This window comes from Photinus pyralis, unplaced genomic scaffold, assembly GCF_008802855.1.
Source record: "Photinus pyralis isolate 1611_PpyrPB1 unplaced genomic scaffold, Ppyr1.3 Ppyr1.4_LG1, whole genome shotgun sequence".
In the NCBI taxonomy this organism is placed as follows: Eukaryota; Metazoa; Arthropoda; class Insecta; order Coleoptera; family Lampyridae; genus Photinus; species Photinus pyralis.
In genome coordinates, this window is record NW_022170249.1 from 69,932,649 (window position 1) to 70,003,909 (window position 71,261).

Consider the following 71,261-nt stretch of genomic DNA (forward strand, 5'->3'; position numbering starts at 1 on the left):
CCGAGAGTTATTCCTATACCTAAAATTGGCGGCTTTCTTCCTTTCCTTATACCGTTATTTGCGGGCCTTTCGGCTGCCGGTGCACTAGCCGGTGGAGCAAGTGGGATAGCTAAAGCGGTTAACGAAGCATCTGCAGCTAAGAAGCAATTGGAAGAGAGTCAACGTCATAATGCCACAATGGAGGCTGTAGCGTTGGGCAATAAAAGCGGTGGAGCACTCTACCTTAAGCCATATAAGAAGGGTTACGCCTTATATTTGAAACCTTTTCCAAAAAACGACTAAACTTGCCGCGGAAAGCATTAACCAATTTCGATCTGCATAAATACGCTAAAAATGTACCGTTCTTTAGAGGAGTATTCATGCGCAACACATTACCTCAAAAGCCCCATTTTAACGAATGCGCTATTGTGAACCTGGATGATAGCCAGGGAAGAGGTACTCATTGGGTTGCTTACAAGAAACGCGGCAGGAAAGCGGTTTACTATGATAGTTTTGGAGACTTAGGCCCTCCAAATGAAATAGTTAAATACTTAAAAGGTTGTAAGATTGTTTATAATTATGATAGAGAGCAAAACTATAACACGTTTATATGTGGACACTTGTGTTTAAACTTTCTGTATAATAAATAATTTACATCTAAAACGCTAGTTTTCATTTCTACCTATCAATCATGTCTCGAACGTTCACGCTAACGGGTGTAGGAAACGTGCTCAGTACTACGTATTTCCCACCAATAGAGCTTGACTCGAGTTTCCAATATGGCTTGGGATTGGTGGGATTTTACGGATGCAATTCTATACGAAATATATTCGAAGGTAATAATAAATTTTATTATACATCGAACGATGCAAAGGAACAAGAGATTACAATTCCAAGTGGAGCATATGAAATTGAAGAGATCAATAGGTATTTGCAGAAATATATTAACCAACCAAACGACTCGATGGATTTTATCTTAAGACCCAACAATAATACCTTAAAGTGCGAAATGGAAACCAAACACAATGTTGATTTTACCAAGACGGGTTCTATTGGGCGCATGCTCGGATTCTCGCCATCTATTTACAAAGGAGGTATGGTTCACGAGTCCGACTTGGATGTGCAAATAGTCAACGCCACAAATATACATGTTGAGTGCAATTTAACCGGAGGAGCGTATCGGAATAGTGAAAAATCTCACACCATTTTTGAATTCGACGTGCACGTTGAACCAGGCTATCGTATGGTCAAGGAACCCACCAGCATTATATATTTACCCGTACTTACCCATCAAATTGATAACATTACCTTGCGATTGCTTGACCAAGAAGGTAAACTAGTGGACTTTGGTGAAGAAAAAGTGACTATTAGATTGGAATTGAAAAAATATGGGCCTTAAAATCTTTTACAAGAGCGGATCTTCACTCAGTCAGGCTTCGCGTACAGACGAGCAAACATCGTCGGGTGCATTAACTGAAAACGACGTAAAGTTTCTGGAATATCTTGGTTACAAAGTACTCCGAAAATATGGAAGAAGCGCTGAAAAATCTCTTCAGTAGCGTAAAGTATGAGGATATGATTGTGGAATGCGATCGGCGAACCTACCATCCTTACTCGACGAATGCTTATGGTAACTCGGACGAAATCAATCTTGTAATTCAAAAGGAGGATCTTATCACGGCCACCTACGATAGCGTGATCTACTTGGAGGGAACGCTTACTTCATCGGAAGCGAAGCAGTTCGAGTTGACCAACAATGCTCCACTATTTCTCTTCGATGAAATTAGATTTACGCTGGGAGATCAAGTGATAGAAATCGTGAGATTACCCGGAATAAACAGCGCAATCAAGGGATTTTGTTCCTATACAACGGACCAAAGTAATTGTTTATCACAAGCAGGATGGAGTCCCCGCAATAAACCTCTGCAACTCCTAAACGCCAACAAGACAGCCTTCTGTGCATCTATACCGCTAAAACATGTGCTAGGATTCGCGGAAGGGTATAAAAAACCATTAGTCAACATACGACAAGAACTAACATTAATTCGCTCAAAAACCGATGAAGACTGTTATAAAAGCGAAGCGGAGGTGAAAATTAGCCTTAGTAAAGTAACCTGGAAGGTTCCATACGTAATTCCTAACGATTCCATGAAGCTGTCTATATACAGTAGAATTGATAAAAATGTTCCGATCCAAGTAGCATTTCACGCTAGAGATTTATATGCGTATCCAGCATTGCCATCAACCCGCTCTTTGGTATGGCCGGTAAAAAGTAGCACCGGTTTTCAACGACCTCAATGGCTTCTGGTGGCCTTTCAGACTAAGAAACGAAACCAAAAAGGAGAGAATGCATCGCAGTTCGATCATTTAGGCGTCGAAAATATAAAAGCGAACATCAACAACAGAAGATACCCGTATGAGCAGCAGAATCTCTCCTTCGCGGACAACAAGTATATAGATGCCTACGAAGAATATCTAAACTTTCGGACGCAATACTACGATTCTGAAAGTAGTTCTCTTCTCAGTTACGAGGAGTTTAAGAAACAACCAATATTCGTAATCAACTGTACTCGTCACAATGAAAGTATTCATAATGTGGTTATCGACTTGAAACTGGAAGTTGAAACATCTGAAGCATTTGCAGCCGACACCTCCGCTTACTGTATAATTTTGCATGATGTTTTAATTGAATACGAGCCATTTACTAATATAGTACGTAAAATTTAATTTGCATTATGCGATTTTAATGTACCTATTGCGAAAATATATAATACATTTTGAAAATGGTGCTTTTCTTTTCCCTATGTATATATAAACAACAAACTTATCACCAAACTATTTTATTGTTTCTCCTTCAGCATTTTCTCGGTTACATCTTTTACAAATCTTTGAGGGTGAATATTTACAATTTCTGCTAAAAATGAAAAAATCTCTTAAACATGAGTGTTCTGCTAAAAATGAAAAATCTCTTAAACATGAGTGTGCAACCAACTTTTTTAGTAACTTAAGATTTTGGCAGAAAAATTTTCCTCTTGACAAAATGTTTTGTTCATCGAACAGACCGTCCTTGCAAAGATCATCCGCTACTTCATCCGCAAAGTCCTGATAGTACCAGTACGTCGAATAATCGCTTAGAAAATCCAATTTTTGATGTACAAAATGTACAGCGGAGAGGAAACGATTTACGGCTTCTTCGGTTAGCACTATGGAATTGAATCCTTGACTTATTCTTATACCCCTACTACCATTTTCACAGTCAGCCAACGTAATTTTTATACCGTACCCTACGAACACTTCATGTTCCAACTGGTCGGTACTTTTAAGCATGAGTCGAATGTTGTGCTCGGTTTTAATAGCGGAAATATCGCTCCATTCGGAAATATTAAAATGCAAACAACTTTCTCGGAGTGGAGGGCAAAATATCTGCACCACTGGCTCGAAACTATTCCTCAATGAATTTCCCACTTCTAGCAAAGTTGAGCAATCGAGAAACATGGACCATGTTGATATTAAATCTTCTGCTCCTACAAGAAACAACGGGCTTAATTAGTAGGGTCATAATTATTTTCACCATGATCATATTACCTGTATGTGCCTCGACTATCTTCGGGGAGGGATTATCGACCCAAGTAAGGTTAATATTTGGATCATCATTCCATAAATCATCCATAATGTCTGCTATTCTCGTAACTAATGAATTTTAATGTAAATGTTGTTTGCTTTTATACGCTAATTTGTAGGTATACCGCTTTAGCACTAAATTCGTAATACGCGGTTCGGGGGCTCATCATACTTAGGGGTCGTTCCCTTATTTCAAGGACATTGACCGAAGCATAAATACAAAGAATGTAATATTAGAATAATGCGTCTAAAAATAAAAATAAAGCATAAAGAAGATAAGATTTTTCGCACACGATTTAAGCGTCTTATCATAGCTGCTATAAATAAACACTATTGCGAGATTGCAGCTTCCCATCCTAATTATAATAACAAACAACTAAATTTCGCGCGCTGTTACTAAAGAAAATATGGATCAAGATCCCCAACGTATTGCAAAGAGACTGTGAATTACGTAATCGAATACGATGTAAGAAACATTGGAACCAGCCGTGGCAGCGTGACAACCAATGTCATATTAGAATGTAATATTAGAATAATGCGTCTAAAAATAAAAATAAAGCATAAAGAAGATAAGCTCATTTCCTTTCTAGTTAGCAATATGAATAATTATTTTTCGCACACGAGCGTCGTACGTATTATTTTATCATTTTAACGCGCTTCCCCGCCAAATAGCCCCTAGCCCCTAGCCCCTCGGCGACACACCCCCGCGTTATACCCTTCTACAACTCGCAAACATCTCAACGCTCTCCGTAGCGTTGTGTGGCTTGTGAGCTTATACGGCCTACTAGGGGCATCTACCGCTCCTACTGCTACCCCATACGATTTACCCTCTACGTCCCTGCAATCGCGCTCCCCCCACATTCTAACAATACTTGAACTGCTAAACGTTCATATCTCAAAGCCTCGCTTAGCTCAGATGGTTAAGGCGGCAGATTCGTAATTCACGTATCGTGGGTTCGATTCCCAACGCAGATTGAAAAAAAAAATTTTTGTCTATAGCAATCACGTGACCGATGAGGCGGGTCCAAAATAACATCCAAGATGCATAGGGGGGCGTGCTCGTCTCTGATTGGCTGTGACGTCACGAGCTCGTCTCTGATTGGTGTGACGTCACTTCCTGCGCCAGAACATACATAGGTATTGGTGTGACGTCACTTCCTGCGCCAGAACATACATTGGTCATCTACTTTTTATCGAAGGCAATATCCTTCATATCGCTTCTTGGTTACCGATGAAGTTGCTTTGGTATTAGTTAAAGATATTGTAGCTGTTCTTCCTGCTCCTTTGATAGATAAACGCCCGAGATTTTTAAATATGGTATACTTCAATGTAGATTTGCAGGAGTACAGCTTATTGTAACTGTCTGCTTAGTTTATATTTTGATAAATATAGGTTTATTTCACATTTTTTGTTCAGTTTTGCTATTAAAAATATACTGTCCAATGTATCCCACTGTGAGGGGTAAGATTGGACACATGCAGACATGCACGTTTGATTTTTTTTAAAAAAGCAACAAAAAGAATTTTGGTTTTGTATATGATCCAAAACATAGCTTAATAATGTACCAATCACCAGCCTGCCTTAGAACAGAAATTTTACCCCTACAAAAAATTAAAAAAATTAAATACGAAAAAGTGTCCAGACTATCCCCGCTCTCCCTATACAATCAAGTACATTTGAAGAAACTTGAATATTTATAGGTTAAGTTTACGCGCCAAAATCAAGGTTATATTTATAAAATTATGACAGTAAAGAAGGAGGTTGGGCATCAAAAACCAAAAGCGCATGCCTTAAAAATTATTTCTCATAAATTATATCTTTTGCATAAACCGTTGTCTTGTGTTAATTTAATTTAATTTTTAAATTAGTTTTAAATTAATTCTTAAATTTTTTGCATAAACCCACCTTTAGTCTTGTACGTTCAGTCTCTAAATTTATTTGAGAAATTTCGCTAATTTTTGACAACAGCAGTTGCTCCGGTCACGATATTTGACATGGAATTTAACGCTACATTCAATTTATTAGCAACATTCTCGGTTCGTCTAATCAATTCTAATTGAGACAGTGTCTCATTTGCAGGGATACGGACATCCTCTAAGACATTTATGCGATTCATATTGTTGTTTTCCATTCCATGCGATCTCTCTTCAGGGTGTAGATCGTCCACTCCTCTCATAAAGTTATCGTATTCTTCTTCACTCTCACTCTCGTAATCAACAAGTTTTGTGCCTGATGATTTTAAACCAAAGTAATCGGTGCAATCAGCTTCAGACATCGAGTCTTGGTCACTCATCTATTTCGGGATTTTGAAACAAAAAAAATTGCATTAAATTTCTTAAGAACTCTTAAAATCTTAATACCAGACAATTAATAAAAAAATATTAAGTTTCGTGCTCCTGAATTATTCCAAACGCACAGCAATTCAGATTAATCCGAAACAGGAAATCGCACAGGATATCAGTACCACTCGTAATATGCACACCGACTTTTGGCATATGGCCTCACGCACTGCTATAAGACCGCTCTCAGTCAGCTGATCAAGCACATAATACGGGATACGGTCAACCCGAGTGAAATCCCTAGTCAAAAGTGCCTGATTTCACTTGAACGTCAAGTTACTATCATGCAAATTACCCCGAAAATAGAAATATTTCGAGAAAAATCTAAATGTAATCTACGCAATCTAAGCGTCTCTTAAGTTAACAATGTTAAAATTAATTTAACCTCTAAATTGGCAGCTCCCAAAACGATTTTGGGAAATCGCTTTTTGCGAGCGCCTAACCTTGAACTGAATGACCTCAACATCTGATTTAAGGCATTGTTCTAATTTATTCGCATTTACTCTAAACCTCGCTTATTAGGCGAATTCTTATACGATCTATGTAAATAAATATGGAAGTACTTAGTTACACTGCTAAAAAATTTCTTCACGCCAACACAAGCACAAAAAACACGCGGCTAATTTATGCAGCGCAGATGAAGCGTGCCCTGGGCCAATAACCTTTCGTTAAAAACACGTGAAAAATGCAGCACAAGTAAGCGTTTATTTTAATCTATTGTATCGCTACAAGAAAGGAACGGTCGGAAAACTCTATTCTCTAAGCCTGCGGCGTGCTCATGGCGTACATCTACAGAAAATTCCCCTCTGTTGGTGTCCCTGGCTAAGTTGGTTCCAACATCGCTCACCGCAGAGTTCAATTTAGCGCCTTAAATTTAAACTTAGCGAAGTATTCTTCACAGTTTTCTTAAGAATACTCTTGTTTTATACGGTCTAGGACAACTGGCCGCCGCCAACTGGCCACCGCCAACTGGCCGCCGCCAACTGGTCGCCGGGACAACTGGCCGCCGGGACAACTGGCCGCCGGGACAATTAGACTCGATACCTTGCCAATAGCCATATGATCAGCGTTGCCGCCTTTTCCTGATTGTAGTACATATATATATAAAATAGGTATTAATAGTTGTATAAATAGATGTTTCAGAACTCTTTTAGCACACATTCAATCAATTAGTCTAATATCAATCAACTCAAAATGTACATTGAAAGAGTTTTTTTTTATTTTTTCACATATTGACAATAAGAACGTATTTACAAAGTGGATATAATTATTGCGTATTTTACAATGTTTGTCACACAAGTATGTACATATATTACAACTAAATACAATTACTATTAATTAATTTGATAATTATGAGCAATGCCTCGTAAGTACTCAATTACATCTCGATTTTCGTAATCTCTAACGATTCTTAAAATACGTTCGTCGGCAGCTATGTATCTCCGATGTTTTTGGGGTGGAGCATGCCCAGCAACAAGCTGTTCGTAATAAATATCCCGATTAGCTTGAACTTTCCGTAACCCATCAATCAGTCTCCATATTGTAGGATGATCTATACCTAGCTCGATTTGTAAACGCCGATGGGCTGCTTCGGCATGATTGTTGGTACGATCTTGCAAGTTCAGCACTCTCGCATACATATTCCACATTTCATGTGGAAACATGGGTTCACGCCGTCCGTTTCCTCTGCGGTTCAAACGACCAACGTAGAAGTCCTCGAACCAATCCAATACAGGTATCAATTCCTCAGGTAAGATATCAGACAACTGATTTAATGCGTTTTCCATATCTTGCATTGGTACAAATGCTAAACCAACGATCATTTTTGCATGTAATGCGAACTCTGCGTCGTTGTTATAACGAGCAATCAAATGTGCTTCGTTCAAATGCTTTTTCATGTTTTTCGCTAGGTGGAAAAAACATCCTCGAATTTCAGTTTGCGGGAAGTTATTTTTCAGGCTTTTGAAAGCAGCTAGTTCAAAATCAGATGTAACTGATCTTGGATGTAATGCGGGTGCTAGCGTTTTTATTGTTTCGAATAAACAATCATAAGTTGCTCTTGATTTATTTGGCAACAGAGCAAAAAAAACAGGATGCACACCTCCATACCTCTTTGCTAGTATAACGTATACTTGGTGAAATAAATTCGGTGCAATTTTAAAAGTCCCGTCTACAAAATAGTCGTCACAATTTTCTAGAATTTGTAAATTTCTCTCTCTGCCAAAAATTAATATTCTCTGAGGTCCAGGGCCACTGTCGGAAAGTAAGAAATTCTCTATGTTGCCCGGTGTAGATTCGTAGATTCTATAACGTTCCGGAATTTGCAGATCTTCAAGAGTTGCTGGAGTTGCTGGTGCTTGGTTTATTTCATTTCGTTTTCTTCGCACCAGTTTTTTTAAAGCTCCTTGAGATGGAAGCGCTCCTTGGCAAGCCAAGCTGAGGTTTTGTGAGCATTCGCTGATTACCCAGCATTCACAGTGCCCTTTGCGCATCTCGACCATTTACAGACCGAATTGCAAACTTTCTTATTTATGAAGGTATATTATGTCGGTTCTTGTGTGTCTACAGCGCGTTTTTTAATTTTAGTAATTACTCGATCAGCCTCTGCTTTGGCTGCTGATGAATCATGTGTATGCACATTCAAAGTTTTTATAACAGCGCCGTTTCGAACATGAACTCGCGCTTTACACTGTCGTCTTCGGTCACATCGCCAAAACTCCGTTTCACCATCCGCTGATAATTTATCAAAAACGTAAATATACCCGTCACTATAAAACTTATCACGATTACGTTGAGATTGAATAGTCTCCATTTTCATACGAATACCTTAAATAGCCGTAGATGAACTGATTTGAAAATACTTTCGACATGATTTTATATTGCAAAGTAACTAATCATAAATATCTCATTAATTGACATTTCTATTGTAATTTACCTATTAATATGTATAGTCCAATTAGTGGAAATTTAACAAACAAGTAAATCTGCTTGCTTTTATATTAAAATCATCTAGTAATCAGAATGTAATTAGTGGAAATTAGCAAATAAATGCATTTCAATGACTTATATTGGAAATTACTTAGCATAAATGTCTCATTTGCGAGACTTTCTAAAATTAGTGGAAATGTAAGAAATAAATCTGCTTGCTTCTATATTGGAAATTCTAACTGCGTTTTGATTTTTGAGTTGACTAATATTTGACTAGTTGATTTATCAAGCGTTTATCCCTGCATTTAGGCAAAAGGTAGGTGGTGCGGGCGGTGGCCAGTTGTCCCGGCGGCCAGTTATCCCGGCGGCCAGTTATCCCGGCGGCCAGTTGTCCCGGCGGCCAGTTGTCCCGGCGGCCAGTTGGCGGCGGCTAGTTGGCCGCGGCCAGTTGGCGGCGGCCAGTTGGGTCATCCCGTGTTTTATATTTTACATGAAATAAAGTACTTGATATTAATTTCAGTATTCAATACTACTACAATTTTTACAGAAATTAAAGGGGCAATGTGTACATAATGTTGAGTCTTTTCTGAATAGCATTATTTTCAATATTAATATCTGCAATATTTACAGCATTGTTCTCCCTTTCACCTTCCAATTCTTCTTGAATATTTACGTACTCATTTGGCAAATCGTTGTTCATAATGCATGCATTATGTAGTATAGCAGCAGTAACCACAAATAATGAAATTAGGTCTAATCTTACTGTTTCTACAAACTTTAATCTATACGAAACCTGCCTTTTAAATAAGCGAACGCATTTTCAATCTCAACTCGATTAGCACTTAATTTCTTATTAAAATTTATTTTCGCCGGTGTCAAATTACCAAAATTTTTAAACCCAAACTATAAGATTAGTTGATAATTTATATGCAACCCAGCTAACACATTGACGTTGACATTGGGTCATCTTTATGCTGAGTACGTCAGTATGCCCAATAGATGCCGTCATGCCGTCGATGGTTAAAAAAACTTTTAAGAGGTTCTAGATTACCGCTTCAACAGGTAGCTAGGCGAATAATAGAAGGAACCCGTAATGTATCATTAACGTTTAAATCACGTGAAAACCTACTTTCACTACAGCACTGTTTAGGTCCATTGGTAGATCTGGTTGAATGTGAGCAATTTAAAAAATTTTATTGGGCAGAAAAAGATTGTATTTTTACCAGTCATCTGCATTCTGTTAAAGATTCGTACTGCATGTCCTATGATAAAGTAGTGATTCAAATTCACAATGTTATTAAAATCGATAACGAAATATTTTTAATAGGAAAACACTTTTGCTCATATAGTTCTTTTTATACTTATCCAGTAAAATCATCTAACTTTGGAATATACCTTATTGATAATTTATCTGTTGAGTTAAGTAAGTGGCCTTTAAGATTAATTAGAATCAAATGTTTAGTTTTACCTTTACCGGAAAAGTATGTATCATTTCCTATGTCACATACAAATTTGTAATGTTTGTTTTTTTTTTTTGTAAAAATACCGACCTTATTTGCAAAATAAATGAATTGAGTTTTCATTGGAGTATTTTTTACCCTATAAGTAACGTAAATAAGACGCCTTTAAAAAACGTCAAAAATACGTCTAGGATATTTACAATGTGACGTGAAAAGTACGCGTGTGTATAAACGTCGAATAGACGTTATTTATGATACGTCATTGACACCTGTCACATTTCCGTTATTTTGACGTGATTGTTGACATCAACAATGCCGTAATAATGACGATAATTGTGGCGTGTTTTTGACGTTATTATGACGGCATGCTGTTAGCTGGGATCACCAACAAGATGAGAATTCTCATAAAACTGAACAGTAGTACCATCCTGAATACGTTCATACAAATCTGATTTAGTGAATAGATTAGAATCGTGTAGCGACCCAGGTTCTCCTGCATAAACATCAATAAATAATCGTTTGTGATTGCAAATGCCTTGCAATAAAATCGAATGGAACTTTTTTCTATTTACATAAGAATTAGAATGCTGTTTCGGTGCTAGAATTTTGATGTGACTCCCATCAATACACCCTACGATACCTAAAATTTAATTATCACCTTAAATCCAACACATATTTTATTAAGCAAATTACCAGGGAAATGGTTTCGTCTTTCAAAGAATTGCATTGTTGCTGTTGCTAAAGATTGACTCGCATAAGACGATTTGCTGTTCTACACAATACTTCCCAACAGGTTGACTTGCTTATATTAAATCGACACGCTACTGATCTAAATATCATGTACTGACGATGGGGCGTCAGTGAATGACGTGATTGGGCCGTTAATTACTAATGTAATTTGATGTGAGGTATAGTTAAACGAATGTGTAACCATCTTCTATTTATTCGTTGCTTGCAAACAATGCTTTAAAAAAAGGTGTTATGCTATAAAAATACAAATACAAGAGCTACACTACTAAATAATAAAGAATAATTAAGCGTCAACTTCTTCATAACTATGAATAATGGGAAATGATACTTTAACTCCTTGTCTGTAGCATTTGAAATGCTCTTCTTAACAGCATCTAAATCATCGATAAATTAGTGTTAAATCCTACCTTTACATGAAGATCTTACCAACGATTAAGCTCTTCACCAATAATGTGGAGAACGCTTGTTTTGTGGACCGCTGACCGTAAAAATTAAATTGTGACGCAACCGAATCAGATATCAGATTTTTTAATATTCTGTTAGTTTTAGATGTGATAGTATCACCACCGAGAGTAGTCAAATACGAACCCTAAAATCCTAATCATAAAAACTGAACTATTTCAACTGACAACTTACCAAAGCAGTATACTTTTCTCCATTATTAATTAAATAAGAATTAAACTCATGTAATTCCTGTCGAGTTTGAAGTGGTAGGGAGAATGGAATCTCTGGCATACCAAACGATGAAATGTTATTGGTATTTTTATTGTCTTGTTTTGCGATCCAAGACAAAATTTCGTCGTTTTGCTCTTTAACACGAGCCACTAAGGCAATAAGTTTATCTACAACTAAAACGTCCATTAGGAAAATAAATTTTGCAAATTCCACATTCAAACCTGTAACGGTTAATTGCTCCCGAGACTGCTCCGCTGCATTTCGATGATGTAAAGTGCTTTTTGACGTTTGAGGACTTTGGAAATTGTCGGTTTGATTAGTTGGTCGTTGCACCAATCTTGTCGATACCAAGTGTGAATGCCTTGGCGATTTCAATACGGCAGCTTCTATGATATCAAGATTAAATTACAGAAATGTATTAAAAAACGATACCTTTCCGAGATGTGACAGTAGGTCGCTTAATTGGTGGTGGTCTAGGTAAAGACTCTTCTTCCTCCTCGCAGTCTTCTTCTGAAGAACCAAACAACTTTCGGCTAGCTTTCTTACGCTTTTGACGACCAGTGTTTGCTGCCTCATCACACTCACTCTCTAAACTAGAAGTAAATTCCGCTTCCTTTAATGTTTGTCTTGCTTTTAAAATGTGATCTAAAATATCAAAGTTAATGCATGAAAAGCAGAAAACCAAGTTGATCACCAACCTGTCTGGTAAAATATTCTATCTACACTCCACAATGTCCATGAGCTTTCGACGTTTTCGCCGCAACGTAGAGCTTTATCGAATTTCTCCTGCTCTTGGAGGCCAATAAGCTTGTTTCTTTAGTGGCGTCAACCAAGATTTATGGACGGCGCCAATTCGCCCATTTTCGTCTCCAAATTCAACTATAACGTACGCCATAACTTACAATTAAAACCAAAACCTTGAACGGGTACAAAACTAAATATTGTATATAATAGAATAAAAATGACCGTACCTTTTTATTTATTACGAACACAACAAACAAACTCGAACACAACTCCGATCACGATGTGAAAGCCACAACACGGTGAAGGCTAAAAAACACCGCAACGCGCAGCCGCACGGCGTTCTAAGCATTGTTGTCTTACAAATATACAGCGTTGCCAGTAGAGTAATTTTGGCTTAAGTTTTAAGGATATTTACATCCGTACAAAATGATCTAATAATTCGCAGGGATATTTAGTAATTTAAACTCGTACTTTCAATGCCATAATTGCGCACGTGCCAGTCAAATATCTGAAGCAAAATAGGTTATAGGTGACTTTTAAATGACATCATCTGTACGTCATTTTATCACGTCATATATGCGTCAACATATTGTCGTCAATTTAACGTTCTGATTACGGCATGTGACGTCTTCGAAAAAAAAGGACGAAAAAATGTCGTCATATTGACGCCGTGCTCTACCTGGGTATACTTACCTAGTTTCACTGTAATGATTAAATATACAATGAAAGAAGGTATCGGTCAATTATTGAAGCACTTACCAGTCAAAGAGTAGAACGTAGTAAGATTGTGCCAGGTCAATTATTGGTGCCACAGCAATTTTTTGATAAAAAGTACTGAAACAACTTTTTGTTATGTCAATTTAAGGAAAAGTAATATTTTTTTAAAGCATGAATCTCTAAGCTTTCACTTGCCGTGCAGTGTGACCTCCCACTCCATATTCTCACTTTGCAATAATCTGAAGAAGGTACAACTTGGGCTTAAGGAGTCAATGACTGGTGCAACCACCTTAACTTTAGGTACGACACTACCTTTGTCTTTTGTCATCTTCAAAATCAAAAATTTCATTCGCAAAACTAAAACCAAATAATTAATAGCAACCTACTTTACCTAAAAACAATCTTACTATAAAATTTGAAATATCAATTCCTCCATAATATTACCAAAATATTGATAAGAAATTCGAGGTTATAAAACGCTGTCAAACGTCTGTCAAATAGAAAATCTTGGATATCCCTCCAAAAACTTCGATCAAGCAGGGTGCAATCGTTTTGCTCTTTTTAGACGTAACCGAACGCATTCGAAGCGAATAGTTTTTTTAGATGCGTCGTTTCCGAACGCGTTGGAGCAAAAAAATTAAAAAGGTAACCAAACCGAACGCACCTTTGGTATCGCAAAAGAAGTGCTTGTATTCGAGAAGGGAAGTGATAACAAATGGCGCTACCACAAAACAAAATGGGCGGTGTAAACGGGGTTAAATTGTGTTTTGTATGTATCGTGCATACGTTTTACCATTGAGTATTACTTTGTTTTGCCGTGTTTTAATTGCAGTGATTACTTTGGCGGATCTATTAGTGTATTTAGACGGGGCACAAAGACCACTAATTGAAGGCGAGTGCCTTGTTAAAGCAGGGCATATTATTTTATGTGGCACTACCAGCGAAAACGAAAGTGAGGTTATTGCACTGTGTTTACAAACGTCGAATTTAACAGGTGTCCCTCACTCTGTACGTATTGTTTTAAATCCAAGTAAGTATTTAATTGTGATTCACTTTTCATAATATACCTATATAACATACAGGTGGACCTAAAGATTGGCAGTGTAGCTGTTCTTGTAAAGCGGGGGCAGGTGGCAAGTGTAAACATATTACAGGAGTGTTAATATATGTTAACCGGTAAGAATCAATATAATTCTGTAAATTTTTAGAGGGCACAAAATTCTTCTTCAATTTTCGTTTCTGGGTTTGATAACCTATAAATTTGTTTAAGATGTGAACATGATGATTTACAGTTTACTTACCATGTAAAAAGTAATCACTTGAATCAAAATGCTTACTACAAACTTGCATGGTAGATGTAACTGGTTTTCCTATTTTTAATTTTACCGTCCACTCTTCACTTAATGTTTTGTTTTTAATAGGAAAACGATGCATTGATATACCCCTTTCATATCCAGTGAAACACTGAGGCACACAACAATAATTCTTGCTCTTATTTTTTTTTAAAGAGGACGAATTTAACGTACATTCAGCCATAATGCCCGTTTAGGTTAGTTACATATTTCTCCGCCACGTGTCGCGTCGATCTCTCCCCTTCTCGAATCGAACCGAAAGTAGCTAACGAATCGTGTACCTACGGGCTACGCGCCACCGCCGGCTACGCGATGTTAAATTTTTATTCTAAAAGCAAAATCTAAATTCTAAACAGAAACCAGCACCAGGATTCTAATTTCTCGACACGAATTGAGGACGCCATTTTTCGAAATTTCCTAATTCTATTTGTACACTCGAAGTCAGCTGATGTCGTATACAATCCGAAAAGCGCCTCGAATCAGACGGGTAGTAAGTAGGTACCGAGTGTTGAAAACGAAATATGTATCTTTGTCTACTTTATGACCGTGAATATATGTCTTTCTTTCTCAGATTTAAGATCGTTTTTGCGGTATTTGTCGGACGTCCGTAATTCATAACCTAACAAAACATTTTTTGGTAAACGTAATGTAAGTATAAATATTTAATTGTTGCTAATCCTGTGCATGCTCATTATTTTAATTTTAAATAATTAATTATTTGCTTTCGTCTGTAAGGTCATTCAAAGTAAAAGAAGCACATTGGAAGGTGTTCGGGGAATTTTTTAAAGCCCACCCCGATTTAATTATGTTAAATGGGTGTAGGCTTACAAACGCTTGATAACCACGAATTTGCTTTAAAACATATAATGAAGAGTCAAAACTTACCCTGGATGGCCATCCTCTATACAAACAATACGCATTTAAATAAAAAACAAACGACAAACTAATTAATCTTAACGTCCTTAAAAAATATAGTTCCTTGCACAAGCTAAAACGCACGTCAACCACCGGCACGCGTCGACCCCACTCGTTTACTTCCGTCCTCTTTCGAGAAAACCGCGCGCACTTTGATTTAAGTTAGTTTAGATTATTAACAAATTACAGGGCATCCGCGAGAGAGGAACAAAAAATTATGGTCGGAATTGGCGTGCCAGTTAAATGCCATAGGGCATGGTGAAAAATCTATAGAAAAATGGCAAAAGGTAAATGAAACAAGCTCTCAAACAACATAAAGTACTTCTTTGGTGTTTTAGACATGGAGTGATTACAAATGTGCCTTAAAAAAGAAAGCTGCACTAATAAACAATGCACGTCTACAAACTGGTGGTGGACCAGAATTAGAGGAGAAACTGACTGAGCTCGAGTTGTTTTTATTATCGCTGTTAGGGAAAACTTTTTATGAAGGTGTTGGTGTTAGTGAAAGAGGTGTAAGTATATTTATAAGGTATTTAAATTGTTGCTTGCTAATCATTAAGCATGAATTCGTACAACAAATAGCATTTTCATTTATAGGGGAAGGTGTTCCACAATGAGACATGTTCCACAGTGAGACAAACAGTTTTTTTTTCAAATTTACCGCCATATCAGATTTATGTTTAGCGCGCTTAAATAACACCGCCTGCGCGGGATTCTCAGATATTAAGGCAACAGGTATCGCCATTCCCTACCAGTAACTGGTGGGCCTGTGTTATGAAAGGTATGTAATTTTTTTTATTCCTCTGTTTAAAATTGCACAGAAAAATAAACCGATAGATTTATGGGCTTTTCATAAGTAGCTATGTTTAGTTCATCCAAAGGTGAGGTTATGTTGCTTTATTCAAGGGCGTAGCATGCATAGTTTATTGTGGGTGAATTTTTGAAGTAGATGCGGAATATTTCTACAATGAGACACTTTTTTTGTTCCACAATATTGTGGAACATTATAAACCATCTATTGTTTTACCTTAAAAATTGGAATGTAACTGTTTTATAATGAAATGGACTGTATTCCAAAAATTTTGCACTTACCCTTTAGATGTAACTTGATTAGATATCGCACAAGGGATAAGGACAAGTGACAAGATTACGGAATGGAAAGGGTAAATGCAAGGATGAATTTTCACGAAACTATTAGTTCATTGATCGGCCTTTATTTATTTCACAGAGCGAATTTTAATTGCTTTTAGTAATTGTATCTTTTAGTAATTGTATCAACTAACTCTCGCGACGGACTTAATGCGAGTGTCCAGTTGAGTTATCTACTCAACCCTGGCAGATTAGAATTGTATGGGAAACTCCGGAAAATAAATTGAATTATGCTTTTAAAACCAAACATTTCCCACCACCCTGAAGAATACTTCAGAATCTACAGTAAACACAACGTCAGTAAAATTCTATATAATGAACTAATTATGTAATTACTATGAAATTTAATAGAGTAATATAAAGAAAGGAGAGAAAAAAAAAAAAAAAACTTCCATCAAATAATATTAAGAACAAAAAAAAATTCTAAATAACAAAACTATTGGATTATTGAGTCGGCAAAGGGCATACCTTTGTGACAGGGCGTCTATAAGTTCCATTCTTTGTTTTCACCCCAATTACTCGCACAATTCCATAATTGCCTGGAAAGACTTCCATGATACGACCTAAAGGCCATTGTAAGGGTGGAAGATTGGGTTGCTGAAGGAGAACAATTGTACCAATTTTGATCGGGTTATTCAATGTATTCCACTTTTCACGTGTTTGCATGGTATGTAAGTACTCAATGCGCCAGCGTTGCCAAAAGTGTTGCACCATTGATCAATTAGTTGATACCTACTTAATCTACTAAGGTTAACATCCATTACATTAATTGCTGGCAATCTGTCTAAAGGAGTAAGAGTCAGAAAATGAGCCGGTGTGAGTGCAATGGGCTCAGCTGGATCTGAAGAGAGAACGCACAATGGTCGGGAGTTAAGGAGACATTCAATTTGAATTAAGAGAGTGTTCAATTCTTCGTACGTCAATAATTGATCACCAACAATTTTAAGTAAATGCGACTTGACGCTTTTTATATTCGACTCCCATAATCCACCCATATGTGGAGCTCCAGGAGCTATAAAATTCCACTGTATCCCCTTTATAGTAAGCTCGGCTTCAATTTGAGTTTTAAAGTTTTCTGACCTAATTAATTCAAATAAATCTTTTAATTGAGATTTAGCGCCCACAAAATTACTTCCTCTATCTGAGTATAACATGGTACATAACCCGCGTCGAGCTAAAAATCTTTTAAATGCTTGAATGAAATTAGATGTCGAAAGATCGGAGACCAATTCTATGTGAATCGCTTTCACTGCAAGGCATACAAATAAACAGATATATGCCTTTTGACTACGAACACCTCTGTGCCGATTTAAAACAATACGAAATGGTCCAGCGTAATCTATACCTGTTTTCAAAAAAGGTTTGGCTTCTTGTACACGACAAGAAGGCAGATTCCCCATTAAAGGATATTCTGGTTTTGGTCTAAACTTGAAACACACATTACATTTATTAATAATGTTACGAACCACGCCACGAGCTGCTAAAATCCAGTAATGTTGGCGTAGTAAGGACAGCAATAAGTTAGGTCCCGTATGAAAATGCTTACGATGATAATATTCAATTAACAAATTCACCAAATGGTCTCGTTTGGGAAGCAGAATGGGATGTTGACTGTCAAAACTTAATTGTGAATTTTCCAATCGCCCGCCAACTCTCAGTAAGCCATCTCTTAGGAACGGTCTATATTTAACAAGTGCTGCTGAACAAGTGCCTGTATTTTCTAGTAAACGAATGTCGTTTATAAAATGTCTCTTTTGGACTATTTGTAATAAAACATTTTCTGCGGTTTCCAAGTCTACAGCGGTTAGTTGACCTCTGCCCGGCAAGCGTTTTAAGAAGCGTAGAACAATAGCAGTGGTACGTAACAATTTAGTCCACGAAGAGAATCGCTTGATTAAGAGATACAATGGATTTTCGTCTATGGGAGCGACAATCGTGGAAAAATTTTGGGTTTCTAGAGAATTTGTAACCAAAGAAGGGGTTGTAATTGGCCATTGCTCTGGATTCAATTTTAACCAATTGGGTCCCGTTCTCCATATATTATGTTCTATAAACTGCGGCGGGGTCATGCCCCTAGACAATCCATCGCTAATATTTTCTTTTCCACTGACATGAAACCAGCAAGTTGAACCGACTAATGCTTGAATCTGCGTCACGCGGTTACTAACGAAGGTCTTTAATTTGGAAGGATGCGTGTTAATCCAACTAAGAGTTACAGTTGAGTCCGAAAGAGCATATAAGTGAGTTATTTTCAAACGAGATTGATAGCAATTACGAACGTAACTAAAGAGTTTTGCTAAAAGATGCGCAGCGCAAAGTTCTAAGCGGGGAATCGATACAAATTTGAGGGGTGAAACTTTACTCTTGGCGCATAGAAGATTAACTTGTACAACTCCATCGGAATTTACGATGCGTATATAAATAACCGCTCCAAAAGAAGTTTCACATGCGTCTGAAAATCCAATTAATCCAACACTATCATTCAACTTTGTGCCGATGTGACGAGGAATGCTAAACTGGGATAAACATGGTAACGTATTTTTAAATAGTATCCAACGATTTACAATTGTAGGTGGAGGCGTCTCATCCCAATCTAATTGAAGAATCCACAGCTCCTTGATAAGTAATTTTGCAAAAAGGGTCACTGGGGCGAGAAAACCTATTGGGTCGTAACAACGAGCAACCATTGATAAAATATTTCTCTTTGTGCATTTAGAATTTATTAACTGAAATGAAAAACAAAACGTATCTGTAATAGGTTGCCATTGCAGTCCTAAAACTTTTAAAAATTCTGTATCGAAATCGACTGTTTGCGTTGAGCAATGTTCTGTTGGAATTTCAGATAATAAGTCACGGGAATTGGTGGCCCACTTCGTTAACTGGAAACCACCTCTACGAAAAAACTCTACTAATTGGTGATAAACGGGTATAGCTAATTCAGCGGAATCAATATTGGATACCAAGTCATCCACGTACATGTCTCGCTGGACAATCTCCGCAGCGATAGGCAGCGATTCCTTTTCATCATGAATTAGTTGTCGAATACATCTAAGAGCTAAAAATGGGGAAGATTTAATTCCAAAAGTAACCGTGTTTAGTTGGTAAACGTCTATGGGTGAATTTGGGGAAAATCGCCATAATATTTTTTGAAAATTTCTATCAGATTCTTGTACCATAATTTGCCTATACATCTGTTTCAAATCTGCTGTAAAAGCTACATGAAATAAACGAAAATTTAAAAGGGTTGTCAGTATATCCGATTGTAATTTTTCTCCAGTATATAACAAATCATTAAGAGAATAATTGCTTTCTGTTTTACAACTAGCATCGAATACTATCCTAATGGGTGTACTAGTAGAGCAAGATTTCAGTACTGCGTGATGAGGAATAAAGTAGTTACTATCGCCATTGCTATGAGAAACTTTTGACATGTGGCCTTGCGCTATATAGTCTCGTATAATGTCCGAATATTTATTTCTAAACTCTTCATTCCTTATCATTTTATTTTCTAATGTGAGGAATCTGCGAAGCGCAGTTGCACGTGACTCGCCCAAATTACTACTGTTATATTTAAAAGGTAATGCCACTGTGAATCGACCATTACTATCACGGCTATAAGTAGATTGATAAATATTTTCGCAAGCTAAATCATCGGGTTTAGCCACCGATATCGTTGGAATATCTTCAAATTCCCAAAACCGTTCAACTAAATTATCAAGGGAATGTTCAACTACAGCACAAAAATTAGACGGCGATAATGCTGGGGCGGTGACTGGGGCAGTGCCCATCACAACAAATCCAAGAGTGGTTCCGACGGCAATGGGTAAATTAGGTGGACCTATAATTCGGGTGTCTGTCAACAAATAAGGAAATAGTCCTGCTCCAATTATTCCGTCAACTTTGGCGGGTATGTGAAGCTTATCGTCCGCTAATGGTAATGACTTTAAATATCCTAAACAATCAATATTAATCTCCGAATTTGGCAACGTGTTAGCAATATTATCTACAATGAATACCTCCAATGAATAACGTTTTGTTGCATCAAACCTAGATCCAATTACCACTTGTGCTAAACCAATGATGTTGCTATTTACAGATCCTATGCCACGTACTAATCCAATATATTTAGACATTTTTAATTTTAGTTTGCGACACATTTCTAAGGTCAAAAAATTCCCTTGGCTGCAACTATCTATAAGAACACGTACCTCCCTATAAGCATCGTCTCCGTTAAAAACGTAAACCTTTGCGGTGGCTAACACAATGGCTTGTGGAAGAGGCCTATTGTCTGCAATACAATAATTTAAAGTGGTACTAATACTAGTGTTCGCTTCGGCAGGATTATGATTCTCGACGGGTTTGCCTGCCGTTTTTTCCAGTACAGAATCGGATACATTCTTACCAGGAGACCTAAAATGCAGCAAAGTATGGTGTCGTGATCTGCACACTTTACAAGATTGCGTACTTTTACAATTTGCGATCTTATGAAATGCCAAACAATTCAGGCACAAGTTGTTAGTTTTGGTTAATTGATAACGCTCTTGCGGACTAACTTCTAAAAAGGTGGGACACATGCAAGCTACATGTGCAGCAGATTTACAAATTCCACATTTTACAGTGGTGTTGTCTTGAACTACGAACGAATGAGGCGCTTTTGCTTTATTGATACTACTACAATCTCGACTAGAAGCATGTTTAAAACTAGCAGCCATGGAAGGTATTTTTGAAGGAGCATTAGTACGGGCGCATATCTTTGCTTGTTCTTTAACGAATGTTACAATATCGTCATACGACGGAATTTCAGATTTTCGGCGAGTATTTTCAAATAACCTTTGCGTGTCTGGATTTAATTTTGAAAAGGCGAGATAAGACAAAAGGTAATCAGCCAAGTCCTCAATTTCTAATTTGCGCAATGCCGTTACTGCTGAATGAAAAGTTTCTATAAACAAGTTCAGCGACGCGAAAGTTTCTCCTTGAGCCTGTTTAAAATTAAGTAACTGCTCTATGTATGAATTTGCGATTAAACGTTTATCATCAAACTTATCGACCAATGCCTTAAGAATAATTCGATAGTTATCGCCAATAGGGGGAATACCTGAACACACTGACAGCGCACTGCCGCTCAAGCACCCAACCAAATAATTGACACGATCGACATCGTTTAAATCTCTATTGTTATGAATCATATTGTTGTAAATTTCTATGAACAAAGGCCAATCTTTAATATTACCATTAAATTTCGGCAGAGGCAACTCTGGTAACTTCCGAATTGTTTTTGCTGTGACTAGATCACGTTGTGGTTCTGATCCTGTAGCGTAAGGCGATGCAGTAGCAGGGGGAATTGCACGTTTCGCGACCGATTCTATGTGACAAATTAATTGGTCAAATGTTTCTAATACTTGGTAATTAGGGACGTGATCTTCGCTAATTTGATATTCAAGTTTATTGATTTCATCTAAGGTGTCTAAAAATTTTGTTTTTGTATCTGCCAAGGTTTCGTATCTAACCCGAAAATTATTCAATTTTTCTGAAGAAGATATATCGCGACTATTCTCATACAATCTCTGCAACCTTTGAAAATATTGCTCCTTTTTTGCAACTAAAATTCTAAGTTGTTGCGCTTTCGATGCCATTGAAACTATTGAAATACTACTATACAAATGAAAACCAAAACCAAAGGAAAGGCAACAAATGTGCTCTGTGTAATATCTATTTCGCGATAAACGAATCTGCGCTCGATAGGACCAACAAATGTTTTATAATGAAATGGACTGTATTCCAAAAATTTTGCACTTACCCTTTAGATTTAAATTCTCCGCACAAGGGATAAGGACAAGTGACAAGGTTACGGCTTGGAAAGGGTAAATGCAAGGATGAATTTTTCACAAAACTATTAGTTCGTTGATCGTCCTTTATTTATTGCACAGAGCGAATTTTAATTGCTTTTAGTAATTGTATCAGTAACCGAAATCAACTAACTCTCGCGACGGACTTAATGCGAATGTCCAGTTGAGTTATCTACTCGACCCTGGCAGATTAGAATGGTATGGGAAAATCCGGAAAATAAATGCCGTTATTGAATTATGCTTTTAAAACCAAACAGTAACGATTTTTAGGGCTCCAAAATGGCCAGAGGTAGACAGCGAAAGACAACAAAAGGTGATTTCACTAAAGAACAGATGGGGGCCGCGGTTCGATTGGTGATTGAGGAAAAAATAAGCCTGAGGAAAGCTGTCGAAAGGACTGGGATAAAGTTTCAAACTCTACAACGATACGTGAAAAAACAAAATACTGCTGGTGAGGGTTCAAATATCCGGCTTACACCCAATTATGCCTGCCGTCAAATTTTCACTCCGGAGCAAGAGGACACCTTAGAAGAATATGTTGTTATTTGCGCCAAGATGTGCTATGGCAAATCGAGGAAGGACTTGCGTTCTTTAGCCTACGAAGTGGCAATAATTGCGAACCAAATCAATATTCCTGAGAATTGGCGTATCAAAAAAAAAGCTGGTTTGGAATGGCTGCATTGTTTTATGGCGCGTCACCCAAATTTATCTGTAAGGCAACCGGAAGGATGCAGTCTTTCACGAGCAACTTCTTTCAACCAACATAACGTGAATCAATTTTTCAACAACTTGGAGGAGATTTTTAGTCGTACACCTGAATTTGCAGATGGTACACGTATTTACAACCTAGACGAGACTGCAACAACTACAGTTCAAAAACCAAAAAAAATTGTTGCCAAAAAGGGAATAAAACAAGTTAGCTCTGCTACTAGTGGCGAACGGGGAATTTTAGTTACTACGTGCTGTGTAGTAAGTGCATCTGGCAACTTCACCCCACCTGCGATGGTGTTCCCCAGGAAAAATTTTAAAGAGCACATGTTACATGGAGCACCTTCTGGAACATTGGGTCTTGCTCACTCTACGGGTTGGATGACTACAGAATTATTTGTCAAAGTTATGAAACATGTTATCCGCCATACGTCTACCAGCTTGGAAAACCCTTCCCTGCTAATTATGGACAGCCACGAAACTCATTTATCAGCAGAAGTTATAATGCTGGTAAAGAAACATGGGGTAACTGTATTGACTCTTCCACCTCATTGCTCCAACAAACTACAGCCGCTAGATTTGTCAGTGTTTTTTCCGTTTAAATCGCACTACAATGCAGCAATAGAGTCATGGTTACTCAGAAATCCTGGACGCCCAATAACAATTTATGACATTGCTTCGTGCGTTGGGGTAGCCTTTGAAAAGTCAATGACACCTGGAAACATAACATCAGGCTTCAAAAAGGCGGGAATTTATCCGTTTGATAAGCATGTCTTTACAGATGACGATTTTCTTGTCAGTAGCGTAACCGACAGAGTTTTTCCCGAAGAACCAATAGATTCATATGAGGTCAATGATGTTGAAATGGAAACACAGAATCTGCCAAGTACATCAACCGACAAGGATTAATCAAACATTGCTGAAGATCGGCTTGAAACAGATCACGAAGGTCACACCAACGAGACTGATGATGAAGAACACACCGATACGTCTGACGATAAAAATGACAATAAACCTGAAAAGATGTTTATCTCCCCTAAAATTTTACTAGGCTATCCCAAAGCAGAATATTTGAAGCAAAAAGGCAGGCGTAGAAAGAAAAAGAGTATTATTGCTATCGACACCCCTGAAATCATCTTGCTAAAAGAAAAAGCTATAGAAAAATGAGGAAGAAGGAAGCGCAGGATTCTAGGAAACGCGAAAAGATAATGAAGTCAAAACCAGACTTTTTGAATCATCGAAGGACGAGAATGAGGATTCGAGAAAGCGCAAGAATATAATGAAAGTTAAAACTAGACGTTCTGAATCATCGAGTGATGAGAATGAGGATGATTTTTATGAAGATGACGGTAAGACGTCCGACGAACTGAGCGAAGAAGAACTCACTGAAAACCTTTTTAAGTTCACCGAATTAGAAGCGAGAGCCTAATATTAACGATTTTGTCTTGGTTCAATTTACCGAATCGTTGAAAACAACTATATACTACATCGGAAAAATTTTGCGGGAGGAGGATAATGAGTTTGTGATTCGTTTCTTACGGAAAAGTTTGAATGCATTTACGTTTCCGGTGGAAGAAGGCATAAGCTTGACACCCAAAAAGGACGTAAAATTAATTCTTTCGAACTATTTAGTGGTCGGTAAAACTAAAAGGGAACAAAACATTATTCGGTTCGAAATCAACCTTAGTTCTTTAAACATTCGGTAGTTTTTTTTACCTAAATGTCTATTTTTGTATTTACTATGCGACGAACTTCCCCCTTGGCCTTAGCTCGTGCACGAACGGTATTCTAAATAATGAAAGTACAATTAATTCAAGTTGATTTAATTGTCGAACAATAATATAATTGTACAATTCAATTTTTCACACCGTAGACGGTCGGCCGGTCACTCGGGCGCCACCAAGACTTAAACTGCACCCCTAAGTCTTGGGAAAGGGGCGGTCTTGTCGGACGGGGTGGAAAGCCTCCGGGTATCCTCTAGTGGAGAACGGAATCTACCAGGGATCGGTAAGAGTTCACCACAAAATGGCGGCGGTCACTTTCGGATTATCTAAAACAACATATGGCCGACGGCCCGGACGGTAAATTTCCTAAAGGGAATAAAGCAATAAAGCACAAATCAATTAGCGGTGTCTAGGGGAAAAAAAGCGGAAAAGCAAGGAGAACAGAATATAATGAAGTTTAGCGGAACGGTGGCAAAAGGTTACGGTTGTGCAAAAAAGGGAAACTCAAAACGGTAGTGAAAAGGAAAGGACAACGGCTTGACTTAGGAGACCGGGGTTGGTTGTGACAGGGGCTGGTTGTGACAGACGTTTTTACAAATAAATTATAGATGGCAGGAGTGCCACAGGTATCTTAAAGTCACTAGATATAGAAAGTACCGCAATCATCCGCCATTTTTGGGCAAATTTGCTGCCAACTTAAAAAAATTGACAAATAAAATCTGAATAGCTGTAATTTTTATAACCTAACTTCATAGTACTGTCATGTTTTATAAAAATATATACAGATATCTCTAAACAGGTGGAACAATCCCTAACATTAAAGTTACTAGAATCTGGTAACTTCCGCCATTTTTGGGCAAAAATCATGCGTTCTCTCTCTAACACACAAGCCCAATGGATTGCGGTACTTTCTATATTTAGTGACTTTAAGGTATCTCATCGAATCGGGCGTGTCATGCTCGCCAACTAGTGCGAGTTTGGTTTTAATCGTGATACTACTGTATTTTATGTGACAGTTTTTTTCTTTTTTGTGGTCTAAAGTAAATATTTTGATGACATTTAATCGTTTTATTACGTGCATTGGACAGGTGTTGGGCTAAGTGTTGAATTGCAGTTTTACGAAATAAGGTATGCTGTTAAATATTTTTAGGCGTCCATGCAAATATTTGTTATACTTTAGCTAATTTAATAACAAATATTTCAAGATGTCTTCCGGGGTTGGTTGTGACATCCACACTGGGGCAGGTTGTGACTGTCACAACTTACCCCATTTTGGGAACAGTCATTTTTATCATTGGTAGTACAAAGGTGTATAATTATTTTAGATATTGAAAATGCGAACTTATAAACGAAAAACTAATCGAGGACAAACTCCCATTGATGTTTTTGAAAGGGCAGCACATGTCACTTAGAACTGTCGCTGCGGATTTCGATATAAATTATCAGACTTTACAAAGGTTTTGTAAGAAGAAACGCGTGCAAAACAATGAAGGTTAGTATTTGTATACCTATAATTTCTTATTATGCAACAAAATTTGCAAAATAAAAAATATTTTAGGAATGGAGCAAGCTATAACTGTAGGATACAAACGAAATCGTCAGGTTTTGCCAGACGAAATGGAAATAGAATTGGCAGGCTATCTAATTGAACAGTCAAAACTATATTTCGGGTTATCGACTAAAGAAGTTCGTAGATTAGCCTACGAATTTGCAGTGAAAAATAATGTACCCGTCCGTCCAAACTGGGTTGAAAATGAAATGGCATCTGCGGACTGGCTTACAGGTTTTCTTAAACGTCATCAAACCTTGTCGCTCAGGACTCCGGAAGCGACAAGCCTTAGTCGATCTACTAGTTTTAACAAGAAAAATGTGGATACCTTTTTCTCACTTCTACAAGATGTATTAGATCGTTACAGATTCGAAGCACAGGATATCTACAATGTTGATGATATGGGAATAACGACTGTTCAAAAACCAGACAGGGTGATTGCTAGAAAGGGGATAAAACAAATTGGTTTTGTTACATCTGCCGAAAGGGGCGCCTTAGTCACATTTTGTTTAGCCGTTAGCGCCAGTGGCAACTCTATTCCACCAATGTTCTTGTTCCCCAGAAAAAATTATAGGGATTATTTTGTAGGCAACGGACCACAAGGTTGTATTGGAGCTGCAAATCCATCAGGCTGGATGACCGAAAACGAATTTTATGTGTTTTTACAGCACTTTGCAAAACATAGCAGAGCGTCTAAGGAGAAACCGGTATTATTATTATTAGATAATCACGAATCACACCTTTCATTAAAAGGGATTACTTTTTGCAAAGATAATGGAGTTATAGTAATGTCACTACCACCTCATTGCTCCCACAAACTTCAACCCTTAGATAGATCAGTATATGGTCCCCTTAAAAAATACATAAATACAGCTTGCGACTCATGGATGCGCAATAACCCGGGAAAGACAATAGGGGTATTCACGACCAATTTTTGAGGTTTTGCGTAACTTCGTATTTATAGTTACAAAGATACGAAATCGTCCACTCGTGAACGCCACGTTATAAAGCAGTTATGTGATTTGTGTATTTTAGAAACATAACCTCATATTTTTAAATCTGGTACCTAACCTTAATTTGACTGGATATCTCAGATGGAAACATGAAAAACACAAAAGAGGAGATTAAAAATGTATTAATCGACAATGCTGTGCAGGATATTGAAAGAATAAGAGTTAAAAGTATGTCAATTGGATATTTCATTTGTCGATTTTTTTTAATACCTACTTTTATTGCAGAAAATGAATCGGAATATGATAAAATATTAGACACTTTGATAGAAGACTTAATGATAATTGAAACATATAGGTATACTATTCGATTAACTATACCGAAATCTAGGGAATGGTGTTCTGATATTTTGCCACATTTAGATGAAAATCGGTTCATTCAAATGATACGAGTAAATCTTGGTGTATTTAATTTTATTCTTTCGAAAATACAGAACGATCCAGTATTTCATGGTTGCAATTCCTGTCATCAATTTCCTATACAAGTTCAATTAGCTGTAGTTCTGTTTCGGTTAGGTTCGAGTGGCGAATCAGCATCTATTCGTAAAATAGCAGCTATATTTGGAATTGGAGATGGAGGAACCATAGAGAAAATTACGTCTCGAGTATTTAAAGTATACCTAGGTTTCTAGTTAGCTTTAGAAATAGGTTAATTCATTTATTCTTCAAGGCTATACAAAGGTTGAGGTCGCAGTACATTTATTGGCCAAATGGTGAAGAAAGGAAAATGATAGTTGCATCCACTTATAATGAGCTTCCGTATTGTATTGGATATATGGATGGAACGGAAATTAAATTGTCTGAAGCTCCCGTTGTAGACAAAGAATCTTATTTTTCAAGGAAAAAAATATATAGTATTAAAGCTCAGGTAGCATGATTGAGAATTAGTATTATAGTAATAATATATGATTTATGTAGGTTATATGTGACGCTAAATTAATTATTCGTCAAGTTACTGTGGGCCATCCAGGGAGTGTGCATGATGCAAGAATATTTACTGCATGTAATTTATCAAATGATCCCTTGCGATACCTTTCACCTCCAGAATGGATTGCAGCTGATAGTGCATATAAATTAACAGAAAATGTTATTACTCCTTACAAGAAGAATTCTAGACAGGTTTCTGCAAATGTTCAAAAAACTTTCAATTATACATTCAGCAAGTACAGAGTTAGAGTGGAACATTGTATAGGACTACTTAAGGAACGCTTTTCAAGTTTAAAAGAATTAAGATTAAGAATTCATACAAAAGAAAGCAATAAATTGGCATGTGATTGGTTTATTGTGTGCTGTATAATACATAATCTAGTAATAACTGAAAAAGAGGATTGTTACATGGATATTGCAGATTATGTAATGGAAAATTATGAAGTTTGTGAACTAGAAGGTCGTGAAAATCATGAATGTGCGTTTCAACTTAATGAAAATGTTAGGGCAGAGATGAAACGAAAAGCGATTTCTACATTGATGCTTGCTCAATAGCCATAGTTTACTAACAAGTTTGATACATGTATAAGTACCTACATTTTTAAATAAAAATAAACAAGTATTCTACTAAACAAAAAAAAAACCTTACTGATGTAATACAATCCTAGGACTGAAATGTATTCTGTGCAGATATTGCAGCAATTTTTGCTTGGAACTGATAACGCATTTCGATTTCATATCGAGCTATTCGTTCTTCTTTTTCTAAATTTAATTTCTGCAGCCTTTCTTCAGATACTAGTTTCTCTTTTTCTAATTGTAGACGTTCCTTCTGTAGATTAATTTCTTGTAACTTCACAGTTTGCTCAAATTTAAAACGTTTTTCTTCCACTTCCATTTGTAACTTCGTTGCTTCATTACGAGAGTTCTGTAAATCATTTAAAGAATCAAGTGCATTTTTGGCATATTTTCTTTTGGGACGTTTTGCCAATTGCTTTTTAAATGTGTCAATTACTTCTAACTCATTATCTTTATTTACTTCATATGTGACCGTTTCGTCCTCTGGCAATGCTTCCTGAGTTTCTTGATGAATATATTCACTCTCATGCAATTGATCTGTTTGGTTGTCGTCTACGATGTTATCTTCTGAAGAAACTTCCTCCGTCAAGGTTTCTTCAGTATGAGGTATGTGAATGCTACTTTTTGTTGCAAAAATTTCATCCAACAAGTCAAAATAAGGACAAATTCTGATTACGTAATCTGAAAAACATTTTTAGTAAATTGCTTTCTAGCATAAATAGATTCTAGCGAAATACCTCTCACAGTTTTCCCGTCATTATCATCTAATAAGCCTTGGCCTGTTCCATTCAACCATTCCACTGCCTTGCAATAGGTGGTCGTAAGTTTCTCACTTTATTTTTAATTATGTCAGGTGTAACATTTAATATTTTTGTTTCCTGCAGCAATTTTGTGTAGTAAGCCTGTGCTGTCGGTTTCTCTATCACTGCATTATTTTGAATCGTTTGTAATAGAAAAGCCAGGACACTACTCACATCGTCGTCAGTCCATTTCTTACTGGGGCCCTTTCTGATTCGGCCTCGTTTGATAAGTTCTTGGGTTTGGGAGCAGCTCTAATGGACACTTGTAATTACTTTAAATCAAAAGTAAATAGGCTACTTACACTTTCGTTTTCCATGGTAGATACGGCAAATCAAATAAATTTTGGTTACACTGTAAACAAACACATAACCTCTAAAGTTACGATGACTACACAAATGTAACTTTACGCTCCACAAAAGGGCGCGTAAATGTACATAACCTTCGTATTGTGGTTAGCCAATGAAAATTCAGGATATTTTGTATGGTTACAAAATTTCGTAAAATAATACGACTTTGTATTTTTACGCGCGTATATTTGACCCTCGTGAATACCCTTAATGACTATATATGACATACCCAAAGTCACAAAAGAAGCGCTACCCTTGGCAATAACCCCAAAAAATATTCAGGCTGGGTTTCAAGTTAGTGGAATTTATCCTTTTAACAGGAACATTTTCTCTGACGACGAGTTTCTATCATCAGTTGTTACAGACCGTCCAGTTCCAGAGAACTATGGGACTGTGGAAGAAGATACACCTATAAACCAGAAGCAAAGTGATTTAATCGTTATAAACATCAGTGACGGAGCACAATCGAGGCCCCCTCAAATAGAAAAGAACAATAAAAACGAACAAGAGGTACCAGCTACTTCTAGCTGTTCCCATACTTCAATTGCGTTACCTTCCACACCGCACTTTGGGGATAAAGTTATGTTAAATGTTGAAGTGAATCCTGGGCCTTCTGGTGAGACTTTGATTTTTCTCCAGAAGACATTAGACCAACGCCGAAAGCCGGAAAACGCGTAACTACACGAAAAGGTCGAAAACGTGGGCGAGCAGCAGTTTGGACGGACACACCAAACAAGCAGGAACTTGAGAATGAATATAAGAAAAAAGAAGAAAAAAGCAAAAGAAGCAGGAACCATGAGAAATATTTTAACGGTTAAATCAAAAAATATAGTTCCTAGCAGTTCTGAAGAGGAAGAAGAAACTTTTTGTTTATATTGCGGGGAACCGTTCTCAAATTCCCGCTCAAAAGAGAAATGGGTACAATGCACTCGTTGTTCAAATTGGGCTCACTTGGAATGTACTGATAAGGATCCGTTTTTTGTTTGCCTGAACTGTAATTCTGACGATGACATGTAAAAAACAGCTCGTCACAACCAACCCCACTATTGTCACAAGCAACCCCAAGGCGGGGAAAGTTGTGACATTTTGCGTTACCAGATTATTATTATAATATCTTTGTTTGTATAGCATTAATAGAGTTGGTTGATATATCTTTAAATAATGCACACAATAGGAAATATATTTTTGTTTGAGTCGATGTTGTACTATCATTACCAACAATTAAAAAAAAAAATAAGTGAAAAACGTCACAACCAACCCCGGTCTCCCCTACGGTCGCTAAAGAGGGAAAACGGTAAAACAAAAGGGTTTCGGTGGATTCGGAATGATACGGTTTCGCAAATTAAAGAAATCAAAAGACGTACTTACAACTCGAAAGTATGAAGCAGAAAAGATACTCCCCAAATTGATCGTTTTCCTTTTAAAGGAACCCATTTTGGTAGAAGTGGAACAGGGAATTTCCAAAACCGTGCGGTGCTCGTACCGAGCGCGGTAGAAAATAATTCGGTTTTTAATTAATTCCGGCTTCTGTGATTATCTTAAAAATCTGGGACAACTTGCAAACAAACAGAAAAATCACAGCGCCTCTGTGGACACCTCTCTCGACGGTTTCTTACAAGGTTTACTACTGCCCATTAACATGGCATTAATTAACAGCGCTTACCTAATTAAGTGTATTCAAACCTAAGTACTCATCAATCCAATCTGCAACTAGCTCCTTTGGACTTTTTGTTCTCAAACGGCGCTATCGCTTTAACACTCTTATCGCAAGATGCAGGCATACGGACGGGACTGCAAAACCTGTAAACAACTCAATCTGAACTCGTTCTATCCTTGATTTTACTTATTATGGGAATCTAAAACATCTTATAAATAATTAACGGCGCTGAAATCAAAGAATATTAATTGCCCCTCATCTTCGCCAGGACAACATCCTTCGGTGGTTACAAAAATATCGCGGTCTTCTTGCGTAACGAAGCCCAAACCAATCGTTACATACAGGGTGGTCTTTGTAAACGGCACTCCAAATGGAGAAATTCCGGGTGCTTCGTTACAACTATTATGTGGGTAGGATTATTATTCACTGTAAATTGATTTTTTACTCATTATTCCAACAAAATTGTTCCACAATGAGACAAATGTAGGGTTTCTTTAAAAAAATCATACTATATTGGTCATCATTTCGCCAAGTACCAGGAATCAACTCCCCGTCATCGTTAGTTGTATCTATAGAACCGGGTGGAGAATAAAATGCATTTGAATGGCTGCGTCTCAAAATAGTATATTAAGATACAAGTGTATAATCAAGTCTTTAAAGCACGCGCAACGAGTTTAAGGGCACGACGCAAAGCGGAGTGCCTTTAACGTTGCAAGTGCTTTAAAGACCAATTATACCCGTGTATCTTATAGTATTTTTTATTATACCTGCAGTATAATTTAAAAATAGGAAATTCAATGAAATCATATTGACGTTATACTCAAATACATGTCTAATTAAGTAGGCTGGGTGTTCGTAATTTCACAATTGCCATGGAAATGTCACTTGACGTTTGCTTATAACAATCGTCGTCTTTGTGAATAAAACAATTTCCGTTGAAAAAGATAATACACCGTCCATTAAATCGCTTGTTGTAAAATCTAAACAAACGTTGGTAGGTGTAAAATCTCAATCCAGTTAAAGCCTATTATAAAGAATATGAAAAGTTGTTTCCGTGGATGAATGATAGGAAGTTACTTACGAATAAAGTCTTAAATGCATCGATAATGCTGGCATATATGAAGGAAATGTCAAAGGTATTTAAATCTTCTATCTTTTGGCGCATTCATTCAAAACTTCACTTATTACTGGACGTCCGTGAAGTTGGCACCGCCCATTGTTCATATTAATATTATTTGTATGCACATCGTTTGTTTATCGTTTGTTTACGTTTGTTTAACTATTTTCATCGTTTGTTTACATTTCCGTATGTCGTTTTTTCAAAATGGGCGAGCTAACTTCACGGTGGCTCGCCCAAAATCATAATTTTGTTTGTTTATCGATGCAGGTCGTTTGTTTAACTATTTTCATCGTTTGTTTACGTTTCCGCATGTCTTTTTTAAAAACTCAAAATGGGCGAGCTAACTTCACGGTGGCTCGCCCAAAATCATATTTTTGCTTGTTTATCGATGCAGGTCGTTTGTTTATCGTTTGTTTACGTTTGTTTAACTATTTTCATCGTTTGTTTACATTTCCGTATGTCTATTTTAAAAATTCCAAATGGGCGAACTAACTTCACGGTGGCTGGCCCAAAATCATAATGTTGCTAAGTTTGCAAGTCGTTTATTTATCGTCTGTGGGCGTGTAAATTTTATTGTCATAATATTATTTTTCATCGCGATATGCATCTTTTTAAAAAATGTTAAATGAACAATTAACTTTACGGTGGTGCGGTTAAAATTCGCTTATGAACCACTCTACAATAATTGCAGCAGTAACATTCATGCAGTGATTAGGTAAACGTAAAAGGCTCTAATAAATTAGTCACTGTTCTTCAAACAATTCTCTAATTTTCATATTAAAATGTACGATGGTACTTAGGAACTGCTTACCGTTTTAATATTAGTTGAGACAGAGCTGGATCGAGTGTTCTAAAAAACCGCTCGAGCGACGAGTGTTCTAATCTCGGTTCTAATTGTCTCAAAAATGCATGCAAGCATCGAGCTGTTTTGCAAACCGAAACCGCTTGCGAGTTCGGAGCACTGCTAAAAGTGCTCGAGTGGTTTATCGCGAGCGCTTGGGAAAAGTGCTTGTGAGCGGAAAAAAACGCTCAAGAGTGGAAAAAGTGCTCGGAAACGGAAAAAACGCTCGCGAGCGGCGCTTAATCCTTCAGAGCTTGAGGGCGGTTAAAAGCGCTCAAGAGCGAAGGAAAATGCTCATGAGCACGAGCACCGAGCACTTTAAGTAAACGCTCGAGTATCGAGCACCAAGCGGCCGCTCCAAAAAGTGCTCGAGGGCGTTTCATTCGTACCAAAAGTGAACTATATTGTAAGTCGGAAGATAAGTCCAGAAACAGGCCATTTTATAACGTATACTGCGTACTGAAACAAGTACCCAGCATGTTTATCGAGAGTACTGCAGACTATTTCCGAGGGCAACTCCAAAGAATTATAGTAAATATTGAAAAACGCATTAAATTAGATGTAACAATGTGGTACAATATTGACAATAGTAGCATTTCCATTGTAGATAACTTCAAACACTGCCCACAATTATGTCAATCTGAACACGTACAACTGGCTTATAGTGTTTCATAGATGACTCGATCTATTCTAAAAATACCATAACCCCTCCGGCAAATATGTCAAGATATATCTCTGTCTCAACTAATATTAAAACGGTAGGCAGTTTAAGTACCATCGTACATTTTAATATGAAAATTAGAGAATTGTTTGAAGAACAGTGACTAATTTATTAGGACCTTTTTCGATTACCTAATCACTGCATGTATGTTACTGCTACAATTATTGTAGAGTGGTTCATAAGCGAATTTTAACCCCACCACTGTTAAGTTAATTGTTCATTTAACATTTTTTAAAAAGATGCATATTGCGATGAAAAATAATATAATGACAGTAAAGTTTACGCGCCCATAGACGAAATGACCTGCAACATATGATTTTGGGTCAGACGCACCGTGAAGTCAGTTCGCCCATTTGGAATTTTTAAAAAAGACATATACGGAAATGCAAACAAACGATGAAAATTGTTAAACAAACGTAAACAAACGATAAACAAACGACCTGCATTGATAAACAAACAAATTATGATTTTGGGCGAGCCACCGTGAAGTTAGCTCGCCCATTTTGAATTTTTAAAAAAGACATACGGAAATGTAAACAAACGATGAAAATAGTTAAACAAACGTAAACAAACGATAAACAAACGATGTGCATATAAATAATATTAATATGAACAATGGGCGGTGCCAACTTCACGGACGTGGGACTAAAAAGTGGAACAGATTTGGAAGCATACCCTACATTACGCGCGTTTGTAAAAGCTTCAACCAAAGGATAGGTATAAGCCAAAGAAATGTTCTGCATTTACAGAAAGCGACTTAGGAAGATTTTTTATTTCACCCAGATGACAGTTTCAAAAGTCATACTTGAAGTATCGTTACTTAGCAACTTTCAAGCACGTGTGTTTTAAAGGCCTTTTTTCGCACGCATTTGAGTGTTTAAAACGGAGATTGTGATTCAGGTATAATAAAAAATTATGTAAACAGATTACCGCCATAACAACCACTTCGGTCGTTTCTGGTTGTAAAAGCATAGGCTTTCGAAGTACTCTAACCACAGAAGCCAGAATCACGAAAGCATTCTCCACTACCCTACGTGCTCTTGATTGCCGGTAATTAAAGACACGTTCTTTGCTTCCCTTGGGATGAATTGTTAACTTGTAAACGAGTCACCCGTTGCCATGTACCTTAAGGTCAGTGCTAGTCTATCTTGGACTGACACTGCTTCTCTGAATCTAGTGTTCCTTCGATGTATTTTGGGTCCCAATAAATTTATTAAAAATTCAAAGTCGGTTGGACTTAGACGGGTAAAATTTTTGTAGTGACCACTGACCGTTTGAAACTTTAAATCCAATAGAAGAGCAGATCTATTCCTTTCTTTATACATTTGATGCTGCCAAAACCTTCGCGAACGTTTACTGGTTTCTTCCATAAGGTAATCAATTAATATATACGCTGCACTTGCAATTAATTGTGGTGATTGTGTCATAATTCAAAATGTTTGTGGTTATGCACGGAATGCTGGCCTCCGTTCACCGCGAACTCATTAAATAAGGTGACCAGACGTACTCTTTTTAAGAGTAATGTTCTCTTTTCTGACTTGTTCGGTGTACTCTTACTTTTTAATTAAATCATTGAATAATAATTCAGATTTATTATTCAATGATTAAATGGAAAAAATGTTCTCTATTTCGCAAAAGGGAAACAACAACCAACGCTTTGGTTCGCCTTTACTAAAATTAAATTAAATAAAAAATAACACAGTCATTTGCCTCGTAAGAGTCGTAACTCGTCCTTGCGCACCGAATGCACCTGAAACGTGAATTTTCATATTGCAACTGCACTTGCTTCTGGTAATTTTTGTTGGTAACAAACTTCGCTGTCCTTAACTTAAAAAAAGTAAATTTCTTTGTGTTTAATGCCTTGCGATTATGGCGTACGTGGTATATGCAGGTTTTCAGTTTGTTGTGTGTCACCCTGATAATATAATCATAAAATGTAAGTAAAATATTAAACCCCATAATAGGCCAATAGCTAACTACTTTGGCATTTTTTAAATTTTCGTTTAGTTGATCTCGTTCCTTGGCGCAAGTTCCTGCATTATTTACACATTAATAACATTCCCTTATGGCGCGAAGAAAATGTAAATCCCCAACGAAACCTTTGAAAGACACATATCCTTGTATTAAAAAATCTCGAGATAACGACGCTTACAAAGCATTTTTGCAAGCATTTGCCGGAGAAGATTTTTCAATTTTTTCATAACAAAAGGCAAATTTGATGTACACAAACATGTTTTAACAAAACGCATGCCGACTATTTGCTTCAGCAAGGACTAGTCAAAATCTTCACACTTTCTTTTCCCCAAAAAACTCTACGGAGGAGTTAAATACAATACGACAAGAATTAGAATGGACGTACCATAATGTAAATCACAATCAATCTTTTAGGAATATGAAATGTACAAGCAATTTGATAAAAAATTCCTTTAATAAAAAATTTTCCTGTGGTCGAACCAAATCTGAAGCACTGTTAACAAACGTTATCGGCGACTGGTGTGAAACTCATCTCAAAACAAGTTTGGAGAAAGCACAGTTTGTTGTGATATCATGTGATGCATCGAATAGAAAATCGACCAAACTTTTGCCCGTTTTAGTCCGTTATTGCGAAATAGCAACTGATATTCGAATAAAGACAAGTGTCTTAAAAATTCATAGCATTACAGATGAGACCTCGGACACCGTTTCAAATATATTGATGGATACTATACATTATTACAAACTTGAAAATAAAGTAGTTGGTTTCCTGGCAGATAACGCACCTCTAAATTTCGGGAGCATAAAGTCAAAGAAAAATACAACTGGAAATGTGCATGGCAAATTACAAGCTAGATTAGATAAGGGTATTTTACCTATAGGATGTGGTGCTCATATTCTTCACAATGCTGTGTCAGTGGCCACGTCCAAAATAATTCCAATAGATATTGAAAATTTAGTCTTCAAAATTTATAACCACTTCAGCATTTTTACAGTCAGAACCGAAACGTTAAAATCTTTTTGTGAATTCATAGGTTGTCACTTTGAGGGACTTTTGTATCATTCGAAAACACGATTTTTGTCTCTTTTGCCTTGCGTAGAAAAAATTCCAAGATTGTATGAACCGCTTAAATCATTCTTTTTGAGTGAAGAACAATCGCCTGCTGTTCTAGTCAACTTCTTCAAAGACGAAAGTAGTGAACTGTGGCTGTATTTCCTACAAGCCCAGCTACAGCAGTTGAAGTGTCATCGCAATATTTCATACTCATGCAGAAGTATGAAGACAGGTTTGAGCAAAATTTTTTCCCTTTTACTGCAAAAAATATTCTCAAGAAATTAATTGACGACGGTTCAATTGAGGAGAAATATGCATATTCAGTTTCCAAACGATTTTATGCTGAAATTACTGCATACTTGAAGACGTGGGAAAGCGTTTTTTTGCAGATGCCAATAAAATGAAGCATTTTCTTCTTAAAAGTAACATAACGTACGAAGAATTTTATGAGTCGTTTTCTTATTTTCACGAAGAGTCAAAAAATTCTGGTATCTTGGTAAATATAAATGATAATGAAATCTTCGATACTTACTGCGCCATTTCAAGATGTGTCGTGCAACATATTGACGAATGGGAAGAAAAGAAAGAAAATATGAAAGGAAGATGGGCAGCTGTTTACAGTGACATGTTAAAAAGTGAATGTGACTTGGGAATTATTACACCATTAATTAGTTTCCTGTTTACTTTACCAGGCTCTAATGCCCCATGTGAGAGAGTTTTTAGTATTATAAAAGATTATTTGAGTGTTGAAAAAAGTAGGTTAAGTGTTGGTACATTAAATCAGGTGATGAAGGTAAAATGTAATTTAAACATGACTTGTGAGGAATTTCACCATAAGATTAAGGATGATGTGCATTTGTTAAATAAGGCTAAGTCTTCAGAAAAATATAACTAATCATTTTTTTATTTTTAGTAATTTTGAAGGTGTATTTTCAGTAGCGGTGAGTGTAATTACTCTTCTATCACCCATTTGAAGAGCCTGAGAACTAACCCTACGTCACACCCGAGCGATTATTGCACACCTGTTCGTTGTACTCTTTTAATATCTAATATTTCTGGTCACCCTACATTAAAACACTGCGGATCATGCTTGTGATTTGGTTACAAGACGACAATGTGGACACAACGTCCACATTAACACGAAGTTACTGTAACAGTTACGATACATGCAACAGTTCGCTAATGAGTACCCGGCTTAACGTAACGGGAATGTTCATCTCATCTCATTGTATTGTATACAATAGACGATAGAAGAGTATTTTTTCTGTTATTCTCAAATATTCTCTATTCTGAATTTGTGCTTATAACGTAATTAGATCGTGATTCGTGTGCGCGTCTTCCGTCAATATTGCTTCATTAGATTGGTGATTTGTTGTTTTTGTAGTGCTTAGTTTTTGTTATAGTTTTCCTTGTTATTATGGCACCCCCAAAATCTAAAGTATGGGCATATTACACAAAAGTGAATGAAACTATGGCAAAGTGTAAGCAATGTTTTAAAACTGTAAAGTTCTGTGGAAACACATCGAATTTGTTTAAACACACAAGCACTCATGGAACTATTATAGAAAAAAAAACACAGAGTACTCCTGGTCCTAATAAAAGGTATGTAATAATAATTAATAATTTATTTTTACGTAACGTAATGAGTACTGACTACTGAAAAGGTACTTTTCAGTTAAAAAGTTTTTCAGAAATTACTTTCACTTTCATTATATCCAGCTTCTGAATTTCGATATTACAGTAATATGTACACGTACACCTCTCGTACAGTCGTACTGTACTGGATAGTTTATTATTGTTATTTATTTTTCAGTTCAAAAAATCCAACAGGAGCGCCTAGAAGAAAACCTGTAGATGAGACCGAACCTGAACTATCACAGCCACAGCCATCAACGTCGAAACAGGCACAACAATTTGATGCTGATTCTGATCGGGTGCATGGACGTCGACAAAAGTTATACCATTCCTACTGCGCACCAGACTTTACAAGAAGCGTTTTCGCGGATTTCCTCTAGTAAATAAATTATTTTAGCATCCTTATTAATACTTATATTTGTTTGAGTTTCTATAAGTTGACGTTTTGTTTCAGAGGGAGGTCCAAAATACAACAAAATCGTTCAAGCATTAATCTTTTTCATCGTCAAGGATATGCGACCTTTCAATATAGTTGAAAGAGAAGGGTTTTTGGCACTTATGAAAGAGTTGCAACCTAATTTTAAAGTTCCTGGGGCAAAATAATTAACAAAGAAGCTTCAAGAAAAATATGAACCTTGTGTGGCTACAGCGAAGTCTAGATTGTCTAAAGTAGACCACATATGTCTTACATTAGATATTTGGACGGAAACCATGAATGAAAGAGGATTTCTAGGTGTGACAGTTCATTTCCAACAAAATGGGGAAATGTGTATGTTGTATCTAGCCACTCGTGCACTAAATGAACGACATACTGCTGAGTATATTTCCGAAACACTTATGAAGATCCTAGGTGATTGGGATATACCATCAAACAAAATTCAAGCAGTGGTGACTGATAATGCCAGTTCCATGATTGCAGCCATAAGAACATCCATCGGCGAAAAGAAACATCTCCCTTGTTTTGCCCATACTTTGAACCTCGTAGTTGAAGAAGCTTTGAAGTTACCCAGTGTCGAGTTCATAAGAATAAGAATGCATGAATGATTGAATTTGAAAAGAAAAGAGGTGGCTGTTAGTAGTATGAAGTGGGATGAGGACATTTCGCCCCCCACAACTCGCCCCCGGACATTTCGCCCCCGGACTTTTTGCCCCTTGTGACACTTCGCCCCCGGACATTTCGCCCCCGGACTTTTCGCTCCTCTGCGACATTTCGCACCTAAAAGTTGATTTAAATTTTGACATATTTGTTTAGATTTCTAGATTAATTTCGATATTGACATTGACCAAAGTAATTAAGCTTAGCGAATTAAATAATAGATTACCTACATAATGCCAATTGCAAAGTAAATTTTATGTGCAATTATGATAATAGCATCTTAATCAACTGACGGTGCTTAAGACCCCATTAATTTCCAATATCATTGGGAATTTATAGGTACACAAGCTGAAGAATGGCATAGGTTTAATGGGTTGATAATGACATCGTAATGATCAGGGCGCGAAATGATTCAGGCATTAACTATAAGATACTCCACCAGGGCCAATTTATCGGTTAGTTTAACACTTGAATCGTTTGAAGTTACACCGATCATGTCGTTTGTTACATCAAGTAGAGATGGTAGGAAATTTATTGATGACAATAATTTTGTGTATGTGTTTTCGAAGAAAAGTGCAAATAAAGAAAACTCTATATGGGTTTGTGAAAAAAGAGGTCTATGTAAAGGTCGCATCTGGACAATAGGTAAGTTCTATGTTTATCCTTAATATACATATTCTCATAAGTAATACATTTTAGCTAACAGAGTAGAAGTTGTCCGTATAGTAACACCTCACAACCATGCTGCAGAAGCAACAAGGGGTCCAGTGTTAAATATTCTGAGTCGTGTGAAAGAGCGAGCGCGTGATACAGAAGAAACTCCTCAGCAAATATTGGCAACGAATCTGCAGAATGTGCATAGGAATATTATGGCGAAATTGCCGAGACAGGACGCCATCAAACGTACAATTCGCCGACAACGCAATCAGCAAGGTCTCCCGGAGTTACCAACAGATCTGGAACACTTGAATATTCCCCTACAATATCGTGTAATTGAAGTAGATGGCTTGGAGCAACAGTTCCTAAAGTACGATTCCCAAGACACTCTGCTACCTGATAGGATATTAATTTTTGCCACAGATGATAATTTAAATATGCTAAACAGAAGTGATAGCTGGTATGGAGATGGAACATTTTCTGTAGCTCCAAATTTATTTTTTCAATTATATACTATCCATGTTGAGCAATATGGAACCGTGACACCTGCCATTTACGCCCTGCTACCAAACAAAACCAAGGAAACTTATCAGAAGTTACTCCAACAATTAAAAAATTTGATACCTGGGCTGTTGCCAACTAGGGTACTGCTTGACTTTGAAGCAGCGGCAATGGGAGCATTTTCCGAAGAATTTGAAGGCATTGCGGTATCCGGGTGTTTTTTCCATTTATGCCAAAATGTATGGCGAAGAGTACAGTCGGAGGGATTACAGGTAATTTACTAATTTTCTTTCTATATTTTTCTTACTTATTTTTCTCTTTTCGCAGATTTTATACCAAGGAAATCATGATTTTGCTCAATGGGTGCGGATGATCCCAGCCATTGCTTTTGTGCCTCCACATCGAGTTTTGGAGGCATTTGATGAGTTAGTGGAGTATGAAAATTTTCCACCAGAGGCCCAACCGATTGTGGATTATTTTGAGGATATCTACATCGGCCGCCGTGCTCGCAGACAGAGACGTCCACCCATTTTTTCTATTGAGATGTGGAACATGTACCAACGTACTTTGGATGGCCGCCATCGAACCAATAACAACATTGAAGGTTGGCATCGAGGTTTCCAAAGTGTGTGTGTGATACTTCACCAGATGTTTTTAAGTTCATTGAATCTCTGAAAAAGCAGCAAACAATTCATGCTTACCAAATTAATCAATTTATAACTGGAGCACCACCACCGCGACCAAATAAACGCTACGCTACTATTTCGGCTCGTATCCATGTAATAGTTAATGACTACGATAATAGAAACATTATAGATTATTTAAGAGGAATTTCCAATAATTTTGCATTTTAGTTTGTAACTTTTTTTAAATTTTCGTGTTAGCTGGTAACTGTTTGAAATAAATCTTTTATAAAGTAATGATCACGTGTGTTTATTATTCGATAAGCTAATATCATAATTCATCATACCTATAGAATACCGTAAGTAAAATATAATATACTAATAGAGACTACAAATATGCCAAACATTAACCATTGGGGGGCGAAGTGTCCCAGGGGGCGAACTGTCTCAGGGGGCGAACTGTCCGGCGGCTAATTGCGGGGGGCGAACTGTCCGGGGGCGAGTTGTGGGGGGCGAAATGTCCTAAAACCGTATGAAGTGAATGTAATTTTTGAAGGATAATAAAAGTCATATTTAGAAAAGTAAAATCTGTTCTAAACGCAACATTATTGTCGATGAGAATAGCTTAACTAATAGAATTCGTTATGTAAATGAAGTACGTACCCATCTAAAGGAAAGGTTTAGGAAAGAATATTTGTGTAATTTATTATTAAGCATTAATTGTAAATAAGTTAGGCTTAGAAGAATCCAACTTAAGTATAATGTCAATTTAACAATAATAGCGTAATGTTTACAACTCGGCCATTTTGTATATCAGCCGTGCCAACTTAAGAACAAGTAAACTTAGGTGTAACACATAAGTAGTAGAAGATATATTACATCCCTCACCTCATAGAAAGCAAAAAAAAACTAAGGAGAGTAGCGAATAACTGGACGGCGGATGCGCTTCTCACGAGCCGACTGAGGCGGAGTAGACTGAGCTGCGAAGCGTGGAGGCGGTCGATCTGACACAGGAGCCCGCGGAGTTTCAGCAATACCCGTCCGCACTGGAGTTGACTGCTCAGGCTGGTCCGGCGGAGATTGAGCAGGACCGGATGCTGCAGGCGTCGCAACAGGAACCGAAATCGCAGGAGTAATAGACGGCGTTACTGCTAGAGTCATTGGCACATCTTGTCCCACCTTCTTGAGTTGGTCCACATGTTTGCGATTTAGTTCGCCATCCACCATCACTGTATAGGAGAGTTCCCCATCTCTTGATATCACGTATCCCAACTTCCATTTACGTAAGGGTTCATCCTTGACTGCGACTTTAGATCCCTCAGGAAGACTGGGTCATGGTATTCGTACGACAATTGAGCGCGTTTCTCAATTGTAGGGGATACACTGGGATTTGTCAGTAAACTTAGCGGCGTATTCACTTCGCGTTTAAGGAACGCCATTGCTGGACTTACGCCCGTAGTAGGATGTGGGCCACGCCGGTATGCTGCTAGGAATGTACGTAATTTCTCTGCAGCATTACCCTCATTGAGGTTGAGCGTACGCAGGCACAGTTTCATTGCTGATACCATCCGCTCTGCAAGTCCATTGGTGGCGCAATGGTAAAGTGCGATAGTCCTATGCTTAATGCCACGTTTCTGTAGAAATTCTGGTATCACGGCACTCACAAATGTAGATTGATTGTCCGTAACTAGGTACGAGGGTAGTCCTATGACGCGAACAAATCGTCCAATACATTTATCACTGTAGACGCAAGCATGTTTGGTACAGTTTTTATCTCAGGCCATTTTGAATGGGCATCAACAATTATGAGATAAGTGTTCTTACCATAAAACGCAAAATCGGCATGTATGCGTTTCCAATGAAGGTGAGCGGCCCTTATGCAGGCTGCATGCGTGACAATTTCGGCACAAATGTTCAATGTCTGCATCCATTTTAGGCCAAAATACATACCCTAGCGCCAACGCCTTCATTTTCGAAATTCCTAGATGTCCCGTATGAAGTTCTTCAAGCACAGCAGGGCGACAGGCACTAGGTATGTAGGTACGCAAGCCCCTCATGACGCAACCCGACTGCAATGAGTAGAGTCCATCTTCATTTTCACCAAGTGTCTCGCCCGAGCGGAGTTTCTGTAGCCACTCACGCCCTTGAATGTCTCGCTGAGTATGCTGCGCAATGGATTGGTGAGTCAGCGGCAGTAGTGAGATGTGGTGAAGCTGTACTAGATCAACTGGATCATCTGAGGTAGGAGCCTGACGTAAATCTGACGAGTGTTGTGGTAAACGACTCAGGAAATCAGCGTTGCCGTGCTCTTCAGATTTGCGATATTTGATGGTGAATGAAAAATCTTGTAGAAAGATTGCGTAGTGTAACAATCTAGTAGCACACAAAGTTGGTAATTTCTTTCTGCGTATGCCGAATATGTGAACAAGTGGGGCATGGTTAGTTATGAGAGTGAATTGCCTGCCCACAAGATAGATATTCAGCTTTTCAACGGCCCATTTGATGGCCAATGATTCCTTATCAATTTGTGAGTATTTCACTTGACAATTGTCCAACTTTCTGTGGATGTATAAAATTAGACGATCGGAACCATCTGGATACTGGTGAGCGAGAACAGCTTCTAAGCCTTCAGGACTGGCATCGCAGCTAAGCACAATCGGAAGCTGTGGGTTGTATGACACTAACACATGGTCCGAAGTTAACTGCTGCTTCAACGTTTGAAATGCTGTAGCACATTCACGTGTCCATTTCCAAGGAACTGCTTGCTTCGTTGCATTGTATAATGGAGCGACTAATGGAGCGACTGTAGAGGCCATACCAGGAACGAATTTTGAATAGAACGACACCATTCCCAGGAACTTCTTCAATTCACTCTCATTTGCAGGTGGTGGCAGCTCTTGAATGGCCTGTAATCCATCTTTAGCAGGACGGATGCCAGCTGCTGATATTTCATGTCCCAGGTATGTGACAGAGTCCACGAAGAAAGAACACTTCTGCAAGTTCAGGCGTAGACCGTTGGCTTGCAAGCGTCGTAAAACTTCTGATAGGCGTGATTTCAGAGTAATGACGTCATTAGCAGACACCACTAAGTCATCGAAATAACCTCCGAGACCCTCTATTCCAGAGATCACTTCTTCAATGAATTTGGTCCATATGACCGGGGCTGAAGCACATCCAAACATCAAGCGTGTGGGACGAAACAAACCTTTATGAGTGTTGATGGTCAGCGCAGCTGCCGACGCTTCATCTACTGGAAGACACCAATATGCCTTTGTAATATCGAGTTTGCAAAATAATCGACCATTAGAGATTTTAGCCAATTGTTCCTCGATTTTCGGCAATGGGTATGACGAAACTTCCAACTGTGGGTTCACTGTACACGAGTAGTCGGCGGTAATTCGCACCGAGTCTTTCTTCACGACAGGTACAATTGGTGTAGCCCACTGACTGTGTTCAACTGGCATTAGAATTCCATCTTTCACCATTCTGTCCAATTCAGTTTCGATCTTGTCCTTTAACGCATATGGCACTGATCGATGTTTCATGAACACTGGTTTAGCATTATCTTTGAATTTGATTGACACTGACTTATGTGCACAACCAATCCCTTCTGCAAAAACATCTTGAAATTCACTTTCTAAGTCTTTCATATACTGTTGACCAGCTTTGACTTGATAAACGTGATTCACAGGGATGTAGATGCCCAACTTGTGCAACCATTCTCCACCCAGAATTGACACTGCTGGATCTTGAACAACGTAGATGTCCAAATGTAACTTTTTATGCTTGTAGCGCACTTTCACGGTCGACATGCCCAACGCTGGTATCATAGCAGAGGTACCGTACGGTTGGAACAGCTTGTCACTTTTTTTGAGATCAGCACGTAAGGTCTGGAACAGACTGACAGGAACAATAGAGTACTCGCACCCTGTATCGAGCTCGAACTCAAGCGGCTTGCCTTGCACGTCAATTGTAGCAGTCCAAGGTGCACCTTCTCCATCAATGTGGTGAATTTCCTCCTTCTTCTGTCTGCATACAGTTGCTACATGACCACAGCTTGTACATTTCAGTTTGGACTTGTCCATTCTGCATTCTGGACTTTTGTGACCCATTTTTCCGCACTGGAAACACGTTGGTTTATCAGATTCAGTCGTCGTAGGTTGCTTGGATTCTTGTGGCTGCTGAGTTTTCACTTTAGTAACTTTATTGACTGTAGATGTCATTTTACTATCAGCTAGCATTTGCATTGAACTTGCTTCTGCTCTCTCTATTGCCACAGCTTTTGCATAAAGCTCTTCTAGTGTAGAGGTGTCAGGCATTGTAAATACCTGATCGAGTATCGATTTCGCACGGATTCCAGCAACGAAAATGTCTTTAAGGACTTCTGCTAGTGTATTAGCATCATATCCGCATGGAATCGCTAACGCTCGTAACGACGTTAAGTAGGTATTCAGGAATGCTTTCTCCTTCCCTTTGTCGACGTGAGCACAGAGCGTGTCTTGAAGGAATGCGCAACGGCGGCGGGCGCATGTGCCCAATGAATGTAGTCTTAATCTGCGCATATGACCGCGTAGCTACTGTCTCCGGAAAGATCAAGTTTTTGAGTAGTTGATACGTTGTAGTGGGTAGTAGAGCCAGAAATGAGGCCTTTTGTCGGGCTTCATTGTAATCGTGTATTGAAGCGAGTCCTTCAAATTGGCTGCAAAAATCTTCAATATTTTCGCCCTCTGTATATCGGGGAAAATTTGGAATACCTTGAGGTCGCTGTAGGGGCTCCTCAGGTTGCAGATTCTGGTTAGGCTGATGTTGATTCTGAGCTAGTGCCGCAATGGCTTCGGCCATGCGAGTCATCGCGAGCTGCATAGCTTCCATTCCTTCCATGGTAACACGGATGCTCGAATGAACACACGAATATACCCATCAACTTCACCGATCGACTGCGCCAGTTGTTGTAAATAAGTTAAGTTTAGATAAAAAATCCAACTTGAGTTTTAATGTCCATATTAACAATAATAGCGTAATGTTTACAACTCGGCCATTTTTGTATATCCCCCGTGCCAACTTAAGAACAAGTAAACTTAGGTATAACACATATATACAGGGTAAGTAGTAGAAGATATATTACATCAGTTATCGCAAAGAAACCATTTTTAAAGAGGTGGGGTTGCGTTGGTCCACAGATCTCATTTTTAACTGATTTGAACCATTCGATCACAACTATAATCCAATGGAGGCAGTTTATTTTGTTTTATTATATTGTTTGGCCGGCAAAAATTAAAAAGTGAAACATTTTTTCCGGGAATCTTTCATTCTCTTATTATTTGTACAATAAATACTATAAAACGTCTATTTGCCTATTTTTTTTTTCAAAAAATTTTCGTTTATTTCCTCGCAAGTCGGAAGTAAATATCGTTCGTTAGACTACTTCCTCTAACTAAACGATCTAGTTCGCTCGACTTTTCCACACGTCCGTCGACGGTAGGACGACGGACAGTGTGTACAAAGGGGCAGGGGCAGAGACGTAATCAACGCGAGCTTATTACTCGCGCTTACTGGGAATACACAGTAAAAAATCTATTATTTACCGCTCAAAAAACGGCTTATTGTTACACGAAGAACATATCTTCGCACCTATGAATCAAACCATCAAGCGTTCGGACCTTAATAAATTGTGCCATAACCGTAGAATGGAATTACATACCTTTAAACATCATACATTTCAAGGAATAATAGATACCTAAATAAGTGCAAGCAAACACTAAAAATTTGGCAACGCTGGGATTTCTGCAATGATATTTATAAACTTCTAAACAAGTAGTTGCCTTGAAATAGCCCCTTAGGCGTAGCGTACGCCAATAAAATTGAGAAAAAGCACTAAAATTTGTTAGGCAACACACAATACATATGCAACACTATTCTCTATACCGTTGGATCTCTTATTATAGTTACTCTTTGCTTTAAGTATATCATGAAGAAGTTTCCAAAGAAATTAAAGGGGCTAAATTTGGTTCCGTCACTCTAGATGAAACTACCAAGGTGTCTCACCAACTCCAGCTTCCAGCCAGTAGACAGATTTTGGAATGTTGTAGATAAATATTAGAAAAGGATCTAGGTAGAGAGGCAATACTTATGTTAAAAGCATAGTGAACGTGGGGTTTGAGATATAGGCGGCCAAGAGTGATCTCAGATCCCGACGGCAACAACCAAGTCGGCGATCCAGATCCGGATTGCATTATTTTATTTTCATATTTTCGCTACCACAATATTAACCTTACAATTACATTATCGCTTTATTCAATTTGCGCACAGCAGCGTTGAGCAAAGCGAGGGCAACAGGCGAAATATACGGTTACGGTAGGTCCGTATCAGAGGCTGCATGTGGCCCTTGTAAAATTAATTTGTGATCAATGATCGAAACAGTATGTTTACGGTGACCGAAACATATTATTTAAAAGTATTATAATGCACATTTTATATCTAGGTATATTCTATATAAAACAAGCGGCCGCATCAAAAGCAAGCCTTTAATCATGATAGCAGAATAGCTAGATAAAGTTACCAGCAGATTCGCCAATTAAACAAGTTGTCTTTGTAGGTACCGTCTTTTTTTCAAATTGCGAGAGAGTACCTATACCTAGCGTTATCGGTTTAAAATAAGTCGGTAGCGTGCTAAAATTGTAGGATGAGTGTTGCAAATCATATTTGCGTTTATGCAAATTGCTACATCAGCAATAAACATAGTGATGGGATAAGTTTCTTTAAATTTCCCATAACAGACTAAACTAGGACCAAGGTGTGGCAACGTAACTGCGGGAACATTAAGATTTTTGAAATGGACATCCAAGGGTTGAAACATAAATTAATAACACTTTCTAACAGAACATATGTACAAAAGTGGACGACGTAAGTTGCTGAGGAAAAATGCTTAAAGGTAAGGTAAACGTATATAACAGATTCCGTGTAGCTTTGCGGCTGAAGTACTTATTAGGAATTCCTACTAGAAATGGCTGAGCTCATTATCCCTTGAGGAAAATTATTAGAAATGGTCATCATGTCGGACGCAGCGTAGGGATTAAAAATCGTGTTTGCGAATGTGAACTGCTCTTAATTAGGTATCTGATCCAATAATTATGATAAGGGACTGATATTTTGCAGGTATACAATTGCATGAAAATAGAATGACTCATTTTGTTTACGTGTGTTACAACGGTTTTCGATAGTTGCAATTGGAGTTACGCTAAAGACTAATTTCGTTGGAGAGGGCGGCTGGGCGAAAATACTTAATACTTGTAAATTGTAAAGAAGGAAAGCGCCGTCGAAATTGTCGATGGCGTTAGCTATCGGTGTTGCAAAACGTGGACTCGGAGGGGCAGAGACGCGATGTGCGATAGAGAAGGGACTACCTTAGTAAAAGATCGGAAAGGATGACCGCTTTTCATATAGGCATTACCACTCTACCTAGATCCTTCACTCAACGCTTATACTCTAAATCTAAACAACTGGAATAATATGGAAACAAAGATTTGTAACTACTAAAATTATGGGAGCAATTTGGCACTACGTTCTACGAGCCGCCACTGGTTCAGTCATAGAGTAAATACAATTTGTATTTATTCTATGATTCAGTGCATGGTCTGTGATCTTTGGTGTGTGGTTCAGTAGAGTTGTAGTTTGTATGTTATTTAGATTTTGAATTTGTTTATTATGGCAGATGAAATAGAGATAAAGTAGGTATTACAGTACTAGTACAAATCTAAAGGTTGATGTTTTATTTTAGTCAATCGCAGAATCTTATACCAATTGAAAAAACAAATGAACTTGAAACAATTGAAGAAAAGTCTTCAGATGTGGACAATGAGCTAATGCTTCAGTTAAAAATCAATGAAACTGAAAAGAGGGAGACAAAATTATTAGAATCTCAATTAAATTGTTATTGGTAAGTATTGTTTTACTGTTTTAAACAATATAACCTCAAAATGTTTTAGCGGGAAAGATCGAAATTTAAACATTGTGGAACTGTTATGTGCAAATTGTAATAGATGGTTTCATGAATCTTGCATTAGCTACCAACTGGGAAAACTAGTTCCATTTTTATCCAATTATATATTTCTGTGTAAAAATTGTTCCCCAACCGGACTAGAAAGTTTCAAAAAAAGTCAAGCTCGTAAGGGAAAATTCGTATGGTGATTTAGATTTATCTGGGATCATTTTAGAAATACAACAAATGTGTGTAACAGCAATCGCTAATCTACAACAAATTAGTTCAAAAGAGGGTCTAAATCGCATCATGTTTAGTAAAGACAAAGAAATCATACCGTACATGGAGTATCATTGGGAAGCATTGACAACGACGGCTCGGAGAGTGACTCAGTCATGGCATTCTACAGTTCACAGGGCTCTTGTTAAAGATATACACATTTTGTTTGTATTCGAGGAAAGTATGACTGATGGACAAATGTATGGTTTATTATGCAATAATTTGACTCAAATAAGGCCAAATTATGAAGCAATGATTAGGGGAGGCACTCTTCGAGTTACCGACATGGGAATTCAACATGGTATGACATTTTCAACAGCTTGATATGATTTGGTGAATATTTGTAAGTTAGGCAGTTGTTTTAAAAACAGTTGTTTAAACTGATTGTTTATAAACAGATCAAAATACTAATTACCTTCAAAGTAAAGATAAAAATGATTAGAGCAGGTAATTGATTTGATAAAAACAGACTATATTTGATAAGATAGCAATCGAATCGTTTCTGTAACTATAATCCATGTTTTCAGTGCCGGTCGTTAGCGGAGTCAAAAGCAGAAATGCGAAAAGGAAATTTCCAAATGAATTTGGACAGTTGGGTAAAAAAGGAAGGCAGGTCGATCTTAGTGCTTTAAAGTTACCTGCACACGGATATCCTTTAGATCATCCGTTTAACAAAGATGGATATCGGTACTTGTTAGCGGAACCAGACCCACATGCACCATACCGTCAGGTAAATATGAATTCATTTGTGGGTACTACAGTGTGATTTAGGAAAAAAATTCGGTTAAAAAACTATCCTGTATTTTGATATGTTATTTCGTAAGTATTGACGTAGGCATTTAGTGATATTATTCAGGTTTTGTGTATCAGATTCCATTTCTCCTCAAATGTGGTTTAATCAAATCAGTTCAAACGTGGCATACAAGTGTTTATTGCATATACTTAGTTATGAAACAGCAATGAAACAATCTCTGTAAGATATTTAGCACAAGGCAGATTTACCTACAGTTTAATACTAATTTAATCCTAAAATGAAGATCTGACAGACGCATCTCATAGTTGTGTCATCATTTCCTACATCTTAATGTTAAAAAGTAAAATTAACGTGTTTATAAAGTTGCTGTTGTAATAGATTTTTCCTCTCACAAATACACAACAAACGCAGTCTTTTTGAAGGTTGTACAGGGTGGTCCATTCTTATGGAAAAACACCGTTTATTTTAAAAGATATAAAAAATCAATTTTAAAGAGAAAATAACAGGCGCAAACAGAATTTATCTATTTCTAATCGTTTGGCCGCTAGGGTGCGTATCGCGAATTTAATCGATTACCTCTAGTTTTGAATGTAACCAATGGGAGTAAAGTCAACTGATAACGTGATACGCAAATGCGTTCACCAGTTGTTCATATCCAACTAGATTTGTGTTATGACATTCAAATCTGAAGGAAACATGGCAGCCGTTGCGCTCTATTTGAGTATAAAGTTCCTAGATTACTAAAGTAACGCAAATGGCAACCATTGTGGCTTCGTTCGAGAACCGTGAAATTTGAAATTGAACAACAGTTGGAAAGTATGCAGCTGCTATCCCTCCAGCCCGGTATTTCACTAGTAAAGGAAAATAAAACAAGGAAGATTTTTTAATACAAATTTTACAAGGCAATAAACATAAATTATTTCAACTTTTCAACCAAATTTTCAATACTACGACTACTTTTGAATTCCTTATTTTTGTTTGCAATGATTTGTGTGTGTGTGTTGAGTGAAAAATGAAGCCTACATTCAAAAAAGAAAAACATTTCTATAGAAGATTCGACCCAAGTACATACAGGGTGTAGAAAAACGATTTACGCACCATAGGGATTTCAATGCTAATTTGTTATATCGAAATATTTCTCCCCTAATTAATTTAGAACAAAGTTGTAAACAGGTTTGTTGTAGCTTGCGTTTGCTCATGACTCATTTATTATATTTCACTTTGGGAAACCGTAGTAATTAAATATGCCAAACAGTGCGCGGTGGATGTTGTGGATTGGGGAGGTTGTGGGGGGGTGGCTAACTGGGTGTTGTCCAACCCGAAAGGGTACGGCCACAGCTTCACCACTGAAATATCTGCATTAGAGGGAACTCTGCTTCCTGATGTTGGCTTCTCCCCCGGGCGTTCCATTAGCTTCTCATTCCTCCTTTGCGCTCGTTTTCTTCTTTCCTCTTTCTCCCTTTCTTATTGTGGTCTTCTCCCTGCCTCTCTTTCTGTCTCCTCTTCCTCCTCTTGGCTGCGAAATGTTCGACGACCCCGTAGGGTCAAACCAAGGAGCTCGGCCGGTTTTTTAGATCCGCTGTATAGGTTTATGGTTATTTACTCCTTGGTACAGAACTAAAATGCTTGGATCAGAGTGACCGTAGAAATTTATAACTAACTGAAATGTCGGCTTCTAGCAGCAGACTAAATGTCGGTCTGTCAAGGACTTCCGGCTATTTGCCTGCCGACAGACCGAGCTAGTTGTGCAGCTGACGTCAAGAGCTTTAATTTGGAACCACATATGACCTGCTTTTCTTAAAAGTAATGATTTCTTATGAAACATACAAATAAACAATTGAATTTGTTTACCTTCCGGCTAATTGCGGTCCGACAGACCAAGTGTATGGTCACACTCAATACTTGTTCATGTATACGTTTTGTGCTGCTATTTGAATGGTAATGGTTTGCGTCGCGGGCTCTTAGAATATATGGTGTCTTTTTGGGATGCTATTACTAGATCAATTAACGTCATAGCGTGTTGCGTAATATGAGTAGGTTCCTTTATAATTTGCACCAAGTCCATATTATCCAATATTGACAATAGATATATCTGTATTAGCAATATTTTTAGAGCTTTTGTCATAAAATACTTTTGAAAAATTCCAAAATTAATCCAGTTTCAATATTTCGTATTTATATTTTTAATTCTAGGAGTTTGACGAAAGCAACGATTGGGCAGGTAAACCAATCCCGGGATGGCTATATCGAATATTGGTACCAAGCACGGTTTTGTTGGCTCTCCACGACAGAGCTCCACAATTAAAGATATCAGAAGATAGGTTGGCTGTTACTGGCGAAAAGGGCTATTGCATGGTCAGAGCAACTCACTGTTAGGTTTGCATGGTTCGTTTACTTGCAGCGATTGTAATGTTGGAATTTTAGGGGTTAATCGTGGCAGTTGGTATTGGGAAGCGACCATTGAGGAAATGCCGGAAGGTTCAGCCGTTAGATTGGGTTGGGGGCAGGACTACGCCAATTTGCAGGCCCCTTTGGGATATGATAAATTTGGATACTCCTGGCGATCAAAAAAAGGTACTAAATTCCATGAATCTGGAGGTAAACGTTTCTCTAATGGATATGGAGAAGGAGATACTCTCGGTTTTTTAATTATTCTCCCTGAAAGGCCCATTACAAAGCTAATTCCAAATACGTATAAAGACAGGGTATGTATTTCCTGTTTATATACAAATATCATTTATCTTTTTACAGCCTTTAGTTAAATTTAAAAGTCATTTGTATTATGAAGATAAGGACAACGTCTCGGAGTGTTTAAAAAACTTGAAACCCTTGAGTGGAAGTAGGGTCATTTTCTTTAAGAATGGTGATTATCAAGGCACCGCTTTTACGGACATTTACAGTGGCTGCTATTACCCAGCCGTTTCTATACACAAAAGTGCGACAGTATCCGTAAACTTTGGGCCAAACTTTAAGCATTTGCCAATGAATACAGAACTTGAATTTCGAGGGGTATGTTTGTCATGTATCTAGTTAAAGGTCACTGTTAACTCACTAATTCGTAGATGAACCAAAGAGCAGAGGAAGCAATCTGTGAGCATACTTTTGCTGACATGATCTACTTAACGGAAAATGAAGGCAAATTAAGATTAGATAGTTTTGTTATGTGACAATAATGTAACTTTTCTGTTGTTTTGTTATTTTTTGCCAATTGTAATTCTACAATTTTTAAATAGTTATTAAGGTAATTATGATTTTGTGTATTAGCATGTATTAGAGTAGATGAAATAAAGTTATGGTAATATTATTTTGAACGTAAACACGCTAGAAATTGATAATTAAGTATTAGTTCCATTGTACAATAGCATACAATATTAATGTTTCTGTTTTAGATACCTCTAGTATAGATAGATAATAATGCTGACATAATAAACGGTTTGTATTATCTTTATCTATTGCGATAGAACAGAATGTTTATTCAGAAATATCTCTGTGAACCCCCCCTTAGTACCACTAGGTATGTAGGGTGTCTGGATGGTGCAGCAACGGCTCTTCTGAAGTAGGTTTATTCTCAAGTTAACTCCATTCTTAACGTTAATCTTTCTTGGCTGTGGGGAAGACACACCAGCAGCTTACTTTACCCACAGATAAGAAGTCACTTTAAAACGCATACCCCGCAAGATGATGTCATATAACTGCCGTGTTACTGAAAATCATGCAGGGTACATTCTGATTCTACTAGCCAAGGAGTCTGTAATATGCTTTTTTGCGATCACAATTTTCATTATTAACACGTATAATAAAAAATTATTACCCTTCTTGTCTAAGTTATTAACCATCAAAACAAGGTTGAAACTTAAGATAGTTAACAGCTTACTTTGGAGTAGTAGGTGCATACTTTTTGAGATACTTAATACCTTCGCAACTACATGAGAAATTAATTGCCCACATATCTGACAAAATTTTATAATAAATGATTAATGTGGTTAAAACATATACAGGGTGTTTATTAAACATACGACAAAAATTTAAAGGGCTATTCTTTGGACTGTTGTAATGTAAACGTAAGCATGATACTGTATCATGCATTGTAAGGATATTTTATCATTCGATGATTTTTGATAGGGCGCTTTGTTTCGAAGATACGGGGCGAAAAAGAATTTCGACAATAACAATTTATTGCCAAATTACATGGAATGTTGTGACAGGTCCATTTTTACTTTATTTTTGTATTGTATTATTTACTTTGATTTTTAGGTTAGGAATTTGTTTATTTGATTTTGAATTTCATATCATGGCGTACTCATTTCATTAAATCTCTTCTTTTGATTTCTTCGATTTTTGCGCTTTTCTTACGATTGTATCTTCCTTTTCACGCTCTAAACGTTTCTTCTTTCATTACTGTTTTCACTATTCTAAGCTTAATGTGTAATACATTTTATTCAATGTTATGTTACGCCTCTGATTCGTTTTCAGGGCCATCTGTTGGTATTTCGTTTAAACTATTGCTATTCATTCCACAGAGTTGTATATAAGTAAATCTTTCCCGCTCTTTTCAAAAATCTATTCTCCTTTTCCCGCTAACTTTTTATGTTCCCGCGTTCGGCTGAAGTGAAGTGATGTACTCGGCCTACCTATTACCTGAGTGTAAAGAATAGAAACTATGCTACTACTTACGGTAAACGTCCCCAAAAAAATTGTTGTTATGAAGGAAACATAATTAGAAATACGGTATGAGTGGTATTTTGTACCTCAGTACAATGCAAACGTCATACATGATTTTTAAAGAGGTATATACAGTAGTCAACTTGACTATTCTCCCTACTTTTCGACCCTGTTTCAAACCTTTGCACACTAAACTGTTGACGACACACCGCGACTAAATATTTACAGTGTAAGCGGTAAATCCTAAACGAATATATTTATTTTTAATCAAAACGTATGCGAGACGTATGTAAAAGCCGGGAAACTAAATAATTTGGCGTTTTACGTGAAGTCGGTGTAGTGGATTTGGTTTTTCGATGTTGGCGCCAGAGATCCCCAGCCGATATCTTGATTCATGTTTACTTTCATAAGGAGGCTACTTAACCTAAAAAAATATTAATAGAGTGGCACCCAAAAGATGAAGCAGTGGTCGACAAACGACATTAACTACATCTACAAGAGCGTGCGCAAACACACTGGGTAAGTAAAAAAGTGGTTGGAGAAAAAATTTTATGTTTCATTCGTACGAAAAATGCGTTTCCCTTCCTTGTCCCGGAAAGGTGCATTTTTCGTACTTATGAAACAAATAACTATTTTGTGCAATTGGACGCGAAACAACAACTTCGCGTTCGCCATGGCAGCCGCGAAATTCACTTTCGCGGCCGCTGTCATAGCGACGGCCGTTAAAGTAAGACAATTGTCACATATATTTTGACAATCAGCATGTAGGTAATTACAAATCTTTTGGATAAAAGTTATTTTAAAAAAACTGTTGACAATTTTGTTCCTTACCTCATTCAAGAATTGCAATTGAACTTTTTTTTCGAATTTTCAAAAACTAATTCCAGATTCGTCATTTTCATGTTCAAAAACCCCAGATACCAAATTTCGTCGAAATCAGAGTTTTTTTCGCGCCCCCAAGTAGGAGTGCGCCCTTTCGTGGTAGGAATTTTGAAATTTTTTTTTCAAAATCGGATAGGGCATACCCGAACACCTATTCAAAGAGGTGTCACCCATTTTTGTAACTCTTAATGGTTGCTGAAAAAAAAATGAAAGAAGAAATCCAGATTTGACCTCTTCTTTGGAGGTGGCTCTATGTTGGTCCTTCGGTTTATTTGGAAAAAGTGCTTGTCTTGATCCCCTCTATCACCCAATTTTTTTTACATGCGGTGATGTTCTTACCGTCTATATCATGGATAAACGAGTGAACACACCTATCGCCAACATTGAAAGAGGGAAATACTCTTCTGTCCTTAGATGTGGAATAGGCGCTAATGCGCTTGCCTGTTATTATGTAGTGTTATTCATACGCGGCTATCCATATACTTCTTTTATATACAGGGTGTTTATTAAACATGCGGCAAAAATGTAAAGGGCTATTACTTGGATGATTCTATAAGTTCGATGATTTTTGATAGGGCGCTTATTTGATTTGATTTGAGAAATCGGATAATTGGTAGGTGTAACGCAATCAGAATCGATCCTGGTGTTTTTGAAAGAGTACGTGAGTCAGTGAGGAGAAGATTCGATTCTTGCATCCGAGCGGGGGGTAGTCATTTTGAACAGTTCATGTAGATTAAGAAACATTGTGACGAAGAAAATTTAGAAGAAAAGAAAGAATCCAGCATTACGGCTCCAGCTGCTCTCGGTGGTATTGGTGGTTCGACGATACTGCTCGGAGAATTTAGGCGCCACTAATTTTCGTTAAATTCAGCCGTACAGGAAAAACTAGAAACCTGCTCCTGGTGATCTGGAAATGCAAGACGAATAACGAGGAGAAAATAGAGGAAAGTAGCAAAATAGGTATATTATTTATTGTACGGCGAATGATGGTGAATGAGAAATGGCCGTGGAACAGTAACAGAGAATTAAGCAATAAAATCACGGAACGAGATCTCGTCTCGCAGTAAGACACAAAATTTGACTAAAAGTTAGTTAAACGGATGGCAAAGATGACTGAATTAATGTAATGGTTTTTTTTTTAAAATAAACTTAACGGGCAATCATAAATGAATAAAGGTTGGAGGTTATGCTTAGCTATTGTTCCTGGCTCCTGAAGTTGTCCAGCGGTTGTTCGACAGACTCTGTGAGTAGACCAGTGGCTCAATATGGGGAAAATAAGGATAGAGAGGAGGGTAGAAGGGATCAAATGGAAAAGAAATTTGAGGGGTATCGATAGAAGACTGAAGACGGACGACTGAAGACTGAAGACGAAGAATTCGAAGCATTATGGTGCAGGTATAACAAATAAGAAGTAAAAATACAAGGCCGAGATGGTGTGGGCCTTAAACGTAGAGACAATATGATATTTTGTGTGCTTAATTAAATTTGGTGTTTTTAAAACCTGTTATAACTGTTCGTATACCTCAACTACAACTATAACTTTAAAATAAGATATTACAGCAAAATAAAGTTAATATTAAGCGTACAGTTCGTATTGTTACTTACCTATATACTCCTGAAATAAAGTCTAAAGTGTTAGAAGCGTTATACTTTGAAACTGTAACATTTTGATTTTCCTTAGAACAAACTGACAGGTACACTTGAAGTCCTTGTAACATTTTTCGTACTGCCGCTTCGATTTTTCAGGTACTAACTCATAAGTGCAATACAGCAGAATTCGCAACAAGTTTTATTTCCGGAGGAGTTCCGGATATCAAAGAATCACTTTCGGAGTCACACATTTTGACTTTTTTTTCACGAAAAGTTATTCATTGTTTATCTCATTTCCATGGTAAAATGAAAACTGGCCGTCTTTCTATTTGCGACGAAAATTATTATTTTTGAAATCTCATTTTTATTTATTGACGATTCTGCCAATCTTCTTTTCGGTACGTTAAAGAATGACTTCGCGGCCTAAGTATACAAATATAACTATTCAAACAAAAGTTATAGGTACTCATTTGAAGATCGGGTCTTCGGGTTACAAAGTGTCCCCCGCTTACTAGTGAGTGATCTAATATCGCATGTAGTTTGAAAATGTCGCAAATAACAAAACAATGACCAAGGTTAGTAGACGGTGTTGGACTTGTAAACAGTATAAAATTTATACTGGAAATAGCGGCATATTGAATTATAGCGGTATCATTTGCATAATCTGCAACTTCACAATCTTTTATGATAAACGAAACCACAGAGTTGTATATAAGTACACTTTATTCCGTATAACTTCCGTTGCACGTCATCATTTTCTGTGACGTAATTACTATGCAATAATGCCAAATCTAGTTTTGAGCGATTTAGGTTATGTCACTTGTCAACAAGACAGTGCCTTCTTTGTGTGAACAATCCACACCTTAAATAAAATAAAAATAATTTTTATTATTCATTTCGTTAATTGGAACCACAATATACATACAATATACCTTAATAACTTATGAACTGTACAAATGTAGCATCTCTTTTACAGAGAAAGTACTAAATATAAAATTTTACAGGTAATGTGATGTGATGGATGATATTCAAATTAATCAGAATCATCGGAACTGCTTTCGTGTTCAAAGTTTATAGTAGCAACGTTTTCAAGATCTAATTGCTTTTCTCTTTCGTACCACTCGTGTATTACAGTTTCCGGATCCTTAACTGAATTGCGCCACGTTTCGGAAGTTATCGATTGTAGCGATTCTTGTCACATGTTTATGCAATTTTCAATGCTTCGTCCATCTCTACCAATGTGTCGATTGTAGTAATTTTTCGCTATGCCCCAAATATGTTCGATAGGATTAAAAACGCGATGATAGGGTGGTAATCGTAAAACGAAGTAACCGTATAGCTCGGCTAAGTGGTCAATGCGTTATGCTGTACATTTTAGCTGATTTATTCCTAAAAGTATCAACAAGATTTATATAACATCAAATAATTTGCGAACGTACTTACTGTGCAACCTTTTCAACAGTTCGGCTGTAAAATCATTTTCGGAGAACTGCACATTATGATCACCTAACCACACTTTAATGATGTCTGTTTTCCCGTTATCGAACACAATTACTGACGGGTTATCTAAATTCTTCAGTAATTTCTCTTCAAACCAATGCACAGCGAGAGACGTAGAAGATAATCAAAATCAAATCAAACGAAAAGTAAACCAAAAGCAACCTGTCAAATTTACAAAATTAAACGCGACAACATAGCGAAATGCTACCAATTGTTACGGCTAAAATAAACTACATGCTTAATGTGTTGCCTAATAAACGAAAGTAAGTTTACGTTGGTACGTCGTTTTCTTCAGGTAATGACGTGCAACGGAAGATATACTGAATAGACCGTATATACAACTCTGTGAACGAAACGAGTATACTTAACCTTAAACTTTTTTAATCTGTCTGTAATCAACAAAGTTAATTTTTGAATTCCCTTGTTTGCTTTAAACGTGATTCGTTGGTTTCGTCTATACATATTCACTGTGTATGCAAATATAATCAGAGTAAGTTTTTTATTATTTGAATAAAATTGGCTATTATATTTTTTTATTGAGAGAATGATGTTTTAATTCTGGTAGGGGGTGAGGGAATGATGTGCCTAACCTTGTTCGTTTTTATTGGCATAGTAGGTTTTTATAAGTCATGATACTGATAAGCGGTTTGCTAATCAGCCCTAATTAACCAAGATTTCAAAAACTTTGTCCATTATTTAAATGTAAGCATCTTTTATACCTACCTATAGTTTAGTAAGGAACATAATAACCATTTTTTTTTAATTTCTGCTCACTTTTGTTGCAGATCATTTTGTGAATATGGCTAATCGGTTAGATATTGTGCTGTTTGGAGCATCTGGATTCACCGGAAAGCATTGTATAGAATCTATAGATAAATTTAGCTCACTAGGTGGCAGTAATGTTAAATGGGGAATTGCCGGTAGATCCGAGTACAAACTGAAACAATGCCTTTTAGACTATCAGAATAAGAGTGGTTAGTAAGTTTTATTATTAGATACCTATATTTTATATTCTTTCAAATTTATATAATTTACATACCTAGATGGGAGTTCTCAATTCTGCAACGAGGCCTTGATAAATTGCTTAGTCTGTCGCTGGCTGTGGGATGCATGCTCCAATTTTTATGTGCTACAATATTTTTATAATTTTGTTTTATTGCCATTTATTTTATAGTGGGCAGAGCGATAGCTAATAAGTAGCTACTCTTCTCACTCAACCCACTATACAATTACAAACGGCCATGCCTTATCTGGGATTCAAACCCAGGCTCTGGACCTTTTGGCATAAGTTTGGCACCTAGTTTTACCAGCTCATCTGCCTTTATGTTGTCCGCAAAATCTCAGTTCTCTGGAACCCACCATAAAGTAACACTGGTTTAATCGCCAGCTGCTTTATAAGACACGAACTTAAAATACTTTCGCTAAACTCGTTCCAAAGCATCTATATACAGGGTGGTGCCTAGCGCAACGCAGCATAGGGATTTCAATGTTAATTTCTTTATAGTCAATTACTAGCACTCCCCTAATTATTTTAGAGCAAAAGTCTAAATAAGTTTTTTTTTTTAGAGAAAAAAATACTGCATCTGTTCATACTTTTAGTTATAATTTTCCATTTTTCAAAACCGTAGAAATTGACAAAATAAAAAATTACATTTTTATAAATCAGTGATGCTTTGGAATCTTTTAACAAACTACAAGCGCATCGCATGTAAGTTATCGTTGTTTGACGTCGAACGATTTTCATATTTAATTCTGTTACAACTATCCGATGCAAGAAAAAGCGGCAATTGGGTAATGTTTTTTTAGAGAATGTGATGCTGCATCAGATACTATTTGTTTATCAGTGAGAATCAGAGTACCTACATAATCGAAGAAAAAAAACTGATTTGAAGCAAATTTGTTCCTAAACTTATATTCGGATTTTCCGCTACTGCAGCCAAATTTAATAAACGTCAAAGGCAAATAATGAAACGTGATTGCTGTTTTTTTAGGTAATTCCAAGGCATATTTGATATATTGTAAAATGAAACTTTTTATTTTGTCGATTTCTACGGTTTTGAAAAACGGAAAATTATGAGTAATAGCGTGAACAGATTCAGTATTTTTTATTATACCTGAATCACAATCTCCGGTTTAAACACTCAAATGCGTGCGAAAAAAGGCCTTTAAAACACACGTGCTTTAAAGTTGCTAAGTAACGATACTTCAAGTATGACTTTTGAAACTGTCATCTAGGTGAAATAAAAAATCTTCCTACGTCGCTTTCTGTAAATGCAGAACATTTCTTTGGCTTGTATGTACCTATCCTTTGGTTGAAGCTTTTACAAACGCGGGTAATTTAGGGTATGCTTCCAAATCTGTTCCACTTTTTAGTCCCAGCAATAAGTGAAGTTTTGAATGAATGCATCAAAAGATAGAAGATTTAAATACCTTTGACATTTCCTTCATATATGCCAGCATTATCGATATATTTAAGACTTTATTCGTAAGTAACTTCCTGTTCATCCATGGAAACAACTTTTCATATGCTTGATAATAGCGAGGATAATAGGCTTTACTGGATTGAGATTTTACACCTACCAACGTTTGTTTAGATTTTACAACAAGCGATTTAATGGACGGTGTATTATCTTTTTCAACGGAAATCGTTTTATTCACAAAGACGACAATTTTTATAAGCAAACGTCAAGTGACATTTCCATGGTAATTGTGAAATTACGAACACCCAGCCCACTTAATTAGACATGTATTCGAGTATAACGTCAATATGATTTCATTGAATTTCCTATTTTTAAATTATACTGCAGGTATAATAAAAAATACTATAAGATACACGTGTATAAATTGATCTTTAAAGCACTTGCAACGTTAAAGGCACTCCGCTTTGCGTCGTGCCCTTAAACTCGTTGCGCGTGCTTTAAAGACTTGATTATACACTTGTATCTTAATATACTATTTTTCTCTAAAAAAAACTTATTTAGACTTTTGCTCTAAAACAATTAGGGGAGCTAGTAATTGACTATAAAGAAATTACCATTGAAATCCCTATGCTGCGTCGCGCTAGGCACCACCCGGTATAATGTATTTATTGCACGTAGTCTCTAAAATTAAGGATGCATATTCTAGATCTTAATTATCTTAAGATCATCTGCATACCTACATAAATTTTTTTGATCATAGTAGCATCCAGGAAATTATTCACAAACAAACAAATATACTTCAGTTGTTTGATAAATACACAGTATGTAAAACAGTTAAGGTCTCTAAAACACCTGCCCTGCTTACTGATAATATTAAATTTATGATCTCTCTCAGAGATAAAGCCTTAACTAGGTTTAAAAGAACAAAAAAAAGGCAAGTCACTGGGAATACTACAAACTGTTGCGCAATTACGTTAGTACTGCTGTTAGATCGGATCGATATCGATATCATTGTAATGATCGGACCAATTTTACATCTAATGTATGGAAAAAGATTAAACTTATCGGTTGAACGAAATTGAAAAAAAGATTGGGCAATGCTAAGTTTCTTATTTACAAGAACCTTCTCTTATTTTCCTTTGTTCACATAAATAGTCCATCATATTCGGGAAGTACTGATCAATTTTTGGAAAATGCGCTAAAGTTACTCGCCTCTGAACCCTTTTTTCATTTTTTACGTAGGTGTTGGAGAAGAACATGTGTAAAAATAAAGAACATCGACGAACGAAATTTATTTTATGAGAAAGAATATAGGCGAATTTCATAACATATAGAGCTTTTGATTACATTGCAGAGGTCATTCAGACAAAGTTTCTTCTAACCTAATTACCTAGCATAAAATTTGTTGGCCATTTAACTTAAAAACTAATTTACAGAATAGGTTTCATATTTATTTACAAGACAATATTATTTTCAAGTAGCATATATTAGTTTGTTGTTTCCGAATTCTGATGAGGCGATTTAGCGATCGCTCATCTCATCGCCGACGTAGGACACGTTTTTAACAACGATGTGTGGCACACAATACAAAAGTTGGAAACTCTTGGTTCAACAAAATGGTGCACTCGCGCACATTGCCATATTTGTGCGAAAATCCTTATCGATATATTTTCCAGTTTCTAGGAAATTTGTCCGGTAGGTAATTCTCGCACAAATATGGCGTTGTGCGGAAGTGCATATCATTCTGTTGAACCAAAGAGTTTCCAATTTTTTGTGTGTGCTGTATATCGTTGTATTCCTATTAAAAAACGGTAGGTACTCAATATAATATGTACTTTTTTACGGGCGATATGAAACAAGTTAAAAAGTCATTACTCATTATGCAAACATAAATGACGAGAGCGTATTTTCCTCCTAATAATATTAATGCTAGGACCAAGAAAAAATACCTTACCCCATTCTCTTTCAAACGAGCCGCCTATCGTCGAAGTCGATACAGTCTAATGAAAAATAGTGGAGGGTATACAAATATCGAGGGGTTAATCACTGTGTGCAATAGGTGGGCGGGTAGTAATGCAATGTTTGTGCAATGTGTGCAATGCGTGCAATATTTGTGCAATGTGTGCAATGTCTATGCAATGCGTGCAATACTTGTGCAATGTGGGCAATACTTGTGCAATGTGTGCAATATTTGTGCAATGCGTGCAATATTTGTGCAATACGTATAATAATACCTCGTAAAATACAATATGAGCTTTACTGCTCGGAGTAGGCGCAATATGCAGCCGCCTCGGCGCCCACAATTAGGAACCTAACCGGTATAAAACGAAGTATGAAACAAATGCAACGGTGGTTTTTGTCTTTCGAGTGAGTAATATTTATAACCGCGCTGTGCGGTGTTGGGTGCGAAGTGTTATAGATCGCGGTATACAGTGTGTCCCAGATCGGGTGGGATTGCATGGATAACTTTGTTATTATTAAGGATAGAGAATTGGTTAAATGGGCAATGTTTTGTATTTTTAGATGCTTAATTAAAATTTCCTTTTGGAAATTCAAAATGTCGCATAGGTTCGACGTAAATTCAAAAAAACTAAAATTGGTCATTTCCTTGAATGTCTTATATCATCGAAAGTATAAGAGATATAAAAAAAAGTTTTATATAAAAGTTACTGTCTTTGATACGTTTAATTTAGAATTGAGGTAAAAAAAAAATTCAAGATGGCTACTTTTGAGGAACATTTAACAACTTCCTAAAGTTAAATAGGCGCCATATGGGATTTTTAGATTACTTGATAGATTTTTTAATTCTCTTTTCAACGAGCCATCATAACATAATATTGAAAATAAGATACCAGTTATATCAACGGTTTTTATATTTTAATCTCGATTTTAATTAAGTAGGCTGTGATGAATTAAAAACCAGGTGTCAAATTCTTGACAGAGTAGCTTCCTAGCTGAAACCAAAAATTGCCAACATACAGGGTGATTCCTATAGTACCTGCCACCGTTTGGGAGCGTATAGGGGGTGCCTAGGGGAGTATTTTGATATAGGACACTTGGGGTCGGAAATCTAAAATAAGGGCGCCAGAACCAAATTTTTCTTCTGGAATTTCACGCCTGTATGTAGGCAACCCAACCGACCGACGTTTCGCGCGGAGCGATGCAGAGCGAGTTAGCGCGAGGAAGCGACATGGGAGGGAAGGAGGGAAAACGACAGTCAAAAGCAATAACGTTTACAAGTGTTCAACGTGGCCACCGTTGTTCTCAATGCACTTCCTACATCTAGCCAACTATTATTATACTATTGCCATAGTGTTTATTCACTTGATACGCGTCGTTGCAGACGGGATTTCGTGGGTTTAAACAAAATTCTGATCAAGTGTCAGCCACACATCGCCGCCTGAGATCGCTCCGTGTGCACCGCCGGCCGGTTGGGTTGCCTACCTACAGGCGCGAAATTCCAGAAGGTAATTTGGCTCTGGCACCCTTATTTTAGATTTCCGACCCCAAGTGTCCTATATCAAAATACTCCCCTACGCACCACCTACACGCTCCCAAACGGTGGCAGGTACTATAGGAATCACCCTGTATGTACGCACTTACAGACGGGAAAAATTTATTCTTTAAAAGTTGCTTAAAATGTTCTAAAACGTCAACATTTGATGAAATTTCGCATTGTACCTAGCTCATGCTATGAAGAGAAAACCGTCAATTCGTGGAATTGTATGCACGCATGCATTTTGTTTGCTTTTATTAGAGGGACCTACCATCCAAATTTCGTTAAAATTGCTCCATAATTAAGTAAGTTGGATGTTGCACATGCGCAACACTATTTTTTGCGCATGCATTTTGTTAGCTTTTATTAAAAGGACCTACCATCTAAATTTCGTTAAAATTGTTCCATAAATAAGAAAATTGCATTTCTGCGCATGCGCAACACGATTTTTGCGCATGAATTTTGTTTGCTTTTATTAAAGCGACTTACCATAGAAATTTCGTTTAAATGCTTCAGAAACAAGATCGTTGCGTTTTGCACATATGCAACACAATTTTTTGACTTTGACAATTTTTTTCTCCGTTTTTTGATAATATAAACCGGCCCAATTTTTTGTAGGTTGTACACAGGAAAATAAGGTCTTCCAAATAATAGAATAAAAATTTTAGGTTGCTATTTGAAAAAAAAAGTTCGATGCCGTTACGGCGCTCCAAAATTTCTTTTCAAAAATCCGGCCCGTTATTTTTCTGTTCGGTATGCCTAAAACATATATACAAAATTTCAACAAAATCCGTCGAGCCGTTTTCTCAGAAAATTGCCAACAAACGTACGTACATACGTACGTACATACAGACGGAAAAAAATTTTATTCTTTAAAAGTTGCTTAAAATGGTCTAAAACGTCGGCATTTGATGAAATTTTGAAATGTTCAAAAAAGGGCTATCGCAATAGCTACCTAGCACATGCTAAGAAGCTAATAATACCTACTCGTAGGAGAGCTGGTCGACATTTTTGGCGGCCATAGTATACATTCTTTCAAACTTTGAAGGCACCTGTAAGGGCCCACTAAATGATCTGGCTTATTGATTTTCTATGCTCTTTAGTAGGTATACAAATTTGGAAATGCTTCAAGAACATTGCAATTTACAATGGGTGTTTATTGAACAGTAATTGCCACTCCCTAACCAAATTATTATTATTAGCGCATTTTTGATTCTTAAAAAGAAGCTTATTGTTTTACTAACTGTTGGTTCGGGCGCCTTTTATTTATTTATTTCAATTTCAATTCTCCACAGGACAAGCCCAATTACGGAGAACACAAAGTGACATACTCAAACTTAAACTTACTAATATCGTTATACCTACATCAACTAAATTAACTTAATCTTAAAAAAAAGAAATAATAAAAAATAAATCGATCGTGATCTATGCAACGAAATATCGTGGAACTTTCGGTTTTCGGTATTATAGTCGTACTATCGTGTTATTCCTGCATCGCTAACCCATTCCTGAAGTTGTGTTAAGATAAGGAAATAGAATGTGTGTATGAATGTCAGATTTTTCGGTTAATTTAATAAAATAGTTGTACGATCTTATCTAATTGACGAGTACGAAATCATTTACTTTGCTCACAGGCTAAGATTAAGTAAATTGAATTCTCTGAATAGACATTGTTATGTAAGTTTTACATAATTCGTTGTTGAATCTCAAAATGTCATCGCTGTAAAATCGAATTGATAAATTGAAGGGTCTACCTAAACCGGGTTGTGATTTTGCAATTTCTTGCTTCTCAAATCATCATTTATACATAGAATGTGGTTCGTTTTGAAATAAAATCTCTGCACTCGATAGAAACATTGTGGTAGCCAGATTTATTCGAGTGTAGCGCTTCTGTAGCGATTATTGTAGAAATCTATTATCCATGGACATCAGGTTGCTACCAGGCGCCATCAAGTCTATCAAGATGAGTGACTGGCGATAAGGATGTGGCGTGTTCTGTCCCGTAAATGTGATGCGTGTTCGGGAATTATCGAGAATGATCCGTGATTTTCGGAAAGCTTTTTGTTTGATATATAATCCAATTGAATTGCAGAAATTCCAACATCAACACTGAATTGATGGGTAGTGATTTCGTGCTCGTTTTTGTTGTAAAATCTACATGTTATAGTACAATTGAGTGTTAAGTAATAATGTTATGAATCAAGTTATTTAAGGACTCTGTTATAATTCATTATTATCGATTGTAAATAAATAAATCACGTTACAATTTTATGTACAAATAATGCAATTTTTGTGAGGAAAAGAGATACATAGTTATTCGGCCAGTTCCATTTAGACGTACTCTTACCGCTGGTAACTGTTCAGAGTTTCGGAAACTACCAGATGCAGAGAGACGATTAAATGGTGAAATAATCGTTTTTGTGAGATATTAAAAAAGAAAAATTATTTTTTATTTTTACTTTTCGACAAGTTAGTTGCGGAAAAGTATTGATTTATGCCAAAAAATGTCTATAAAAAATTCTCCCATTTTAGAAAGACAGGTGCGAAGTTGCCAAGTTGGTCTAAAAGGCTGCGCTATATCGTGGACTGACGTACGGACAAGAAGCGCATAAGCGTTACCGATTCGTAAGCTGCGCTAAAAATGCAAAAAAATGAAACAGAAAATTGATTTCATAATTTATTTAATATAATCCTGGATGTGCGAAATGTCGCAAGAACATTAATTATTATTTAACACAAGCATTGACTATCTTCATTCCTAAGTGCTAATAAATAATCTTCTCTTCGACCTATCCAATTTACTGTTAATAATATTTACTGTAATAAATTTTACCTATATTTGCTTATTTTCAATAAAACTCATTTTCGTAACCTAAAAAAGTAAATTAATTGTGGGTATACAGCATCCAGCGATCCATGGAGACGGAAAAGTATGTTTTAGGCGATAAAACAGTCGATTTACATTTTTCTTGGTTTGTAGTTTGTACCCTCTTTTACGTCTGTATAAGTTGAACATTCATGAGTAGGTATTATATTCCCCATTTATGGTAAATCGACCAAAAAAAACAATAATTTTATTTTATGTCTTACTAACCTATCATAGCACATTTTATATCTGTGATACGCGGGCATAAAGTACCACTTTATGCCCTAGGGCATTAAGTATTACCATAGTAACACTTTATGCCCTAGGGCATTAAGTATTACCATAGTAACTCATTTATACTTAATGACAAAACAAACAAATATTTGCAGGTCATTGAAAATTAGAAACGTCAATTATTAATTGTCAATACCTACTAAATCACAAGATTGGCCTTATTTCGTATAATTTCTGGAACTTCTTGCTCATTCACGATGAATTGAATTATTATTTAAAATTACGTTTGATGTTTGGATGGTTTCAATCACATATTAACAAATTCGAACTACGCATACTCGATCAAACATAATGAATTATTTTGTAAACGAATTGTGACGAAGAAAACTATTTGTAAAACATAAATAATATACTCTCGGGCGACTAAAAAGCTCTCGGGCCATAGGCCCTCGAGCCTTTTAACTCGTCGCCCTCGAGAATATAATCATCACTCTTATGCCCTTAATACATAAATAACTAATACGGCACTTCAATTACACTAGGGTCATTACGATAATAATGAGAAATCTTTACTTCTACGTAAATCAACTTTTACCATCACTTTCTTTTGGTACATGTATGTAGATGCATGATCTACAGATGTGGCGAAGACACCTCCCCAAGTTCAAGAGAAAGTTTTAAGGCAAAAATGTCAACAACCAGAATTCCGTTCGTTTCATTGTCAATGTGAATTAATTCTTACTACATTAATTCGTATTCAATTGCATTAATTTTGTTTGAATATTTAGCGAGAAACGCAAAGATCAACGATCTATTCAGTAGTAGTCATAAATGCTGAATTAAGCGATTTTTATTGTCAAATTTGAATATTGCGATTTTAAAACAAGGAAATTTTACAATGACTTGAATTGTTTGAAACGTGAGCGCAAATTGAGTTCATTTTCCTGCATCGGTTCAATGTAAGGTATTAAAGAGTAAGATTTTTATGGGTATGAATAGGACTTTTATTTTGCACTTCTTTTACTCATGAAGCTTCAGTATATGAAAGCCACGAGGATGGAGCCAGACCCAGAATGTAGGATTGCCCTTGCTTGGCCATTATCCTTTCATCCGATCGCACGTGGTTTTTTTTACGATTTTTATTGTATTATATGGTATGATTGTGTTTTTAACAACCAGTTGGTTTATACCGCCTTCGTTATTTATTTGCAGGCGGTTACTGTATTTTTAGCGGTCCAAGAATTGCTTGTTTACGTTGCACATAATTGAATCAAGAATGCTTTTCATTTGGACATCACTTAAAAATTTTAAGTTCATTGAGTATCATTCCGGTAAATATTTTGTTATTACCGAGTTTTTTAAGCCATTATACATAGTTCCGGTCCCAAAATACGGTCACCATTAACGAAACAAAGACTCTTTTTTTCTTGTTAGTTGGGGATGGGGGAGTTAGTCAGTTGCCCAGGTGCTTGATCTTCACTGACAATCCGTGAATAATAATTTGCCACATTGGATAAGTTTGTGTGTTCAATTCTTCGTGTCTAATCTTCAATATTGTACGTTTGTTGTCAGGTACTGAACATATTTTATGCCTCGGACCTCAGTAAGTTCCATCTTAGTGTAAGTTCCATGGATTCTTCATTTATTGTCTTCGACCACATCGATTCCTGATTGGATCGTTCTGAGTTAAGGTGTGATCCATTCGAAATTGTGTTGACTCACTTGAAAATAAAAAGGTTGTAATTACATTTCACCTAAGTGCTTGTTGTGTGAATAAATTTCGGCCCTTTTCCATCCTTAGGTGTTTCCAAACGGTCTTTTAACCTTATGCCGTTGTTGAAATACTTTTTAAACAATGCTTATGCTATAAAGAAGTTTATTACTGAACGAAATGTAATTGAGTAATTCTTTTTAGCGCATTTCCACAAAAATAAAAAAAAAATGCGCTATTGTGGCCACTTTGTCCGTCCGTCCGTCCGTCCGCTAACTTTGCGACGCTACTAGTTTTTTTATCTTAAGAGCTATTGTTCTACTTTTTTCGCTATTTGGTTCGTTATGGTGTCGAGTCTTGTACCAAGGAAGGAATTTTTTCTGTACCGCTTACAAAAAAAGTTATTGTAAAAAAAACAAAAAACCGTTTTTACATGTTCCATAATTTTACACTTTTGCCGTTTATTAACGATCCTAGAGATCGTTTATAATTTTGCATTGCTATCTGTCGCCTGCCGGTTGGTCTCTCCGTCTGTTCCTTTGTCTGTCTGTCCATCTATCTGTCCGTGTGAACGATAACTTTGTTTAGAAATGTTCGATCGCTTTTACATCTCCGTTAGTTATGAACTGAATTGCATGAAATTCAATATGGGCATAGTTTTAACCATATAATACGCAATGCCAAAAGTTGAATCGAATCGATTCAAAATTCACAGTGCCCTTTTCGCATCTCGACCATTTGTAAACCGAATTGCAAACTTTTTTACTTATAAAAGTATTTGAATGAAATTTGATACATAGGCACTTGGGATAAAGGAAAATCAAACGCCAATTTCAAAATTTGGTTTTGCGCATGCGCAGTGCCAACTTTTTTATTTATGGAAGAATTTAAAC

The 71,261-nt window shown here is 37.0% G+C and overlaps 8 protein-coding genes and 1 long non-coding RNA gene across 9 annotated transcripts; 5 read left to right on the plus strand and 4 right to left on the minus strand.

Annotated features, from left to right (window-relative positions):
• Positions 1-1,506: 1,506 nt before the first annotated feature.
• Positions 1,507-2,706, plus strand: LOC116166510. The gene has a single exon (XM_031481484.1). It carries the CDS (start codon positions 1,507-1,509, stop codon positions 2,704-2,706), a length of 1,200 nt encoding a protein of 399 aa, XP_031337344.1.
• Positions 2,707-2,819: 113 nt separating this feature from the next.
• On the minus strand, positions 2,820-4,037 carry LOC116166519. Its single transcript, XM_031481495.1, has 3 exons — positions 3,565-4,037; positions 2,955-3,503; positions 2,820-2,893 (listed from the first exon to the last, which is right to left on the minus strand). The coding sequence occupies exons 1-3, from the start codon at positions 3,647-3,649 to the stop codon at positions 2,820-2,822; spliced, it is 708 nt and encodes a 235-aa protein (XP_031337355.1). The 5' UTR covers positions 3,650-4,037.
• A 15,442-nt stretch (positions 4,038-19,479) lies between these two features.
• Positions 19,480-22,262, minus strand: LOC116166529. The gene is made up of 3 exons (XM_031481506.1): positions 19,949-22,262; positions 19,590-19,684; positions 19,480-19,521 (listed from the first exon to the last, which is right to left on the minus strand). The coding sequence occupies exons 1-3, from the start codon at positions 22,260-22,262 to the stop codon at positions 19,480-19,482; spliced, it is 2,451 nt and encodes an 816-aa protein (XP_031337366.1).
• A 492-nt stretch (positions 22,263-22,754) lies between these two features.
• Positions 22,755-24,092, plus strand: LOC116166537. Its single transcript, XM_031481515.1, has one exon. It carries the CDS (start codon positions 22,755-22,757, stop codon positions 24,090-24,092), a length of 1,338 nt encoding a protein of 445 aa, XP_031337375.1.
• A 3,448-nt stretch (positions 24,093-27,540) lies between these two features.
• Positions 27,541-28,965, plus strand: LOC116159360 (protein ALP1-like). The gene is made up of 4 exons (XM_031472360.1): positions 27,541-27,637; positions 27,695-28,080; positions 28,137-28,334; positions 28,385-28,965. Exons 1-4 carry the CDS (start codon positions 27,559-27,561, stop codon positions 28,946-28,948), a joined length of 1,227 nt encoding a protein of 408 aa, XP_031328220.1. The 5' UTR covers positions 27,541-27,558; the 3' UTR covers positions 28,949-28,965.
• A 128-nt stretch (positions 28,966-29,093) lies between these two features.
• Positions 29,094-30,196, minus strand: LOC116159537. Its single transcript, XR_004143006.1, has 3 exons — positions 30,072-30,196; positions 29,707-30,021; positions 29,094-29,650 (listed from the first exon to the last, which is right to left on the minus strand). It is a non-coding gene; the product is annotated as an uncharacterized LOC116159537 (long non-coding RNA).
• Positions 30,197-40,517: 10,321 nt separating this feature from the next.
• LOC116166541 lies at positions 40,518-42,048 on the plus strand. Its single transcript, XM_031481528.1, has 3 exons — positions 40,518-40,860; positions 40,915-41,645; positions 41,701-42,048. Exons 1-3 carry the CDS (start codon positions 40,623-40,625, stop codon positions 42,046-42,048), a joined length of 1,317 nt encoding a protein of 438 aa, XP_031337388.1. The 5' UTR covers positions 40,518-40,622.
• Positions 42,049-42,905: 857 nt separating this feature from the next.
• LOC116166547 (uncharacterized protein K02A2.6-like) lies at positions 42,906-46,315 on the minus strand. The gene is made up of 3 exons (XM_031481540.1): positions 43,947-46,315; positions 43,448-43,503; positions 42,906-43,297 (listed from the first exon to the last, which is right to left on the minus strand). Exons 1-3 carry the CDS (start codon positions 46,313-46,315, stop codon positions 42,906-42,908), a joined length of 2,817 nt encoding a protein of 938 aa, XP_031337400.1.
• A 3,312-nt stretch (positions 46,316-49,627) lies between these two features.
• LOC116159780 (set1/Ash2 histone methyltransferase complex subunit ASH2-like) lies at positions 49,628-54,439 on the plus strand. Its single transcript, XM_031472860.1, has 9 exons — positions 49,628-49,723; positions 49,774-49,932; positions 49,982-50,160; positions 50,210-50,554; positions 50,781-50,983; positions 53,201-53,378; positions 53,432-53,712; positions 53,759-54,016; positions 54,070-54,439. The coding sequence occupies exons 1-9, from the start codon at positions 49,701-49,703 to the stop codon at positions 54,172-54,174; spliced, it is 1,731 nt and encodes a 576-aa protein (XP_031328720.1). The 5' UTR covers positions 49,628-49,700; the 3' UTR covers positions 54,175-54,439.
• The last annotated feature ends 16,822 nt before the right edge of the window (positions 54,440-71,261 follow it).

Bases quoted from the DNA above. Each gene is read 5' to 3' on its own strand.
- LOC116166510 (XM_031481484.1), top strand. From the start codon at position 1,507: ATGGAAGAAGCGCTGAAAAATCTCTTCAGTAGCGTAAAGTATGAGGAT.
- LOC116166519 (XM_031481495.1), bottom strand. From the start codon at position 3,649: ATGGATGATTTATGGAATGATGATCCAAATATTAACCTTACTTGGGTC. The intron at 3,504-3,564 runs GTAATATGATCA...TGTTTCTTGTAG, and splicing joins GATAGTCGAGGCACATACAG to GAGCAGAAGATTTAATATCA. The intron at 2,894-2,954 runs GTTTAAGAGATT...TTTCATTTTTAG, and splicing joins AAAGTTGGTTGCACACTCAT to CAGAAATTGTAAATATTCAC.
- LOC116166529 (XM_031481506.1), bottom strand. From the start codon at position 22,262: ATGGCATCGAAAGCGCAACAACTTAGAATTTTAGTTGCAAAAAAGGAG. The intron at 19,685-19,948 runs GTAAAACAGAAA...CCCCATTTTTAG, and splicing joins GATAGTATTCGATGCTAGTT to CTCTTAGATGTATTCGACAA. The intron at 19,522-19,589 runs GTATCCAATATT...GTTTTTTCGTAG, and splicing joins ACATGTACGTGGATGACTTG to AGGTGGTTTCCAGTTAACGA.
- LOC116166537 (XM_031481515.1), top strand. From the start codon at position 22,755: ATGGCCAGAGGTAGACAGCGAAAGACAACAAAAGGTGATTTCACTAAA.
- LOC116159360 (XM_031472360.1), top strand. From the start codon at position 27,559: ATGAAAAACACAAAAGAGGAGATTAAAAATGTATTAATCGACAATGCT. The intron at 28,081-28,136 runs GTATACCTAGGT...TTATTCTTCAAG, and splicing joins TTACGTCTCGAGTATTTAAA to GCTATACAAAGGTTGAGGTC. The intron at 28,335-28,384 runs GTAGCATGATTG...TGATTTATGTAG, and splicing joins TATATAGTATTAAAGCTCAG to GTTATATGTGACGCTAAATT.
- LOC116166541 (XM_031481528.1), top strand. From the start codon at position 40,623: ATGATTCAGGCATTAACTATAAGATACTCCACCAGGGCCAATTTATCG. The intron at 40,861-40,914 runs GTAAGTTCTATG...AATACATTTTAG, and splicing joins AGGTCGCATCTGGACAATAG to CTAACAGAGTAGAAGTTGTC. The intron at 41,646-41,700 runs GTAATTTACTAA...CTCTTTTCGCAG, and splicing joins TACAGTCGGAGGGATTACAG to ATTTTATACCAAGGAAATCA.
- LOC116166547 (XM_031481540.1), bottom strand. From the start codon at position 46,315: ATGCCTGACACCTCTACACTAGAAGAGCTTTATGCAAAAGCTGTGGCA. The intron at 43,504-43,946 runs GTATGTATTTTG...GTAATGCTGCAG, and splicing joins ATGAAGGCGTTGGCGCTAGG to AGAAATTACGTACATTCCTA. The intron at 43,298-43,447 runs GTAAGTCCAGCA...CTAAAGTCGCAG, and splicing joins GCCCACATCCTACTACGGGC to TCAAGGATGAACCCTTACGT.
- LOC116159780 (XM_031472860.1), top strand. From the start codon at position 49,701: ATGGCAGATGAAATAGAGATAAA. The intron at 49,724-49,773 runs GTAGGTATTACA...GTTTTATTTTAG, and splicing joins GCAGATGAAATAGAGATAAA to TCAATCGCAGAATCTTATAC. The intron at 54,017-54,069 runs GTATGTTTGTCA...ACTAATTCGTAG, and splicing joins CAGAACTTGAATTTCGAGGG to ATGAACCAAAGAGCAGAGGA.